The sequence below is a fragment of the Chenopodium album genome, chromosome 11 (genome assembly GCF_948465745.1).
Source record: "Chenopodium album chromosome 11, dcCheAlbu1.1, whole genome shotgun sequence".
In the NCBI taxonomy this organism is placed as follows: Eukaryota; Viridiplantae; Streptophyta; class Magnoliopsida; order Caryophyllales; family Amaranthaceae; genus Chenopodium; species Chenopodium album.
The window spans coordinates 8,135,606-8,207,694 of record NC_137844.1 but is presented as its reverse complement, the minus strand read 5'-3'; the positions used below and the strand labels follow the sequence as shown (position 1 = coordinate 8,207,694).

General features: G+C 31.8%; 5 protein-coding genes and 1 non-coding gene across 7 annotated transcripts; 3 read left to right on the top strand and 3 right to left on the bottom strand.

Moving 5' to 3' along the window:
* Positions 1-41,753: 41,753 nt before the first annotated feature.
* LOC145567322 (2-hydroxy-palmitic acid dioxygenase MPO1-like) lies at positions 41,754-51,538 on the bottom strand. 2 transcript variants are annotated; one of them, XM_081626579.1, is made up of 4 exons: positions 51,000-51,537; positions 42,553-42,615; positions 42,403-42,474; positions 41,754-42,086 (listed from the first exon to the last, which is right to left on the bottom strand). In XM_081626579.1, the coding sequence occupies exons 1-4, from the start codon at positions 51,297-51,299 to the stop codon at positions 41,970-41,972; spliced, it is 552 nt and encodes a 183-aa protein (XP_081482705.1). In that variant the 5' UTR covers positions 51,300-51,537; the 3' UTR covers positions 41,754-41,969. The 2 variants fall into 2 exon arrangements, with proteins under 2 accessions (XP_081482705.1, XP_081482706.1); XM_081626580.1 differs by lacking the exon at positions 42,553-42,615 and having other exon boundaries at positions 51,000-51,538.
* Positions 51,539-51,654: 116 nt separating this feature from the next.
* TRNAI-AAU (transfer RNA isoleucine (anticodon AAU)) lies at positions 51,655-51,728 on the bottom strand. The gene has a single exon. It is a non-coding gene; the product is annotated as a tRNA-Ile (tRNA).
* Positions 51,729-52,482: 754 nt separating this feature from the next.
* Positions 52,483-55,394, top strand: LOC145567321 (photosynthetic NDH subunit of subcomplex B 4, chloroplastic-like). The gene is made up of 6 exons (XM_081626578.1): positions 52,483-52,641; positions 52,727-52,774; positions 52,934-53,087; positions 53,149-53,204; positions 53,525-53,596; positions 55,097-55,394. The coding sequence occupies exons 1-6, from the start codon at positions 52,531-52,533 to the stop codon at positions 55,223-55,225; spliced, it is 570 nt and encodes a 189-aa protein (XP_081482704.1). The 5' UTR covers positions 52,483-52,530; the 3' UTR covers positions 55,226-55,394.
* A 3,570-nt stretch (positions 55,395-58,964) lies between these two features.
* Positions 58,965-62,474, top strand: LOC145566210 (cocosin 1-like). Its single transcript, XM_081625701.1, has 3 exons — positions 58,965-59,211; positions 61,324-62,044; positions 62,324-62,474. Exons 1-3 carry the CDS (start codon positions 59,010-59,012, stop codon positions 62,472-62,474), a joined length of 1,074 nt encoding a protein of 357 aa, XP_081481827.1. The 5' UTR covers positions 58,965-59,009.
* Positions 62,475-64,031: 1,557 nt separating this feature from the next.
* Positions 64,032-66,114, bottom strand: LOC145568454 (UDP-glycosyltransferase 86A1-like). Its single transcript, XM_081627874.1, has 2 exons — positions 65,527-66,114; positions 64,032-64,989 (listed from the first exon to the last, which is right to left on the bottom strand). The coding sequence occupies exons 1-2, from the start codon at positions 66,071-66,073 to the stop codon at positions 64,091-64,093; spliced, it is 1,446 nt and encodes a 481-aa protein (XP_081484000.1). The 5' UTR covers positions 66,074-66,114; the 3' UTR covers positions 64,032-64,090.
* Positions 66,115-70,137: 4,023 nt separating this feature from the next.
* LOC145567320 (thioredoxin-like 1-2, chloroplastic) lies at positions 70,138-71,790 on the top strand. The gene is made up of 4 exons (XM_081626577.1): positions 70,138-70,590; positions 70,714-70,896; positions 71,034-71,198; positions 71,314-71,790. Exons 1-4 carry the CDS (start codon positions 70,369-70,371, stop codon positions 71,551-71,553), a joined length of 810 nt encoding a protein of 269 aa, XP_081482703.1. The 5' UTR covers positions 70,138-70,368; the 3' UTR covers positions 71,554-71,790.
* The last annotated feature ends 299 nt before the right edge of the window (positions 71,791-72,089 follow it).

Here is a 72,089-nt window from a genome sequence, read left to right as displayed (position 1 = left end):
ATCCATTAATCGCATCTTTAGTCCTTCTGAGACTGTCAAGCTTACCAGAAATCTTAACGTAGTTGCATCAACTATGGGAGAATATGTCTCCTCATAATCAATCCCTGGAATTTGAGAAAAACCTTGGGCTACAAGTCTTGCCTTGTATCTAACAATTTCATTTTTCTCATTTCGTTTTCTCACAAATACCCACCTGTATCCAACTGGCTTTACACCTTCTGGTGTAAGGGTTATTTTTCCAAACACTTCTCGTTTTTCGAGTGACTTTAACTCTGTCTGCATTGCCTCTTTCCATTTCGGCCAATCATGCCTGCAACGACATTCTTCCACTGTTCTTGGTTCACTATCATTTTCGTCAGATGTCATTTCAATTGCAATGGAATATGCAAATATTTCATTTACGATAACATCATTTCTATTCCAATAATTCCTGGTAGAAACAAAATTTATTGAAGTTTCATTGTTATCGATGTTATGGTCATCTTGTTCATCCCCTTTCGGATTATCATCTTTTTCTCTATTCTCATCTGTACTTTATCTTTCTTGACCTTCTGTAAGGGGAATATTGTTGATCTCATCAGGTCTTTTTAATTTTCTTGGTTTAGAGTCTTTTGAACCAAGTGGTCTTCCACGCTTTCGGCGTGCTAGAGATTCATTTTCAATGATCTTATCACCAGATGGAATTTCAATTCGTGCAGGGGCATTTTCAGCTGGTATATGTGATTTTGTCACTTTCTTTGCATCTATAAATGCATCAGGTAGCTGATTTGCAATGCTTTGTAAATGAACAATTTTTTGAACTTCTTGTTCACACATATTTGTTCGTGGATCAAACATTGACAATTGTGTTGCATTCCAAATGATTTCTATTTCTTTCTTTCGTGGGTCCACTTTCTCTCCCCCTAAGGCTGGGAATACTGTCTCATTGAAATGACAGTCGGCAAATCTGGCCGTAAATAAATCACCGGTCATTGGTTCAAGATATTTAATTATGGAGGGTGATTCAAACCCAACATAAATTCCCAGCCTTCTTTGTGGACCCATCTTTGTTCGTTGGGGTGGAGCAATAGGAACATACACCGCACAACCAAAAATTTTTAGATGTGAGACATTAGGTTCTCGACCAAAAACTAATTGTAGTGGTGAGAACTTATGATAAGCAGTTGGTCTCAACCTAATTAGAGTTGCCGCATGTATTATGGCATGACCCCAAGCAGATGAAGGCAATTTTGATCTCATCAATAATGGCCTTGCAATCAATTGTAGTCTCTTAATTAATGACTCAGCAAGTCCATTTTGTGTATGAACATGAGCTACTGGATGTTCTACAACAATTCCAATCGACATACAATAATCATTAAATGTTTGGGATGTAAATTCCCCAGCATTGTCAAGCCTTATTCTTTTTATTGTATGGTCTGGAAATTGTGCTCTTAGTTTAATAATTTGAGCAAGGAGTTTTGCAAAAGCAACATTTCTACTGGATAAGAGACTTACATGTGACCATCGAGTTGAGGCATCAATTAATACCATAAAATATCGGAATGGTCCACATGCAGGATTAATTGGTCCACAAATGTCTCCTTGAATCCTCTCTAAAAATGTTGGAGATTCAGTAGCAATTTTGTTCATAGATGGCCTTATTATTAATTTGCCAAGTGAACATGCAGAGCATGTTAATTCATCTGATCGAGGGATTTTAACATTCCTAATTGAATTTCCTACTGAATTTGCTATAATCTTGTGCATCATTCCTGTACCAGGATGACCCAAACGATCATGCCATAAATTTAGCAAATTCTTATTATCTAACTTCTGGTTAGATATCAAATTTATTTCAACTGGTCGTATATCTATATGATATAAGCCTGAAGAATATGCTGGCAATTTCTCATACACATGTTTCTTGCCATGTTTTTCTGCCGTGAGGCATAAATATTCCTTTTGATCCACTATCATTGTTTCTAAATGAAAACCATTTTGACGCACATCTTTAAAACTTATAAGATTTCTTCGAGATTTACTCGAATATAAAGCGTCAATAATGATTAATTTTGTTCCATTTGGGAGTATTATGCAAGCTTTTCCAGAACCTTCTATTAGCTTGGCTGACCCAGAAATGGTATTAACATTTGCTTGAAATAATTTTAACTTTAAAAAATATTTTCTATCCTTCAGAATAGTGTGTGTTGTTCCACTGTCCAAAAGGCATTGAAATTTGGAACCAACTTCGGGCAGATCCATATCTTCATAAAATAATAAGTATAAGATTAGTTTAAGATAATTTAACTGGACTTACTTTATTAATGATGAAAAATTAAGAGTACATAACTTGAACATGAAAAAAAAAAACATACAAGAAAAGTACATAATGAAAACATAATACATATCATAGTAATTGATGAATTATCTAAACATGATTATTCTCTCCAAAGATAAATTCACCACCAGCTTCACCATTGTCTATGTGGAAATCAGACACATCAAGGCTAATTCCAGGGACATTTTCTTCATTAACATAATTTGTTTCGGCATGTTTTTCTTTCCCTTTAATGGAAGCCTGGTATAGTTCTATCAGATGTTTGGCCGTACGACAAGTACGTCCCCAATGTCCAGTCATGCCACATCTATAACATGTGTCTTTTCCTTTTGTGGTGGCTTGATTTTTGTTTCCTTGTTGATGCCCCCTTTGAGTGTTGTTTCTAGGGGGAAATTGGCCTCTACCACGGCCATAACCACGTCCATGGCCACGTCCGCGGAAATTTCCACGACCTCTGCCACGATTATTATATTTTCCACGTCCACCTCTATGAGCAACATTTGTCTCGGGTGGATTTGAGCTTTCTACAGCATTTGTTTCATTGAATGCTTGAGACCCAGTTGGTCTTAGGTTGTGATTCTTCAACAGAAGATCATTATTCTTTTCAGCAACCAATAATGTAGAAATAAGCTCAGAATATTTTGCAAAGCCTCTTTCACGGTATTGCTGTTGCAATACAATGATGTTAGCATGGAATGTAGAGAGTGTTTTCTCTATCATTTGCACTTCAGTGACTGGTTGATCACAATATCTCAATATTGATACGATTTTATATAGTGATGAATTATAATCACTGACAGATTTAAAGTCTTGAAATCTCAGGTTTGTCCACTCAAATTGTGCTGAAGGAAGGAGTACCCTTTTATGGTGGTCATATCTTCCTTTCAGGCTATCCCATAGTTCTCTGGGATTTTCCACCATTAAATACTCAGTTTTCAAACTGTTATGTAAATGATGCCTTAAGAGAACTATAGCTTTTGCTTTCTCTTGATCAGTTGGAACTTTAACTTGAGCAGGGGCATCTTTTTCGTTTCCTGGGATGGTAATTTCTTTGATTGTATGTTCCAATCCCTGAGCCTTCAAATTCATTTGGGCATCAACTGTCCATTCAAGATAATTATGTCCGGACAAGTCTAATACGTCAAATTGTCTTTTCATCAAGTCTCCCATTTTAACTACAATCAAATAGGTAATTATTATTAAGCCAATTAAGCAAGTGATAATTAAAGTAATCAAATTGTAATCATAATAATAATCCATTTAAAACATATTTGCTTCTCCCCCTTGGGTTATTATTATGATGTACATAAAGTTAAGCTAAAATTAAACATGATAATTACGTTAGTAACGACAACAACAATAATAACAATGATAATAATAACAATAACAATAAATACTACTACTATTACTACATCACCGACAACGACAACAACAACAATAATAATAATATTAATATTAATGACATACATTAATGATAAGACAAAAGAAACATTTATTATAACAAAATGCACTTATAATCTACCTAGAAGACAAAAAAAAACTTGAAGTACTACGGAGATTACATGCATGAATTCCCTTTGTCGAAAAACCGAGCGTTACTTATGTAAAATGATGAAAATCATCATTGCCATTAATAAAACTACTAGGGCCATAATTAAAACTAAATATAGTTTTAATTTCCTTAAATCTTCTTCAAAGGTAAAGGGGTGTGGTGGTTGTCGGTTGTCGACGGGGAACATGGTGTATGACCGGTGTAAATGGAGGAAGAAGAAGAGGAGATAATTTGGGTAAAGTTTAAGGAGGGGATAAGGTTTGTATGGTGAAATAAGGGGGTGTAATCCGCCTTTTATAGGGGGTAATTTATCCGTTTCAGCTTTACACTACTGTAAAAGTATCATACAATGTTCTAGTAGACTGGTAAAATAATCGTAATCAAACTATTAATATTTACAAACGTAAATAAGTATCACACTGGGATGCAAGCCGTAGTGGTCCGAGAACCCTAATCTATTCATGAGGTCAAGGGTTCGAAAAACTGAAAGAAACATAAAAGTGTGTAATCTAAAAATTAAATAAATATAAAGGCTGCATCATTTTTTTTTTCATTTTAGTAATTATGCACAAGTAAGTAAGTATAAACATGATTTGTGTGACCATGAAATTTACTCTATTAACATGCATACAACAAATATTTCCACATGCAAAAGTAATTATATATTACTTTCTATAACCATGCATGAGAGTTACCAAACTAAGTATCATAAATAAGGTATGTATTGATATCCTCATTTTTAATCAACATGGCTAATTATGTGGAGTAATTTTGTGGAGAAATATATTGTGAGTTTCTGGTATAGAGGATCCCATATGGGCAACTATAGAGCATACTCCTCAAAATATATTTTGTGAAAGAAATTGAATCTTTGTAAAAATTGGATAATCGGTATAAGTATACCTGATTGAAGATGGTGCTGATAACGTGTTATGAAATATATAGAAATTAGAGGATTAAGAGAAGAAGGTAATAAGAGAAGTACTACTACTTTTATGTATTACTCTTGGTAATATTTTGTGTGCATCATACAAGTGAAATTACATGGCTATTTATAGTAGTAAGAACCACTATTACATTGTGGGCTATAACCTTAGAGGGTGGCAATTAGGGTTGGCTACTACATTAAATGCAATGAAGAAATTGGAATGTGGACATTCACACCTTCACTAAATTAATTAGCTCTTAACATATATATATATATTGGTCATATATTATAATCTTAAAGTTGTGGGATCAATCTATATTTGAGGAGTGACCGAGAATTCCTTTACCCTTCCTCTTCTCTTAATTTCAAAAGGCATTGTTTGCTAACTTAGACTGAATTAATATGTACGAGATGCTATTTTCGTAAGACAAGTTCACCCTACCTATAAAAAAATAGAATCAACACGGTTACAAAATGATCGTCAAAGCTTCTGTAAAACCACAATTGAATATGATTGGCGAGCTTAACATGTTTTCCATTCCCATTCCATATGTCATTCAAGTATGTCACATCTAATAAAATGACTTTGACATTAAGAGCTACGAGTTAATGAAAAATTGAACCACAATTTTAAAAATTAGACAGCTGTTATTGAAAGATTTTTGCATTATTTCTAAATTCTAAAATTAAGAAAAATTCATTTTTCTTATTTAGGAATTCATTTTAAAATTTTGAAAATTGACTTCTAACATTTTTTATTTAAAAAAAATAATTTATGAAATTCATTTTTTTTTTTTTTTGAAAAATATGAAATTCAGTTTTAATTATAATAGAATTAATTTTGAAAATAAAATTAATTTTTTTTCAGAAAATAATTAAATTGATATTTAAAAATAATTTAAAACTCACTAAATCTTTGAAAATAAGATAGTACATCAGGGTGCACCATGTGCATGGTACATTCGAAAGGTAGAAATAACATAATGTTGTTTGACAAAGAACATACCGTGTTTGACAAAGAGCATATTATGTTTGACAAAGAACATACCTATATATATATGTTTGATAATATGTTCTTTTATTCTTATGTTCTTTAACATATGTTGATTAAACATGTTTTTTGGATTTCAATGATACAAAGTATGTTATTTGAATTTGGCTTGTATGCTCTTTGAGGTAATGAGTGACGCACATGATATATATATATATATATATATATATATATATATATATATATATATATATATATATATATATATATATATATATATATATATATATATATATATATATATATATTATTATTATTATTATTATTATTATGGTTATCATTTATTATATTTATTATTGTATGTTCTTTGAGTTTGATCAGTGTATTCTTTGGGTATGAATTATATGTTCTTTACTTTATAATTATACGTTCTTTTAACATAGGTTATTTTGAATTTTGAAATTTAATTTGAAAATGAAATCTTGAATTACTTTTAGTTGAAAATAATTTTAGAGAGAGATTACTAAAATTATTATGGATTTTGGAAAGTTGAATATTTGGAGAGAGAAGAAAACTATTTTTGGGGAATTATGATCTTTTGTAAAGATTTTTCAGTTAATGTGTAATTTTTCATGATATTTTAATAAAGTTTTTATCATGTTCTTTTTATAATGTCTTCATGTTCTTTAGTAATGCACGTTCTTTGTCAAACATAAACATGTTCTTTTTCAAACACCTGAATGTTCTTTCCATCTTATTTTTATTTAATCGGGTGCACTATGCACATGGTGTACCCTGGTGCACAGATCATGCATTACTAAATCTTAACCTTTCCTGTTTTAGAAGAATCATCCAAGAGTTAAATAGTGGTAATATCTAAATATCCTCCTCTTTATGTATTTATTTTTTAGAAAAATGGTGGTAATATCTAATTCTCTATTAGATAAGCTATAAACTTAGCAGATAGTGGCCAAATAATATTGGTGTCCAGCATATGAACCAACCACTATGCCCTTTATTCTATTTCATTAATTTTTTTTATTTAAAAAAAACAATCAATATTAGGGTTGCAAAATACAATAGAGATGGTTGTAGGTCATGCCTCATACCGGACCCATGTGCTTAGCTTTGTGATCAGCTAGGTCCAGCCTTGGTGAAAATTATTCAAGTATTAATTATAAAATACTTGAATGTATGCATAATCCTACGGTTAATTACCAACATTAATTGGTTAAAGTTAATTTTATTCACATATAAATACGAGCAAGACCCAGTTTTACCCTTGATAAACAAATTTATCAAATGACATTTTTGTAAATAAGTTGCATTAAATTTTGTTTTTTTTCTTTTTAAAAATATACATTTATTATTTGTGGGCATTGTAATAATGTTGACTGAATTTTTGTAGTTAACGGTGTTAACTCACCATTAACTACTGTTGATCTCTTCCCCGCCTTTCTATTCATCTTCTTCTTCCCACCTTCTTCTTCCTTCCTCCCACCCACCTTAGATCTATCTTCTTCCTTCAATCCACTCCTACTTTCATCTTCTTTCCAAGTCGTTCGATAAAGTATAAAACATATTCCTAGGCCTCAATCATCAGTTTAACCTTTTGGTTGAGTTGGGGCCTGTTCTCTTAAGCCTATTTTCAGTTCAGTTCAGTTACTAATTTCCTTCTCTTATAAAATATTCAGTTCAGTTTAGTTTAGTTTAGCTCCAATCAATTTAGTTCAGTTCAGCTCAGTTTAGTAAATCAGAACAGACCCTTGATCCTCTAACAAAATTGCACATTTTCTGCCATTAAAATGAAAGGTTGAAGGAGGAGTGTGAAAATCAAGGGAAAGGGGGAAAGCAACTAACAGGAGTAACAACAGATTAACACTAGCTAGTTAGTTGTCAATTACATAATTACCCTTAATAACACATGAATTGTTAATTGTTTATCAAGGTTATAAACTTGTATTTTCTCTATAAATTTGTAAAAAAAATAAAATAAAAAATCATAGCTTTTGTTTGGATTGTCTTCTGTTAAAAATGTTGTAAATCCTTAACTGTAAAGTGTACGAATTGGTTGTTGATAGTTTGATATTTCGAACTTTTGGTGCCGTCAGTTTGTGTAATGCATCATGAAATCATGAATTAGTATTTTTTTTTTTTTTTTACATTACTAGTAATTAGAATAAGTCAGACAATGAAAGTGGTTAAAATTTATAAACTTAATTGAGATTAAAAAAAAAAAAAAGTCATTTCATGTGCACGTACACTACACCAACCCACTGATGTAACACAGTAATGACAGTCATTTCGACCAATACATCAATCGATGTTATGCATATTAGCTTTCTAAATTTCACATAATACCACAATGATTCAGTTGAATGTGATTATTAAGCTTCCTAATCTAGAAAAGGCGGTGTTGGACATTAATTTGTTTTTATCTCATCTAATTATTGCTTTCACCATACTAATGACTATATAAAGATCTACTCGGTAATTACTTATTTCCTCATCAAGTAATAAAAAAGAGCTAATCTAAAAGATAAAATTTCCAATAATACAAAAGAAAAACAAATTCACCCAACACGTGTCGATCCTCAGTTAGTTTGATGAGATGATGTCTTTCTGGTGTTTCAACCGTATAGGAAACCATGTATAATGATCCATCAGACGACCTATACATGATTAAGAGGAGGTTTAATTAAATTGGATTAGTCAAAAGTAAATATTTATAACCTTAGGTCTCCCTAATAAGGAAATTTGATTGAGATATTCCACCAATTAAACCAATTATTCATATACGTGTCTCCATTTTATTTTATGTCAATATGACTAATAAGCTAATGTTTTAGTCTAATCTAACTTTTTAACCTAAATGTTTTGTCAATTAAGCATTAAGTGAATTGGCAAGGATGTGGGCCATGTCTCATCTGTTCCAGCATGTGTTTTGCTTGGGGACAACCACGTGGCATCCCCTCAATGGCTAAAAAGCCCTTAAAATTGGTAGAGGAGGTCTTACATTAATTTGAGAATTAAATAGGTCAACCCTTTTTGCTGCCCCTAATCCAAGACCCACATGTTTGCTTAAAAATTCTAATGAAAGTGCTTGTTTAGTTTACATGCATGGGAGCAGTTTATGAAAAGTTGAGATAAATTATGTTAGTTGTCCTATAACATATTGAAAATCGAAGAGAAAAGGTGATAACTTAATCGGTATAACGGTCTGTTTTAGAGAGGTTCTTCCTTAATAAGTCAAATAGCGAGGTTAGTGAAGAGAGAAAAAAAAACAGTAAATTTTAGTCGTTTATATCAAATTATTAAAAACTATTGTAATTGTTCAAAATGGCCGGAAAAAACAAGTATTGTGATAGATTATTCGATAATGGAGAAAATATACCTTGAATTGTATAGACGGATAGGCCTATGCATAGGCCTATGACATTGCTAAAAAGTTGGTTTAATCTTATATACAATACGTAACTTTGTATCAAAGAAAAAGAGAAATACGTAATTCAAAATTAGTTTGGTGTCTAATCAAAATTTTATTAAAAAAAGAAGCTTAGGTCACTAAGAGTCTAAGATAGATCGTCTGCATGCTATGCTATGGAATGAGGCTGCAAGATACGTGGATTATCAATCATAATGATGATGATGATAGATAAGGTACTACGTATTAATAAGCAGATTGATATTTATGTATTACTTTAATTATTGAATTAATTTGTTCTTGAATTTGATTTAAGGAATTGAAACTTTCTTAACTTGTTTGTAAATAATGTATCTTTGCATGGTAAATTAAGATTTCACCTATATTTTTAAGCTAAAGTTTATTTTGGACGGTATCACTACCATAAAATAGGGAATAAGTAACACATAATACACAACTGTCAACTTACATAGGCGTCTCTAGAATTATACAAATCGCCTATGTTAGATAAGCGTTTTGTATGTTGAAACCTATAGAGTGCCTATCAATGGTAACCGCTCTATTTAACATATCCAAATTTTACACTATACAACACAGAGCGCCTATCAATGGTAGTAGTTCTATAAGTATTTAAAATAAAATAAAAAATAAATAAAAACCGAACCTACTGTGACTATCATATATACCCACAACCTACCTTAACCCTAAAACATACAACTATACAAGTAACAAAACAGCCGCCCTCTTCCCTATCCTCTTCTCTTTCTCACTCCTTTTCTCTTTGTTTTTAGATCAAAAATCATCTTCCTCCTCCTCTCTTTCTCTTTCCTCAAATCGGATGAATGGAAAATTCAATAATACTTTGTGGATAATTGATACTGGTGCTATGCATCATGTCACTCATGTCACTGGCATTGATACTTGGTTGTTTGATACAACTCCCATATTTGATTGTCCGATTGGTCTTCCTAATGGTGAGACCGTTCTTGCAGAAAAAGAGGGCTCGGTTCGTGTATCAGACTCAATCGTGCTTAAGCATGTCCTTTATGTTCCCAAATTAAGTTGTAATTTGATTTCAGTCTCTCAATTAAACGATGATTTGCATTGTATCGTTAATTTTAATTCCTCTATGTGTGCTATACAGGACCAAAAGGGGACGTTAATTGGAACGGGGGCTAGACGAGATGGACTTTACTACTTTGGAGGCGATTCTGTGCGACATGTTACGGTGAATAGAGCTATTTCACAGCTAGAGTTATGGCATAATCGACTTGGTCATTCTTCAGAGAAGGTACTCAAATAACTTCCCCTTGATAGCCTCACGGGTAGCTTAGATAAGAATTGCGAAGTGTGTTTCCGGGCTCAACATCCCAGGCAAAAATTTCCCTCTAGTGATAATAGAGCGAGTCGCATATTTGAAAAGATACATTGTGATTTGTGGGGCTCATATAGACATGTTTCTTCTTGTGGAGCTCGTTATTTTTTAACAATAGTAGATGATTTCTCCTGTGCAGTATGGATTTATTTGTTGGATGATAAAACGGAGGTATTCCGTGTGTTTATGAATTTTATTGCAATGATTGATCGTCAATTTTCTCAGACTATTAAGATTGTTCAAAGTGACAATGGCACAGAATTTAATTGCTTGCGTGATTATTTTACTGCTACTGGGTTTTGTTTTATACTTCTTGTGTTGGGACTCCTTAACAAAATGGTCGGGTTGAACAGAAGCATAAGCATATTTTGAATGTCGCTAGGGCCTTGCGATTTTAAGCAAAATTGCCAATTTATTTTTAGGGGGAGTGTGTCCTAGCTGCTGCCCACTTGATTAATTGCACTCCGACTCCTTTGTTAGATAACAAAACTCCTTTCGAGATTTTATTTAGGTATCCTCCTTCATATAGTGCTATTCGGACTTTCGGTTGTTTGTGTTTTGCTCATAATCAGAAAACCAAGGGTGATAAATTCGAAAGTCGAAATAGAAAATGTGTGTTTGTGGGGTATCCATTTGGCAAGAAGGGGTGGTCATTGTATGATCTTGATAAGAAGGAGTTCTTCGTATCTAGAGATGTGAAGTTCTTTGAGAACGTTTTTCCGTTTGTTGACTCCAGTGAAGTGAATATTGAGCCAAGGAATACCGTTCCCATGAGGGATGATGTTATGATTGATCCGGATTTCGATCAAGTTTATGAATGTACTCATGAAGAAGAAGAATTGGCAGTGGGTTCTCATGTAGAAGAACATGTGGAAAAGGAAGTGGATACTCGACGTTTTGCACCTTCCCCGCCCACCCAACCCACGGCAGCAAACCCCACTGCCCAGCAGAGACAGACTGCACAAGGGCAGTCCACCCACAGCCAGGCAAGGAGTTTCGCTGGCACCCCGCAGCAATCAGCAACAGACCGTAGGGGAGCTGCAGAGCTGGTTAGTGAACAGCATCAAACAGGCTGCTCAACCACCCTGTGTCACACAGCCACAGACCGCAGGGGGGTGCGGAGGAGACTGATTTCCAGTAGCAACAGCGTGAAACAGAGTAGCAAACCAAGCATAATATTGAGCAATCTGATCAGCAGTTGGGTCGTGGTTTTCGCGAAAAAATTCCGTCGGTTAAACTACGGGATTATGTCACTCATACAATAGTTGCAAAAAGTCCATCTCCATCTATGTCTACCCCATCTCCACATCGATCCTCGGGTAATCCCTATCCTATAGCACATTATATTAACTGTGACAAATTTTCTGCAAGTTATCGTCATTTTCTGGCAGCAATTATTTTGAGTCAAGATCTGAAATCGTTTAGAGAAGCAATGAATCATGAGGGGTGGAGGAAGTCAATGCAAGAAGAAATACGAGGTTTAGAGGATAATGGGACGTGGACTTTAGAAGAATTGCCACCCGTAAAATGTGCTCTTGGTAGTCAGTGGGTTTATAAAACAAAATATCTCTCAAATGGGGATATTGAACGTCTCAAATCAAGATTAGTGGTGTTTGGCAATCATCAAAACCCGAGTATCGACTATAATGAAACTTTTGCCCCTGTTTCTAAAATGACTACTGTTCGAGCTTTCTTAGACATTGCAGCATCAAAGAATTGGGAACTTCACCAAATGGACGTTCACAATGCATTTCTTCATGGTGATCTTGACGAAGAAGTGTACATGAAATTGCCTCCCGGATTTGAGACTCCGAATCCGAATCTTGTTTGTCGATTGAGAAAGTCTTTGTATGGATTGAAGCAGGCACCGCGATGTTGGTTCGCGAAACTAGTTACAACGTTGAAAGGGTATGGTTTTCTTCAATCTTACTCTGATTATTCTTTATTTACCTTTACAAAGGGGTCTGTTCAGGTTAATGTTTTGGTGTATGTTGATGATCTAATAATTTCGGGCAATGATTTTGCTGCATTACGTGAATTTAAGGCCTATTTGTCTGATTGTTTCAAAATGAAAGACCTAGGCACTTTGAAATATTTTCTTGGGATTGAGTTGGCTCGAAGTGTAACTGGATTGTTTCTTTGTCAGAGAAAATATACTCTTGACATTATTTCGGAGGCGGGTTTGACAGGTGCAAAACCGTCTGGGTTTCCTATGGAGCAGAATCATCGTTTGGGTCATGCAGAGGGTGCCGTACTTTCAGACCCAGAAATGTATCGTCGTCTGGTTGGACGGCTTGTGTATCTTGCTGTGACTCGTCCTGATCTTGCATATTCAGTGCACATTTTGTCTTAGTTTTTGCAACAACCTCGAGTGGAGCATTGGGAAGCAGCTTTGCGAGTTGTTAGATATTTGAAGGGAACCCCGGGGCAAGGGATTCCTCTTCGAGCTGATAGCAATTTGACTTTGCAAGGGTGGTGTGACTCAGATTGGGCAGCATGTCCAATTACTTGTCGTTCTTTGCCCGGTTGGTTGGTTTTCTTAGGTCAGTCTCCTATTTCATGGAAAACAAAGAAGCAGCCCACAGTTTCTACATCTTCCTCAAAGGCAGAGTATCGTTCTATGGAAGCTATTACATGTGAATTGAAATGGTTAAAAGGTTTGTTGCTTAGTCTTGGCATTCAACATCCCAAGGCTATTCCTTTGTTTTGTGATAGTCAATCGGCGTTGCATATTGCCAAGAATCCGGTGTTTCATGAGTGCACCAAACATATCGAAGTTGACTGTCATTTTGTGAGGGATGCTATTTCGGAAAGTCTAATTGAGCCCTCACACGTTTCTACGCAATCTCAGTTAGCCGATATTTTTACCAAAGCACTTGGTAAACGACAGTTTGATTACCTCTTGTCCAAGTTGGGCATTTTCGATCCTCACCATGCTCCAACTTGAGATGGGGGGTTGTTAGGATATTTATGATATTATATGATATTATTTGATTAGCATTGATTTGTATAGTTGGCATATTATTGGCATAGGATAGATTATAGGAATATTTTGTGGTTTCCTAAAGTCTATCACCAATGACTTTTGTACGCTATATATTTTGCATCTCACATGAATAGAATTCAAGCTTTTGCCTCAAAACATATTTTACATTTTAACTCTCTAATTTGAGTAAAATCTGATTTTCATCTTTTGATTTGTTTACTATTCAATTATATTAGATCTAAAATTTCTAATTTTCATTTTAAAATTACAGATCTTAAGTTTTTGTTTGGTGCGATTAGTTCTGAATTTTTGCGCTAATGGTCTAGTTGTGGGTGTTTGGTGCGGTTGCTCTGAGTTTGTTTAATTAGATTGTTTGAGCTGTTGAGCATTAGTGCTAGGTGTTACTCGAATATGAAAGTGTTGTATTTTTTTTTTAAATAGGAATGTTTAGTATTTTTGGCGGGTGTTTTGATGATTTAGGTGCTTTTAAGGGCTTACAAGTTGATCTAATTCGTTGTTGTTGCATGTTTTTTACAGATATTAGAGTGGAAATCTACTTGACAACCGCAGGCTTGACACTTCTTTAAATCCGCTTAATTAGTTGTATTAGATAACTTGTAATGTAAATCCTTTTCTAAAGGAATTCAGTTATTGTAATTTTTTTTCTAAGGGAATTTAGTTATTTTAATTGAAATAATTGTATTTTAAATTTTTTTTGATAAATAAAATGTTATTCTTACGGTGTTTTATTTATTATATGTATGAATTATTATTATTTAAAAATATAAATAATAATAATAATTATTATTTTTTTTAAAAAAAAATAAAAAAAAGAGAGCGCCTATCTATGATAGGCGTTCTCTTTTAATAGAGCTATTGAGTGCCTATCCTTACATAATAGCTCTCTTTTCCTTGGTTTCTATTTACTTTATAATTAGAATAAGAAGCGCCTATCTTAGATAGGCGATCTGTATTGTAGTACATATAAAGCGCCTCTGCACTCTGTAGACTTTATAAAGCACCCACCAGAAGAGCGCATTAGAGGCAATCTATATTGCTTGTTTTAGGCGATGTGTATTCCTCTTTTATGGTAGTGTATGTATGTAACTAGCTAGGTAATTAGATTAGCTGGTTAATTAAATCGACTGAGGTTTATAGTTTATGATGAGATCTAAGATCAAATTACTTTGTTAAATACGGGTCTGAGCCGCACCCGCAAACCAAAAGAGAGAGTCCACTTCACAAGTCCAAAGGAGGTTCCATCTCAAAACCATATGGCAATAGGAGGAATAACCCCTTAGTCTTATAAAGTGATTAAGTCTCTCTTTATCAACCAATGTGAAACACTTACATGTGGTGATACTTGGGAGGTTCATTTTTCAACATACTTTACTCACATGGGCGGATCTAGGGGGGTTCAAGGGGGTTCATTGAACCCACAGATTTTTCGGAAAAAAATTATAAGTTTTAATTTTTTTTTTAAAAAAAAAAAGAAAAAAATAAAAGGGTTAAAACAAATTTATGTGAGATAAATAATCAAATGTGAAAGCCTGGCACATTGGTAAGGGAGTGATTGTTAGAGCATTGAAACTCCTTTTAAGGTCTTGGGTTTGAATCCAGCTGCCCTCATTTTATGTTTTTTTTTTTTTTTTTTTTTTTTTTGTTATTCTTTTTCGAGCTGAGTTCTTCCTTTCTTCGTGAGTTTGTGAGACCGTTTATTCCTCTACTCTTAATTCTTAAATCTTTATTTTGTGGTTAATCTCATTTTATGTTTTTTTTTTTGTTATTTTTTTTTCGAGTTCTTCCGTTCTTCGTGAGTTTGTGAGACCTCTTATTCCTCTACTCCTCTTAATTCTTAAATCTTTATTTAATGGTTAATCTCATTTTATGTTTTTATTTTTTTTTTTGTTATTTTTTTTCGTGTTCTTCCGTTCTTCGTGAGTTTGTGAGACCTATTATTCCTCTACTCCTCTTAGTTCTTAAATCTTTATTTATGGTTAATTTTATTAAAATTAGTGATAATTAGTTTAATTACATACTGATTTGTTTAACTGGTTTTGATATATTGTTGAATACTTGAATTGTTGACAAATTGAATTGTAGAAACTTAGAATTTTAGATTTTTACTTGGTCTTTTAATTGATAATTAGAAGAAGTTTACATTGTTAAATTTGTGTTTATTGGGGACTTGAGAATTTTTTTTTTTTTTTTAAATGTGTCATATTGATTCTTTGCAATAGAATTATAGATTTATAGAAGTAGTAATGTATTAGCACGCTTTCAAAGTATGAAAACTCGAAAAATGCTTTTTTTTTTTTAATTTATAATTGTGAAATCCATCCATTTGTAATTAAAAATAAAAAATAAAAATTGAACTTATGTATTGAATATTTAGTTAATATGATCATCGTTTTTTTTTTAAATTCCGAACCCACAGTTCGGAATTCCTTGATACGCCACTGTTTACTCATATAACCAACATAATATAAGTTAAAGCATACATCTTACATACAAGTATATAATAAAAAAATAGAAGAAAAATTTGACTTTAAGTGATGCTGAATTAAAAGAAACCAAAAATTGTAGCTAACTTATGTTGGAGGGAATGGAACAGCCAATTTTTGTACGTGTTTGTTTTTGACTTAGCGTTTTTGTTCACATTATGAACGCATTGTGCATATATATATATAAATGCATATACTAATAGTCTAATATACATACCATACACACTGACTTAAAAAATATCTTTGGTAGCTTTAGATATAATAAGTTTTTTAGACTAATATAATAAAACTTATAATTCTATTTTCTACTCCCTCCTTCCCTTTTTAATAGTCACTTATGCTATTTTTGGTGATCCAAAATATTAATCATATTTGCTTTTTTCAAGTACCATTAATATTATTTTTTTACCAAAATTTTCTTTCATTTGCAAAAATATTTGTGCAAATTTAACTTTCCCATGTACTTTAATTACTTTCTTTCTCTACTTTTTTGCATACCCCATGTAAATTTACTTTTTCAATGTACTTTTGCTACTTCTTATTTATGTTTATTAATTCCCGTGATTTTCTACCAAAAGTGACTATCAAAAGGGGACGGAGGGAGTAAATGATAATTTGAGTATCTCTCATTTCAAAGGTCATAACTCATACTTCCTCTGTTCTTTTTTATTTAACCTATTTCTTTTATCACGCTTGTCAATGTAAAACTTTAACGATTAATAACTTTAATTCTGCACAATTAAAAGTTATAAATGTTACATAAAATGATAGTGTTTATTGATTGAGACAAATTTTAAAAAATTCCACGTGAAATAAATTTCCTTACATATTATTCACATAAGACGGTCAAAGAAGGGATGATGAATAGTGTAAAAGTCAAAGCGGGTCAAGTATAAAAGAACGAAGGAAATACGGAGTAATAAGTTAAGTTAATTATTTCATCATATAGATGTCAACTATTTATTTAGTTAAAATTTTAAGGATGACAATACAAAATACTTCCTCTGTTTGTTTTTTTAGTTTACACCTTTCTATTATCACACTTGTCAACGCATTTTTTTAACGGTTAATATTTCTAATTATCAACATTATAAAATTATATAAAGTGGATATTAATAAAATATACATTGAAACGATTCAAACAAGATCCCATATGAATATGTTTTATCGTATCTATAAATCACAAAAGCGAGTCAAAGCGTGTTGTGTGAATAGTGTAAAAGTCAAACGTTGTCAACTAAGAAAAACGGAGGACGAATAAGATTAGATCGATTTCATGTACAGTACAACATTGTTCTACGTGAATCTCTTTATTTACGGAAACAAAACAAAACAAATATGGTGAGATGCTTGTATTAAACAATGTACTAAAAAAGTCAAAAATAAATAATTAATGGGTTTTTCAAAAAAAAAAAAAAAAAAAAAAAAAAATGGGGGTGGTAAATAAATCTAAAAAGATGCACATTTATTTTAGAGTATTTGCAATTTCTTAACATAAGTACAAACTAGTCACTGGTCATTAATCATATTTTGATTTTAATTTTCATGTTTATTACAACCTTGAACTTTATACTCAGTAAAATTAAATTGAATTAAGCTAAAGGACAAATTTGATTAGTCATAATCATGTTTATTGTTTTGGTATACGTATCAAGAACACTAGATTGAAGAAAACTTATTAAACTTTAATCCATTGATATATACTTTGTACGTACTCTGTTTTATATTATTCATGTGTTTTACTTGGACTAATTTTGACGGTTTATAGTTAAGTAAATATATAGTCATGTGAGATCTTATTAGATTCGTCACAATTTATGTGATAAATGAAACTTCGCCTTTTTTTTCTTTTTTTTTTTAAACCAACTAAACTTTTCTTTATTCATCAAGTTATTATCTATGTCATAAATAAAATTTGTATGGTACAGGCAGGTGTACCATATATACCCGGAAGAACATTAAATATAAATAAAAGAACATAACTTATAAATAAAAGAATATTACATATGAATAAAAGAACATTATTATATATAAATAAAATAACATTAAATAAAAATCGTAATTATAATAATTTATTATAATATACATACAAACGAACATAGAGTACACATTATGTTTTCTGAAAAAAAAAAATAAACATTACATATAACATAAAGAACATTATATATAAATAAAATAACATTAAATTTGTCCTAACGTTCTTTTATTTATTTGTAATATACTTCTGAGTGTACCATGCGCATGATACACCCGCCTGTACCAATCAAAGATTAAGTGATTAAAAAATAACTTTCATTATAAAAACTTTTGGTTTACAAAATGATACTCCATACTCCATATTATCCCATCTAACCTTCCACTGTATTTAAGAGGTTATGTAAGAATTTTCCTTATAAAAAAAAAAGGGTTATATAAGAAGTTACAAACAAAATACTCATAGCTAGGATGACAAGGTAGGGCTATGATCAAATAAAATGTGAATTAAGAAGTTAGTCAATCTACAACAAGTATCATATCACGTACTTTCCTCCCGAATCGCATCTAAATAAAGTTGTACTTAACGTAATTTTTGTCAACCAAGGAATAATAACAATCATTTACATAAAATATTCATCATTTCAGATATTTTCCATCTTTTGCATATTTATTATTAAGGTTGGAGTGTGTATGCATAAGGAACTAATGATTTGATTAAATTTTACTCAATGTGGACAAAGAACAAAAAGATAGAATTAAGATGAAAATTCATTTAAGTTACCCTAGCTAAGTGGCTAATTAAGTGTTATGAATGAGAATTGTAAAAGTAAAAATGGGTGTATATTATAACATTAATATGATATGTGGGTTTCTAAAATTCTGAATTTGATATTGATTTAAGAAACATATACATACGCTTTTACGTATGTATAATGAGTCTTAATAATAACATATACCTAAGCACGGAATGTATTAATGTATTTCCGTATAATATTTGCTTCAAAAAAAATGAAAGAATATTAAAAATTGGAATAATTTTAATTGTATGAGAGTGGATACAAAAGTTTTCATAATCAAAATTCAAAACTAATGAAAATAACTCTTAGAAGGTAGGTTAATTGTAACTTTCAATACTTATGATTTGAAAGTTTAATTTGTGTATTATCATATGGTTCGAATCTTTAGAGATTAGTTTTGTATTGGTGTTCATAGATACATCAAAACATTCATGCATGATAACAATAGGTTGTACCTTGATTAATGCTCATACAATAAATGGTATTGCCAAGATTCATCGGCTAAATCTATGGCAATTCAATAATAGAATCATGTACGGAGTAGCTAATTAGCTAGCGAATTGTAGGAATTCCGAATTGGATTGGTAGGTTAAAACCTCTAGAATTTAGTACTGCACAAGACGATTCTTCTACGAATTATTGAATTAACATTAATCGCCCAATAGTTGTATACTACTATAGGTACGTACTGAAATTGAAACACTAGCAAATTTAATGCGGTACATGTAACCTAATCTGAAGTAATAATCGGTGATTATTGAATCATCATTGAGGTGCATGTGGTGTTGGCCGACACTCAACTATTTTTTTTTAATTATTTTACAAAACCATTAAATACATAATAGAAATTTAAAAAAATACTTGTATGAAACAATTTATAATCAATTAATCATTTGATACCCCGGCAATGATCATAATATCGACATCCATTCTTTTAATTTCTAGCCCAATTGCTAATTTTAACCTTTGAAACTAGTCTTTATCCTACTCCCCTACAATTTTTTAAGGACTTGATAGATTAAAGTTTAATTGGAATAATAATATATATTCATCTGAAGTACTTACTAATGGTCCTATTCGGAACTTCGGAAGTGTTTTTGGTAACAAATATTATTTTGACCTAGCTAAAAAAATAAGGAGTGTTTAACAAAGTTATGGTTTAGGTAGTGCTAGAGACACAAATAGTGTTTCTTAGATGTTAATTAAGTTGCATCTCAAATTAGATAGCTGATTTCTCGCCTCTCCTCTCCTCTTCTCTCCTCCTCTCTTCTAGGGTTTCTCCAAAATTTTGGCCATTTAGGCCGAAAATAGTCTAATTTCTTCGGAAATTAGACTATTTCCGACCCTTTTTTCTAAATTTTGTTTAGTTTTGCAATTTAGGTTTCAATAAATCTACACGAGTAAGTGTAGATACGTTCGTCTCTCTATGGTGGAGTGTCTCCCTTTGGTGGAGTCGTTAGTTTTTGTTGGTTTAGTTGTTTGTTTATGTTTAGGGTTTGTTTGTGTTTTAGGGTTTATCAAAAAGGTAATCATCTTTTGCCCTATTGTCAGTTTTTTGGTAAAAATTTGTTCGGGATCGCAACGGTTGTCAAGTTTTCAAATGCGTTCAAGCAAATCAGATGAAAATCATCTTTACGGCTACAACAAATCGTTAGACCGTCTCTCCGAAAAGGTTGTATATTCCAGTGATGTGTGCGAGAGATGTACCACGGTGCAAGATTTTTTCAACGATCGTAGCTTTGATGAAGGAAACCCTAATTTGATTCAATTTTATGTATTTGTTAATGTAGATTTCATTTGTAGATGCCGGATGGCTTTTTATTAATAAATTAATTTGTTTCCAAAAAAAAAAAATTAGATAGCTGATTTTGTCGTATTGTGGCTAAAGAGGGTACAATATTTACTCGTATTTATTTATAGTTTAAAAAGGGTACAATATTTACTTAAAAAGAGTATTTATTTTTTATCTAGTTTAAATACATGAAAAACACAACTCTCGAATTTATACATTTGCTTTTAAATTCGTCATTCAGTACGTTCACACATAAAGCCAATGCAAGGAATTGAAGCAAACAAATGTTAACGCAACCCATTCCCTAATTCAACATTAAGACCACTCCACTAATCAGGTAAGATTAAGATAAGATCTCAATGGTAGTAATTAAATTATGGAGCGGTAATATACAGAATATATTAATATATTAGTCCAATAATTATAATTATAATAATTTATAGGCAAAAGCTAACGAACGTCTCTGAAGCGTTGGATAAGCTAGCGTTAAATTAAAAATTAACATTAATTACACCGATCAACGCATGATTTTATCATGTTTTTCCAGATTAATACCACTTTACGTGATATTTTAAATGTTTATCCAACACCCCGGGGGTGTTCGTTAGCAAATATTACGGAAGTACCATAAATCCATTTTCAATTATTATAGGGAGAAATGTCAATAATCTCTGAATTAACCTACTAGGCTACTACTGTATAGAATAATGGTGAACCATGAAGGATAATGATGGTTTTGTTTTATCTTTTAATGTGGAAAGAATTGCAAATACATAATTCAACTCTATAATTTACTAGTCTAATTTTATTTAGAAATATTGACCAACTATACCGTTATTTGTGGAAATGAGATTAGCATTTACATTATATATTCAAAAATTATTTCAACACGATGTGCACAATATATTATACGGAGTACTAATTATCATTTTGAAATGTTCAAGGAGGGAACAAGGAAGGATACACATTTATTTCTCTTCCAAATTCAGAACTTTTGGAAACGGAGGAAACAAAGGATTATTTTAGAACGGAGTATTTCTTAGGCCATGTTCACTTCATTTTAAAAAAATAATATTAAGTAAAAATAATTTCAGTTCAGTAAAAATAAATTCAGTTTAGTAAAATTAATTTCAATTCAGTAAAAATAATTTTAATTCAGTAAAAATAAGTTATGTTCAGTAAAATTCAGTTTTCTTGAAAAAGAATTATAATAGAAAATCAGTAAAAATAATTTCAGTTCAGCAAAAATTATTTCAGTTCAGTAAAATTAATTTAAGTTCAGTATAAATAATTTAAGTTCAGCAAATATAATTTTGTTTCAGTAAAAATAATTTCAGTTCAGCAAAAATAAGGTAAAGTGAATGGGGCCTTACACTAAAAATATAATAGATTCCGTTCACTTCACTTTTAAAAAAATACAGAGAAGTGTTCAGTAAATATAATTTCAGTTCAGTAAAAATAAATTCACTTTAGTAAATATAAGTTAGTTTAATGATAATAATTTCAATTCAGTTTAGTCTCACGTGAGTGGTTTAGCTTTGCCTAGGAAACTACTTCCTCCGTTTTTATTTAGTTGCAACACACCCCTTTGGCATGCATGTTAAGGAAAATATTAGTCTAGGTAAACGGATAAATTAATTTATGAATTTTTAACACCTATAAAAAGAAAGGGATAATTTGCTATGGTTTAAATCTCATAGCTTAATTAATTCGTTTACCTAGTTTAACACCTCATTAATAAGCGTGATAAAAGGTGTGTTGTAAATATAAAAAAACAGAGGAAGTAAAATATAGGAGTACATGTGTTGATTTATTTTATTTTTTTATATTTCTTTTGGTAACAACTTTAGTTTGTGATTATGTGTCCAATAATCAACTAGCCTATCTTTCATTACGTTGTCTATGCTTCCTATGCTAGTAAGGCCTTACTCTTGTAGACACCCAAATGTGTCTCCCCAAAACCAAACCCAGTGATGAGTACTTTTCACGTCATTTGATTATCGAACGAGGTGAAAGTGTGAAAAGTCTAGTGATGAGGATGTTTTTATTAAAATATCTCTTCTTTCTGTTTTTGAAAATATTTCTTTTCTCACCTTGTTTTATGAAAACGTGCATTCCAGTTTAGTTTGGTCCATGATATGGGTCCAATAATAGTGTAGTTGAATGGGGCTTGAAAAGACCTTTCCAACAATATATTATAAGCCCAATTCCGATGAATAATGAGGAAGTTATGGCCAAAATACTAAAGTGGGCCCAAACCGGATTTTACCTACGACCCAATGATCATGTGGAGGGTTCAAAGGTTTAATCCTATTCCTAAACTAATTAGGATTTATTAGAAGCTTCTATAAGTTTCTAAAAGATCTTAATTATCCTTTTTGAAAAGATAAGATCATAGAGTTTGAAATTGAATAAAACTTTGCTTTTTTAAAAACTTTCCTTTTTTAAAACTTTCCTATTTTAAGTCCTAATTCTATTCGAATTTAAAGATGTTCAAAGACAGTCAGATATTATTTTCGTGCCTCATAATTTTTATCCAAATTTTATATGGTTGGATAGATCTTGAAATTATCTTTCCAATGATATATTATAATATTAATTCCGAGCTATAACGAAAAAAGATATGAAAGGAATACGAAACTCTATCCAAAACTGACACCCTTTCACTATTTCGGCCTTATATTTTTATCTACAATAGATTTTCATCTGATTCTAATTGGGTTGCAAAGTAGACTTCAAGATCTTTCCAACGACATATTATATGCCTTATTTGGACTTCTGGATCAAAAGATATGATAAAAATAAAATCCGCAAAAACTGTCTTGCAACGCCGGACGACAGGCTTGTCGCGCAGCGCTGCACTCTGTCGCGAGGCGCTGCACTCTGTCGCGCGGCGACAGGGGCTATTGCGGCGACAACGTCGTGTTTTATTCCTTTTCGAACTCCGATTCCTTTTTTTATCATATCCGGACTGTTTTCATTATAAATAGGGTCCTTGGACTTCCGTTTTCAATCATCAATTCTCATCTACAATCAACAATCATCATCTCTCTCTTTCTCTCTCTAAAGCTAGAAGCTTTCTTCTCTCTCTATTCTTTTTCTAAACCTTCCCTTTTACAAAATTCCTCATACATTAGTTTTAGACACACCTAGCCAAGTTCGAAGTTGCCTTCGCCCTAGACGTGAAAGGTTATAATTTCTGAGGGTTTGGTCCCAAATCTCTATTTCAATTATTTAATTTAATTGTTTGATTTAATATTTTCCTTGAAGTTACTAACGCGTGTATTTTGTTATTAGAAAGAGATACGAGGCATCGAAGTAGGTGATTTAATTATTTCATTGATATTATGATATAGAAATCATGCTTAGGTTGTTATTTTGATTCCTAGTATCATGTTAGGATGTTTTATTGCTTCCAGGTATCATGTTTAGGGTAACAACTAAAATTTCTAATATCAAGTATGATTAAAAGAATGCTTCCTATTTCTTTCCTAATATCATGTATCATGTTAGGGCTAAAGCTTTGATTTTTATTGTTTAGTGACATGCTAGGATTTGTTATTAATCTTGTTAGTATCATGCCTAGGATCTTGCTATTAATATTATGCTTTAACATGATTATGATAATTATGATTATTATGATTGTTATAATGATTATTATTATGATGATTATTATTTTTATTATTATTATGTTGCTTGATATATTTTATTATTGTTATTGCTTGATCACGCCTTTTATGCATGTTTAAAGGGAATTTGTACTTGTAATCACGCTTAATAAGATAATTAATAATCTTGTTTAGGGCTAATATGATTATAATTCAAGTGATCACCAATAATAGTTTTGTTTGTGCATTATATTCAATCAACATAGATTAAAAAGGTTTAGAGTTAATCTATTGATTGCATGTTAGTCAGAAAGCGCACATGAATATGAGTAGAATAAAGTAAAGGCCTTTTTAGGGCAGGTTCAATCTCTTTTAGATTGGATTTGTACCTTCATCCTCGAACACCAGTTTTGGTTCCAGACCTATTGGAGTTGACGATCTTATGGATCGTTAAGGGGTGTAACCTTCACCTCGTGAACGGTTTACAAGTTCCTAAAACTTGTTGGCGACTCTTTTACTCTAGCTTCCTTCCCTTTGAACGCCACCATACTTAAGTGTATGATCACAGTGGGGCTTAAGTTTGGGGTAATGCTTGAAATATTCCCTACAACTCTCTTTATACTATTTTTGCTGAATTGAAATTAAATTGTTTATATTTACAAAAGTGAAATTAAATTGTTTTTACCAAACATAATTTTTTTTAATTATATTGTTTTTAAAATTTAATAACTTTTAGTGATTAAAACTTATTTTAATAAAATAAACTTAGCCATGTTTTCTTCAACTTATTCAATTAACGTTTTGTTAAATAATTTCAATTCAGCAAAAAAAAGTTCAATTCAGTAAAAGTAATTTTTAATCTATATCTTTAAAGAGAAAATTTAAGATTGAGAATCATTAAAAATACGTTTTTACTGAATTGATTGTTTCTTATAATTTTTTAAAATCATATTTTTACCAATTCTTTATTTGTTATATCTATTCATTAAAGTTACTATTTTTTTTACCGATTTAAACTTATTTTTACTAAATTAAATTAGCTGAAATTAAATTAATTTTATTGAGCATAAATTTTTTAATTTAGTGAAAAATATTTGAATGAGGTGAAGAGAACAAAGCATTAGTTAGTGAAATGTGCACTATATACGTCTTTGTCACTAAGGAACCCTTTTCAAGTTTTCGCTTCGGATCCAAAAATGTTTGAGATAGCATTATTTGTAAAATGACTCTATATATCCTGATAAAAGATGTATCCTAGACCCGTTTTTAACAATTTATTTTCTAATTCTCACCCAAAAAAACCATTATTATTGTTTCTTCATGTTTTTGAATGAATAATAATGTAGAATTATTTCCCAATATAATTTTCTTTTTTTTTTGAAAAACCCAATATAATTTGTATTGGGAAGTTTCTTGGAAAATATCATCTTGTCTTGTTTTAAAAGTGGACCCTACTAATAGTATTTATTAATGAAATTGGCATTATTTATGACATTATTAGTTGTCAAATTAAGAACTAATTAAATTTAAACGAAATATGTAGATAAAGACCAACGATAGTTAAATATAAGTTTGACTAATTCGAATCTTTATTATTTTGTTTAATCAACTTTTAGGTTTGATTATTGATTAGGTTAGAGATAACAACACTGGTGACAAATGTATCCATTGTCTCATATCTCCAAGCATTATGGGCTTGACAAAGACGGCCGCATGATGCTTTTGTAGTTGTTGATCACCCTTTAATTTTAGAATTGCTATGTAATAATAATGCATTGGTAAACCCTTTGAAAATGTATATATATAATACGAAGTATTATACAAAAACATGCTATTGCCACATGTCATCATTCCCACATTATGACTTGTCACCACATGAATAATAACATAATAAATCTACTAGATTAGTTTTGTACGATGTACGGATATGATAATATAATTTTGTACATTTTTAAATCATATTATCAGTCAAAATAAGTAAAATCTTTATATTAACATAAACTAAACTACCAAAATTAAAATAATATAAACAAAAGAAAATTTATAATTACAACTAAAATTAAGTGGACTTTGTAATAATCAGACAAAGTAATCACATATATACCGGGTTAATATTTGCTTTCCTCAAGATTAACTAAGGGTCAGTTCACATTTACTTAATTTCAGTTCAGTTTAGTTCAATTCAGCTCAATTCAACTCCAATCAGTTCAATTCAGTTTAATTCAGCTCGAATCAGTTCAGTTCAACTTCAAATTTCCCTCTCTCATAAAATATTCATTTCAGCTCAGTTCAGCTCTAATCAATTCAGATCAGTTCAGTTCAGTAAATGTGAACATGTCCTAAATATACTGTATAAATAAAAAGTACTTTTATAGTCAATATTTAGCTTTCCAAAAAAAAAAAAAAAAAAAAAAAAATTGAAACGTGTACAATTTGGGGAAATGGATTATGTCAGAAGTTGTTATTTTAGTACGAGTATTAGGGCCTGTTCTGATTGACTGAATTGAGCTGAACTGAACTGAATTGAAATGAACTGAACTTATTGGAGTTGAATTGAACTAAATTGAAATGAACTGAATATTTTATGAGAGAAGAAAATTAAAAACTGAACTGAACTGAAAATAAGCTGAAGAGAACATGCTCTTACTTATAAATAAAAAAACGTAAATAACTTACCATTAAAGCTCTACTACGGAGTACTATTTTGTCTATTTAACCACCTTAATAATAATTACTCCCTCCGTTTTTTTTAAATGCACCACTTTCCTTTTATGGGTGTTTTTTTTAAAATGCACCACTTCCTTATTTGGTAACTTTATACTATATTTTATCATTTTTCTCTCTTACTTTAAACTCCACTTAACTTATTTTATCATTTCTCTCTCCTCTATGGTCTCCACTTATATAATAAAAATATTTACTCTCCCTCACATGCTTTCTCTTTCATGGTCCTTATCTTACTTTTACTATATTAAATTATTCACCCATTTACAATATTATATTGCTTTCCTAAAACTCCGCGCATCACCAAGTAATGCAAATTAAAAAAAATAAAAAAAATAAAAAAATATAACCGAAGGGAGTACCTTTTATTAATTACTATTTAGCAATAATTAACTTATATGCACTATTGTATTATATTATTCCTAAAACTCCACCGCTATTGTATTATATTTTTCGTTATATCATATAGTTTTATATTTTAACTAACCACTATATATATCTCCAACTTAATTAAGAATGTATAACTTTATATTAAAGGCTTTGAAAAAAAAAAAAAAAAAAAAAAAAAAAAAAAAAAAAAAAAAACCGATTTAGAAGCTTAATTTTTGTCACATAAATGCTTTAACAACTTTTTACAAGCTTAATGGTACTAGCTAATTTGTCATGATTATGGATTAAGTAAAAAAATATACAGATTTAGAAGAATTCAATTATTAAAACTTATTTTTACTGATTTATTTATCATATATGTTCTTTAAATTTATTGATTTTTACTGATTTAAACTTACTTATATTGAAATGATTTTTTTTAACTAAAATTAAATTATTTTTATTGAAGTAGAATTAACTTTTTTATTGAACTTAATTTATTTTTAGGCCCGGTTCTCTTCACTTAATTTTTGTTAACTGAAATAATTTTTACTAAATTGAAAGTATTTCTGTTGAGCTTAAATCAATTTTGCTAAGTGGAAATTATTTTTACAAAATTGAAATTATTTGTATTGATTAAAAAGTTTTTTTTTAACTTATTTTCTATTGTATTTCATTTTTGAAATTACTAATATTCACTAATTTATTTTTTTTACTGAAATAAAATTATTTTTTCTGAATTAAACTTATTTTTATTGATTAAAGATTTGTACTATAGATGATTAATTAGCTTAGTTAATTAAAGTCTTAATGAGTGATATTAAAAATCTAGATTCAAATCTCATCCACATTACTTGTTGTTACGGCTTCCTCTACACCCAAAAAAAAAAGACTATATTGTTTGTTGAGTAATTAGGTTTTGATGATTATAAACTAATGATGATTATCTATCTAATGTGTTTGTTAAGTTGTGCATAGAAAGAACAAGTTATGCTTGGAACAGGGTACAAGAAACCTGAGTAATGACATGTATATATATAAGGAACCTGAGCAACATATGATAAGCAATAGAAGGAACAAGAGCAATGATGAGTGTTATGGTTGATAAGCATGATGATGGTGAAGGAACCATAAAGGTAAATATGTAAATAGGTGTTTACATATGTTATCTTCATGACGTAAGTATCCTATGCATACATGGGTCATGTATGAGTAGGAGTCTTTTAATTTAGTTTAGTTTTCTAGTTTGCTTTTATGTTAGCTCTAGCTTAGTTTGGTCTTGTTTTAGTTTTCTTTATTGTTTTTATAAATATAAATAACCTTCTGTCTTATTTTGTTATCCTTAGAAGTTTGCTCAGTTTGTGTGATAAGCATGATGATGTTAATGATTGAGAAAACTTCTATCTAATAAGAGTCTTCTAGTGTTTTGATGTTTGCAGGATAAGTAAACTCTGGGAGTTGAAGTGAGGACTGAAACAGAGGAATATTAGAAGACTGAGGATGGCAAGTAAAGCAGAAGAAGAATTCCAGAAAGAAGTTCTACGAACAAGACTTGAGGGAACTACAAAGTGTTTCCTGATAGGAACACATCAAGAGCTTCTTAACAGGAGCAAGCTTCGGTGTAATGCTGGAGACGCCAGGTTGTAATGACTTGGTCTGCGAATTCTAGTGTAATGCTAGAAGAGTGACAACAAGTTCTAGTGTAATGCTGGAACTTGGCCTACGGTTCCAGAAGTGGAACATTGCCCCGAGATCCAGAATACATCAAGACTACAGGATTCCAGAACAAGAGTTTCAAATAAACAACATGAAGACGGAGAAATAAAAGTATATTGCTTAGGATTCATGTAAGTATGTTGGACATAAAAGTCGATCTGGAACAAGTTTATATAGAACTAAGGCGAACTCCAGACAGTCAATGAAATTAGAGTTATTGACTTGTCAGGAACTCAAAGACTGTCAGAGTTTGAGTTCTGAACCTAATAGGAACTAGTATGCACGTCTTTAAAAGTCAGTTTTAATGATATATATTTATCTAATACGTGCATATCTTTTAGGGATTTGGTTTTACTGAATAAAATATATTTATTTTCTAATAAATCCCTTTTGGAAAAAGATAAGTTTGTTTAAAAAGTATTTTTAAACAAAAAGATAAGTTTTGAATAAAATATGATTTTATGTTAATTATATCTTATTATTAATGACAGATTTTATTCTTAACAAAAAGATATATTTCGAAAAACTTATTTTTAGAAAATATCTTTTAAACTTATCTTTTGATAAAACCTATCTTTTTCAAAATGAAATGAATAATTTGAGTGTACTATAAATATGCTCATATGTATTCGTTCAAAGTTGAGGCGGACGAAGTGTAGTGGTCTTGTTTAATGGTTTTATCCTTCACCATGAAGCTAAGTCAGTCCTCCTGGTCAAAGTTCCGATCAGGTTTTGGTTACAGTACGTCCAGTGAGTTCCAGACAGATCTCGAGTGTCCAACATATTAGTTTTATCTCTTTATTCATATATGTGTATTTAGAGTTATTCAATGAGATCTTGTAATGGGAAAAAGAGTTTGAGTTAGGGATGGCAATTTGATCCAGCTCTGCCCCTGGTCCGATCCGATCCGAAGAAAAAAATCCGATCTGAATCCGAAAAAAAATAATCCACTACGACTCCGTTAAAAAATCCGACTCCGAGTCGGAGGAGGGTTTCGATAAAAATCCGACTAATCCGACCCGACTCCGACAGAGATCCGACTCCGAAAATCCAACGCGAAATCCGACTCCGAATCCGACCTCGACTTCTAATATGTAATTTTTTGTAATGTTCTACACCTTGTTTTGTAATGTCCGACCCTATGCTTTTTTTGTACAACTATTTTTAATGAAATTTTGTGAGTATGTTTTGAAACATAGAAAAGATATTACTATAGTTTATGATGAAATTTGCATTGGAATCTCCCAAGAGGCCAAGATTCCAAATCAAAAGGAGTACACACCTTGAAAAATACGGTTTATGCTTTAAAAAAATGTATAAAAATTAAATTTATAAAACATAATAGTAATAATAATATTCCATATATTTTTTGAAAATTCACCTTTTTCTCCTGGACTTTTACAAAAAAAAAAAAAAAAAAAAAATAAAACGAAAGTGTTGCACCATATAGGCTACAAATAAGCGTTAATACGTCATGTACGATGCTATATAAGTGAAATTCGGATAAATTGAATCTATTGGGATAAATCGAAAGAAAGTCAAATGGAATCAAACAAAAATTGAATCAAATAAGTCAAATGAAGTCAAATAAAGCTAATTAAACCAAATGAAACTCAAATGTAGTCAAACAAAGCTTATTGAATCAAATGAAAGCCAAATGTTATGTGGTGAAATAAAACTAATTAAATCAAAAGAAACTCAATTGAACTGAAACAAAACTAATTGAATCAATTGAAAATCAAATGAAGTCAAACAAATCTAATTGAATCAAATGAAACTCAAATGCATTTAACAAATCTAATTGAATCAAATGAAACTCAAATGCATTTAACAAATCTAATTGAATCAAATGAAACTCAAATGCATTTAACAAAACTAATTGAATCAAATGAAAGTCAACTGAAGTCTACCAAAGCTAATTGAATGAAATGAAAGTAAAATGCATTTAAAAAAACTATTTGAATCAATTGAAACTCAAATGCATTTAACAAAGCTAATTGAATCAAATGAAAGTCAAATGCATTTTTAAAAAAACTAATTGAATCTAATGTAAGTTAATTGAAGTAAAAAAAAAAAACTAATTGAAGCAAAAGAAACTCAAATGCATTCTACAAAGCTAATTAAATCAAATGAAACTCAGACGTAATTAAAAAAAAAAAAAAAAAAAACTTATTGAATCAAATGAAAGACATATGGTGAAATAAAACTAATTAAATCAAAAGAAACTCAATTGAACTCAAACAAAACTAATTGAATCAATTGAAAATCAAATGAAGTCAAACAAATATAATTGAATCAAATGAAACTCAAATGCATTTAAGAAAACTAATTGAATCAAATGAAAGTCAACTGAAGTCTAACAAAGCTAATTGAATGAAATGAAAGTGAAATGCATTTAAAAAAACTATTTGAATCAATTGAAACTCAAATGCATTTAATAAAGCTAATTGAAAATGAAAGTCAAATGTAATCATACAAAGCTTATAGAATCAAATGAAAAACTTAAATGAAGTCATATAAAGCTAATTGAATAATATGAAAGTTAGTTATCTAATTGTATTTAGTTATTTATTTATACTAATATAAGGGTGTGTTTTTGACGTCTAAACTTATCTAAATTTAACTTGTTAGACTTAATTAGACTTCATTAAACTTTACCTTAATATGCCAAAAAAACCAAAAAAAAAAAAAAAAAAAAATCAATTAACTATGTATTTTCTACTAACCATATTAATATAAAATGTACCCAAAAAAAAAAAAAAAAAAAAAAAAAAAACACTTCAATTTTGTTATTAAGGAAAATCACTTCTAATAGATGACAAGATTAATTGAGATTAGAGAAGCTTAGCTATTAAAATTCATTTTAAGTCTCAAAAAAAAAATTATAATTCATTTAAAATTAAAATTTAAAACACAAAAATAGTTATCACCCAAAAAATATGGTACAGCTAAAAAAATTTCAAACTACAATGTTACAAACCCTAATCAAAATTTGACCCTCTAACTCAATTCTCTAGCCGTCACAAACACAAAACCTTCCTCTTCTCTATCTCTTACTACATAGTGCACCATCACAAACTCAATTTTGACGCCACCACCGCGCTCCGACCACCACCACCGTGCTCCGACCACCACCACCTTCCGACTACACTAGGTACAGCAGCCTAGCTACTTCAATTACCAGGTTTTTTTCTTTACTTTTTTGGTGTTCTTAATTATATCTTAAATCATAATTAACTTGCTTGTTGGTTTAAATTGGAGTAGATAATTTGTGAAGCCAACTAATGGTTGATATATTATTTAATTCTATTTGTTATTTAGTTCTAATTGTTGATGTTACGGTGGGAATTGAAATGGGTGGGTCTTGTAATTTTTGCCATTGAAGATTAGTAGTTTTGCATGTCAATTACAAGAGAACTATGGAAAAATTTAATGGGAATTTTTTAGTTTGAAAAATACTGCTTATTTAGTTTGAAAAATAAATAAATTGATTGTAAAGTCTTCTTTGATTTGTTGCCCCTGCTGCTTTGTTTATATACAGTGTTCTTTATTTGCTGAATTAGTGTTATTTTACACTTGCATATAATATACAGCATCTCCAACAAATAATATTTGATTTGTTTGTTTGTATATAGTGTAAACTAATTGTCAGGATTGTATTTTGTATATAGTATAAGCTAAATGTCAGTATTGTTTTGTATATAGGGAGGGAAGAAGTTTCAGTTACCCCTATTGGAGCAAAACAAAAATTTGGGAGTCGGGTCGGAGGCGGGTGACATATATATATAAGTCGGAGTCGGAGGCGGGTTGTAGGAGTCGGAGTCGGAGTAAAAAAAATATCCGACAGCTTGTAGGGTAGGAGTCGGATTATGCATAATCCGATCCGAATCCGATCCGTTGCCATCCCTAGTTTGAGTATTTTGGGTATTGGGGTCTGATGAGTTTGAATTCTCTAAAATTCGTGAAGGGGTTTAAAAGTTTCTAAAGTTCGTGTAGGAGTTTGAAAGTCTCTAAAATTTGTGAAGGAGTTTGAAAGTCTCTAAAATTCGAGTGGTAGCTGTGAGAGCACAGTGAGTGAGTTTCAGGTGAGAAGCCGAGTGTAGGCACTCCGGGAGTGCTGAGTGAACCTAAGTGGGACTTAGGTTGGGTAGGATAAGGTCTTATCAGATAGCAAGTGTCCGCGGAGGAACTTGTGAGAAAGGTCTGTGTACGTGTAATAGGTTGTAACTAGGAGTTGCCCTATTATAGTGAAATGTTTGTGTTGAAAATCACTTGGAGGGTCGAGGTTTTACTTCCAGTTGAGCCCTGGAAGGTTTCCTCGTAAAATCCGCTTTGCACTCTTTAAGTTCCTAACTTTAACTATTTTATATTCCGTAAAAATTAGGCACTAGAAACTTACTACAATTCAGCCCCTCTTATAGTATACCATCCAAATAACATTGTTAGAAACAAAAAACATAAAACTCGTATGAAGTTCTACGTATTATATATATTCATTTTCTTTCTAGAATTCTAAAGATGCAACATTTTGGGTACACCTACTTTGTACTATTATAAATGTAATATATGTAATATACCCTAATACTTGTGTACGTGGTTCAATTGGAATTCACATATAATAGCTAATATATGATGATCATGGGTTTAGTTCTCCACCCTAACTAAATTGATATAAAACCATAAAAGGAAATTATTGGAAAAAATAGATTTCGTGACACTTTGATAAATTGTTGCCATGAAATGTGCAAGACTTTTGGGTTGCTAAGTGAAACCATGACATTAATTTTAGTATAGACTTTATGATTTTATTTTGCACGAATGTACGACATTTGTTATAATTCATTAATCGCCTAAATATGTCATATTACGGAGTAGTATTTATTAGCCTCTAGTGGCAATATTCTAGATGACATTCTACCAAATATTTGAAGGATTAATTGGTTAAGTTTTGAAAAATGTGAAGGTATTTGTTCGATCTTGGTTTGAAATCTTAATGAGCTGAGAAAGCTAGCTAGGCTCGAAAAGCTCAAGAACAAACTCAAAATTTTATTAACTTTATTTTAGTTCATGTTGTAGCTCTAACTTATTAATAATAGTAAAATTTAAATAATAATATTGACAACAAAGAATGACAAATATATCTTCTATATTGAAATTTTGAAATTATAATTTTGAAATTGTATTGATTGAGTCTTATAATTGTAATCAGAACTTGTAATTTTAAGCTCAACAAAGATTGAGATTTGGCTCCATTTTGAATGAAAGTTTCACATAGCTTGGACAACCTAATCATGAAAGAAATTCCACCACTCAAACTAGTTTGGTAGCTTTTGTAGATTTTTTCGCCTCTTAAATAAATGCTAAAAGGTACGGTGTATTATTTAGTAGCAATGTTATGACTTATGAGGATCGATGTATTACTTTAGATTCGAAGGTTCTCTTTAAGGTTTCATAGGATGGTATATACTACCTCCGTTACAGGCTATGTGCAATGATTTGACATAAAGTAGAGAAGGAAAATGTCTAATCGTTGCACATAACTTATAACGGAGGTAGTATTTGTATTTCTTTAGAATAGAATGAAGTCTGATACTGACCTAGTGACAAAGACTTACTCGTATATGAAAACATAATTTATAATATCCTTGTGAATCATTCATGTTTGGACCCAGTCCATGTCCTAAGCCCAATGTACCTGAAATGACGAAAATACCCCTCCATGGTCCAGCCCATTATTAATCATCATAAAGTACGGGTTTACCCTTAATCTGTTTACTCAAATACAAGACTACCACATGAAAGTACAACTATAAATAGCTCTCCAATCATTGATTGAAACTTTTTCCTAATTCTCTCTCTACTTTCTCTCTCTAAGTACTCTCTCTCTCTACTTTCTCTCTCTAGAAAGTACATTCACTGGCTTAAGCATCGGAGGGGCTTTCTCGGGTCATACCCCCCGGGGCAGCTAACCTTCCTTGTTTTGCAGGTCGGACGTGCAAGCGGAGCCCTCGGACTTACTAGCCGAGCGGAGTTAAAAGGATACCCAGACATTTGAACAATAGATTTAGGACATCTTGATATACCTTGTAATACTATAAGAACTCCCGGGAGCATTCTGTTTCCAGAAATAATTCACAATAATAAATAAAATAATTAAAAAATACTTTACTTTATGGATTGCATATATAGAGAACACTGGTACTCCCTATATGATACTCCGTATTGGATAGGCTAGCTATCAAAAAATAATCTAACCAACTCTCACCAACACTAGCTTATCAAGCTATCAGTATAATAAATCTTCAACTGGAAAATTAAATAAAACTTGTTAATAATTTTGGATAATGAATTTAATATTTCAAAAATTATTTCGGTGTTTAGGTGTATTATTTCTTGAGTTAAAAAGAAAAAACAAAATCAAATTTGATGAGATTATGGTGACGTAATATATATATTGTGATCTAATTTTCAACTTCATGGTTAATATAATTAAATATAAACCATCATTTTCATGCCTTGTACTGATCCACGTGTGGCTGCTGACAAAAAAGAAGAGAAATTAAGACATGATCAATTGCATCTTAATTACTCCGTAATAGTTATATTTGTTGGTGCTGGCTTTAATTTGTAATAATAATTGAATTTTCATTTTTTTTTTTTAAATTGAGGGCAATTTTCATGTTAATTAATATATTTATCTATTTAATATATGGAAGCAGCTGCCAAGAAAATGATTGTTTTTCATTTATAAAAAATGGAAAAAGAAAATGATTGTCTTGGTTTTTCCTAATAGAACAAATTAAACATATCTTAAGGTTATTATCATATAAACCTTATCTAAATCTACTTTTGATTTCATGACTTGTGCAAACTTTAAAAATAACAAAAATAGATCAAAGAAAAGACAAAACTGGGGAGTATAAATTGCGTATAAAATTCATGGACCAATCAGGACAATTATATTGATTATTCTTGATGAAATCTAGTTTTAAATTACGCTTATTGCAATTTATACACCTTACATTATTGTCTTTTCTCGACTTTATATATTGTTGAGCCCGTGAACAATTTATATATGAGCATTCTCTTGTCCCACACTAAAAACACTAAAGGGGGGGTGTAGTGGTAATGGAATCCCATATTGAAAGAATTCAAGTGTTACCACCAGTATATAAGGCTAAGAGGCTTCTCCCCTCATTGTCATATGATTTTGAGGTGGAACCTTCTTAGTTGTGTAAAGTGGTGAACTTGCACTCTTGTGTGACGGGTGCGGCCCAAACCCGTATCTAATATACTAATATAAGTTTCAACAAAAATAAGTTAAGCAAAAAGTAAGCTTTAACGTTATCACAAATTAAATGGGAAAAAAAAAACATAAAAATTGCTAGCCTAAGTAAATCAATTTCATAAAAAAAAATTGAAGTGAACAAAAAATATTACCTTAATCATTCCCAAATTACATGATACGGACTTACGGAGTACATATATAGAGATACATGTTTAAATGTTTAATGTTTATGGGGTCAAGTGCTTTAAAATTATTAGAATATGATTACACACGTACTAGCCCCCCCCCCGTACGAATAATGTTAATGTGGTCCATCCTTTCAACTAGATTCACACGAGCACACCATAATAATCCTTTATTATTGATAAAGAATGATTTCTACCATAGGAAACGAATTCATGGATGGTGCAATTATGGTGTATATAATCTAATTATGACTATTTTATACAGTACATATTTTCTATTAACTACGGAGTAGTCCGTTCTTAACACTAGATTTATTGACATTTTTGAGCCGATTATGTCTAAACAATCTTTTATTATTATTATTATTATTATTATTATTATTATTATTATTATTATTATTATTATTATTATTATTATTATTATTATTATTATTATTATTATTATTATTATTATTATCTTTTACTCCGTATTTTGTGCCTGTACGATACTTGAGTTGTTTATTGAATTTTAATATAATTTTTAATCTATATACCAAATTTTAAAATATTTCATTGATACAAAATTAGTTAGGAATTCCTTTCAAAAAAAAAAAAAAAATTAGGAATTGATGCGCTTTTGTGACGATTTGCTATCTATTGATGGAAATGTTCGATTTAATACATTTAAACAAATAAAAAATTAGCAAAACATAAATTAAATAAAATAAATGTTCAAAATCCGTTGGGTTGATCTGAACCCAAAACTTTGGGCAAGAGTTGAACATTTCTTAACTCGTAACTTAAAGTGACCAAATCCGAGATGACTCTTGACCCGACCCTAATTGACAGGTTTCCATAGTAATAAAATTCTATTAGATTGTGAAGTGTATTATTTTAACCGATTAGTATATATTATAAATGTTTTACGCTTTGAACTATTTCCTTCGCTCCAAAAAATATTATGATATAAAAAAAATTTATATGATAATTTTTTAGAAGTATAATCTAATAATTTTTTCGAATAAAATTATAATTCAATTTGTACATCTGAAATATTGGTATTTTATCGAAATTAAAACTCTAAACTAACAATTTATCCTAAAATTCTATCCAAATAGAATTCTAAATTAACTTTTTTTTATCTTATAAAGTCTATTTATATCTATCCTACGTGGCGCGACACTTGGTGAAAAGTTGGAACGCCAAGTGTCGCTGCCTCGTGACCTGGATAAAAGTTTAACGAACTTTATATATTAGTTATATGATTATGTTATACAATCTACAAAAAGTTAGTGTGAAGCCGAGATATAATCTAGGCCCCCCCTCCTCTAACTATAGCAAATCCTACCCGGCTACCCTAGTGAAGATATAAGCAACAACACGTGCCTCAATGTCTTGAGTTTTCGAGAACTTCTGGATCCGCTTCAATATTGCTACCACCTCCTTCTCTAATTCCCCAAGTGAAGAGAAAGAGAAAGAGAAAGGAAGGAAGTCATATCCAATTGCCCGACAACTAGATTCGTACTTGACCCGCTTTCGATTAGCCGCGTCAGCCACAGCCTGTCCAAGAACAAAGTCAGATACTCTGTAACCTAGACTGTGTCAAACGAGAAGACCCTGTCAAGTCAACACATACATCGTGACTACAATCCTAAGAATAAAGTAACACATCTGCAGATCTAAAGGCCCCGTCGTTCCCTCCAAACAACCCAATGTTAACCTTCTTTCTAGCTGAAATCCCAGATCGATAACAAATATCAACAAGGGTATCCCAAACAACATTATGTCGATATTTAATGCCCACCATACCAGCACACGGCACCGCGTGATCACCGAAAATATCCCCAGTGAAAACCCTTGAACAAGCAGAGCACTGCGTCGAGACAAAGAATAATGGAACACCCACTCGGTACCACAACACACATCGGTGAATCTTTGCGTTCATCGTCTAACTTAACCCTGAAATAGGAATCGCCCGAAGCCAAGCGGAGGTGTGATCTCGCTACTGCGATTTCCAAATGCTAATTGTCGAGGAGATATAGAAAAGGTGGATTATGCAGAAACAGTAACCTTTGTGAAATATATATCTATCAATTTCTTCATGAGTTTAGGGACAGCGACCTCACTAAGATTACTAAAAAAATTTAGACACAACTGTTCCATTAAACAGACTGAAAGCATCCTCAAAGGCTCGACCAAGGCCAACAACGTTCCACTTTCACTTTCCTATACAACTTATCCACTGAGGGAGACCTCTTGGTGTAGTGGCACAAAAGATTGCCTCGCGTCCTCGAGGTACATTAGCAACAAATCTCACCCCACATCTATTTAGGACATTGCCAGCTAGGTTTTCTATAATAGGAGCCTTCAGATGGGGCTTGATTGACCTTACCGTGTTAATATATAAAAAAATATGTACGAAGTATAACTTATCCATTGATCGACAAATCATCTTCAAGCATTTAAAGCGTGATTGCACTCAGTGCCCAGGGTTTTGTGATTTTAAATTGTACTCCCTCCGTTCTCTAATGTTTTTTACGTTTGGAATTATGCGCGGTTATTAAGAAATTGTGTGAAGTTGAGGTATATTAAAATATTTCAATGATTGAAAGTACGATTTTATTGAAAAATACAATTTTGAGCATGTGGGGTGAAGAAATTAGAGGAGAGAGAAAGTAATAATAAGTGTTGAAATACTATTAAAATAGTATAAAAAGTACAATAGCACATGGAAAGTAAGGACTTTTGAGTAAAAAAAATTGTAAAATAAGGGTAATTTTGTCCAAAATTTATGACCAAAATAGGAAAGATACTAACTGTAAAGAATAAAAAGGAATACCCTAAATGAAAACGTAAAAAACATTTAGGAACGGAGGGAGTAGTTGTTATGGCTGTTTCGATTTGCATTTGTTTGAGTAATCAATTTGGACACTAGACCACTTGTGCTTGGCATTGTGTCTCATCCTAAATGCTAGAATACTAAATACCTTGATGAGAAAGACGAGTGAAAAGTTTCAAATGACAAGCAATTTGAGATGTTTTATGACACGCAAAATGAGTCATTTACGTTATTTTTTTGCTTAATTATTTCTAGTTCAATTTGGACTCTTAAGAGCCAAAATGACCCCTAAACCTTATCGGCATGTAAAATGAAAAATAAAAATTTAATTATATTTTTAAAAAATGGAAGGTCACTGGCTTCACGTGAAAATGGTGGCCAGAAAATTCATTAAAGGCTTGCTTTGCAACCAATTCATTAGCTTGTTGTGTTTGACCATTACACAAAGTAAAGGATGTTGGATGCACCCAAGCCATTGTTCAAAGCGTTGATGCCAATTTTACCTTTTAAAAAAGTTATTTTGTTCAAGAGGAAGAGAACACGTCTTAAGCTTGTGTATGCTCAATTGAATGTGTAAGCAATTTAATTTCAAAAGCATTATAAGAATATGCATTCTATGTATAAAGATAATCACTTAAAATTCATGCACCAGAAACTGATAATATTCATGACCCTTAACATGACTTCTTATGGGTAATTCGTTGAAAATAATGTCCTAAGAAAATTATGATCCCAACTTTCAAAGAAAAACTGGGTAAATTCATAAACTAGGAAGAAAATCACATTCATATTTAAGTAGATCATGAGAGATTTACAAGAAATAAGTAACTATCTAGATATAAAGACCAAATTGGTAATTAAGAAATCAATTCTGAGTTAATTTATTGATCCTCACTTGTTAATTAAAAATCCAAAATGATATTGCATATTTAATAAGATCATGAGAGACATACTAGTATCTATTAAGTACTATAAGTAGCCAATAGCTTAAACAATTTGCCCACAACTCTATCTATCATTTGATAAATAAATTCTCCATCTTCTCAATTTCTAATTATAATTACAAAAAAGTATCCAAACAATGGCCGGAAATATATCATTTATCCCTCTCATGTTAGTGTTACTAGTTATTCTGTTTTGTGGTAAGTGTTTTATTCTTTCTTTACGTAAAAATATCATTTGTAATCACTCAATTTCAAGTCTCTTACAGGTAATTTTTTTTAATCAATTCCAATCCAAAATACTATATATCAATTTTAAAAATAATAAAAAAACAAAAATCAATTTGCATTTTTCTTCATTTACATGTAAACATAAATGCACACGCTTATAGTGCAAAATTTATTACTTATTTATATGTTAATTAATTAATTTCGCGCTGTAATTAAATACAAATAATCAGTACTTTTACCTGCAGGAATTAGTGTTAGTGGTAGTGCTATTGCTGAAAGCCCAAGTGATGATCCTCAGCATATAGGAGCAAAATGCCTACTACTGGAAGGTTGTACCCATGATAAATGTTCGACGAAGTGTGGGGGAATCATCGCACATTGCTTTGTCCATTCACTTTGTTGTTGTATATAATATACTTTAATACTATACCTTTGTTGTACCAAACACATACTCCGTACTACATTTGAATAAAGAACTAGTATTTGGCTGGGTTCAGGAACTGCCCCAGAGTGATTACATTTAATATATAAATAACTCAATTTTCTTATAACTAATTTTTTTTTTTATTTTTTTATTTTTAATTACTTACTATTTTTTTTTTTAAATGACACAATCAATTTAGGCACAGCCGTAAAGGAGAAAAAATTTTTTGCTAAAACAAGTGGATAAACTATGTTTTTAGCTTATTTAATGAAGTTTGTAGTCAGATCAATTAAAAATAAACTTTTCAAAAAGGAATACGCGTCATCACTCAACTACAAAAATAGGGAGTATGACTAGTATCATTTATCACCAACTAATAAAAAAAACAAAGGATTTGTTAACCTTTCAACAATTGGATTTACTCAAGGGAGAAAAGCAGCAAAAAGAAGAAAAAGGCCCAACTTGATCGCCCTAGAACAGCCCATTCATTGAACATATCAACTTGGACCCATATAACTCAATTCAAAGTTTCAAACCCTATTTACTAGTATTTGACTTAAATATATCATCTATTACATCCATTAAATATTAGTTGCAACTTTGGAATAATTAATATCCAAAGTTTCAAATAATACCCTAAAGTTGTAACTAATATTTAAAGAAAGTAGTACACTACATCTGAATTCCTGAACACGTCTTAATAAGGTTAATCCAGTTTTTGTTTGTAATGTAGTATTGCCATTTTAACTGAACTTTAGTAAAGAACAAAAAATGAACATTTTTTCTAATCATGAATTAGGAAATAAATTAATCAAGTAAAAGTAGTACATGGTACTCTTATATTCATGTTCACTTAATCAGTTTAACAGTGTCTTGATTGCAGCAAATAAAATTAGTGTTTCAAACTCTCAAATTTCAATACTTCACATTTTCTAGCCATTTATTTATTTTCAGGACAACTAGAATATACATTCTTGTAAAAAAAAACGACCACTGATAATTGTATATACTCATGACCCTTAAGATGATTTCTTATGTTTCTTCTCTTGCCATTCTTTAATTTCAGCATCCACCATAACTTTCACCTTGTCAAAAAATCCTGGATATGGTTCATACCCGAAGAAATGATGAAGGGCCTGTGAGATAAATATAATATTTTAGTTCTTTGTATGCTGATCTTTTACAAGGTAAATCAACTTATCCACTAGTACTACAAAGAATATCCACATCATGTGAGCTAAAACAATCCTACAGATTAACAGCAAATTTGGTTCACAGTTAATGGAGTCGAGGAGCAGGAGGAAAAGTGACGTAAGGAGAAAGGAGGTTAGGAAAAGTGACGCAAGGAGAAAGGAGGTAAGGCCGTAAGGGGAGGGGAGTGAGCTATCATTTTCTTTCTTTCTTAATATTTTGAAACACAAATTAAAAGGGTTTTTTTTAATGAACGCTCACCTCAAGTAACACAAAGAAAGGAGCCATCAAGAAGGCTTGTACGAGATTATCCAGAAGAGCAGGTGCTCGTTTCTGTCAAAAATGATAACACGATTGTTAAGCAGCAATAGTTTGATCAGAATCACCAATCAGGATATCCGAGATGATCACCTCAAAGACTCCGTGACCAAGGAACTGTGCAGTCCAACAAACAAATTGAGCTACCAAAACAACCTGCCAAGGTGAACAAAGGACGCTAAAATGCTAAATCCCAAGGAGTAAGAAACATTAATTTAAGCTAACCCCTTTTAATGAAAAAGGTTTTGGATGGGAATCAGAACATGGACATTGTTTGTGCTATCAAAATAAAAGAAACACTGGTGCTCAGGTCATGTGTAACAGTATTTTCAGTGTACCTGCGACACTAACAATGTACAGAAAAACGTATAAGGAAGCATAGGTCTGTTGACGCTTGACATACTTCAAAAAAATCCTGTACATGCAAAGTGACAATGCAGCTATGCAGATGGATGCAAAGGAGTAAAAGATACATCAAAGCGGTAAGGAAAAATATGTGTTATACAATAGTGCAATTCCAGAAGATGACGTGCAAGTTTGGTGTAAATAGGATCAAGGTCATTTAGAGTATAGACGTACATCAAACGTCTATTCTTGCCTTAATATATTCATTTGAGGAGAAAAAATTAAGATAACTTAAAACGAGTTTAAAAAAGTTGAGATAAGCTCACATAAGTTCCAATATAGGCTACTCAAATCCTATTCACTACTACAAATTGCTCAATGCTTAGGTTAGTTCCAATACGTTCAGAAGAGTGAACTTAGGTGGCAAGAACACACCCTAACAATAGGAAGATAATTTGTGATGGCAGTCATGGCACAACTAGATCAATATGCAACTTCACTGGTATGTGGTTATACATTGATCCCCTTTCATACTAAGATTAAAATCAAAATAAGTCACAAAATGTTGAGATTAGTTCCATTTAGCACAGATGAGTGAAATAAGAAATAATAAAACACCCTAATAATAACAACAAAACATGTGACAGCACAAATTGTAGGTCAATATAAAGCTTCAATATGCACCTATTCATTGATAATAGGAAGAGTAAGATTAACGAAAGTTACAATATTCAAAGTTGTATGCCACAAAAAGTTCAAAGGTCATCTTACTAGCATTCTAAATTATGTTATATATTCATTAAGATATTCAAAACTAGCGGCATTAACTTGAATACTATCATCAAATAGAAACAAAAAAAATAATTTGTTTGCTGACTCTGCTCCCTTGCACTGAAAACTCTTTTCTTTATCCCCCTGTATTTCTGGGTCTACGCTAATAATTCACAAGTTGATGACAAACAATCAAGAAGCCAGGAATGCCACTAGGCAAAGTAAAAATGTCCATAGGAACAAACTCATTCCACTCTGCAAGACTACAACCATCACATGAGATATCCTCTGTTTTGCAACTATCACAATTTACAAAGGGATTATAATTTATGCAAAGGAAAAGAAAATTGGTAATAAAAAACAAAAAAACATTAATAGTGTTTAGTCAAAACACGTCTGTGTTGCCTAAGAAAGCTTTAACACATGGGATGCTCTATATAACCTACCTCGAGTACTAAATAGGATGAATAGTAAGGGATGTGCACCATCAAACAAACCCAACCAAGATTACAAAAATATTGGTGTGTTTGGATTGAAGGAAATGGAGGGAAAGGAAGGGAAGGGAAGGGAAATGGAGAGATGGAATATCTTTCATTTGGATAACAAATGAGGAAGGAAGGGAATTGTCACTTTGCAAAAATATCCAACGGTGTGTTTGGATCGAAGGAAATGGAGGGAAAGGAAGGGTAGGGAAATGGAGAGATGGAATATCTTTTATTTGGATAACAAATGAGGAAGGAAGGGAATTGGAGGGGAGAGAAATGGAGGGATTAAATTGTATGAAATTGATCCCTCCAACAATGGAGAGATTTGGAAGGAAAATTCAACATTCTTTCCTCCCCTCCCTTTCCCTCCCCTCCTCTTCTCCTCCCTCCCCTTCTTTTCCTTCCTCCTTTTTTATCCAAGCACAGTGTAACAGATTGTATCTTTATAATTTTGGCATTGAGGGTTACCCAGAATTATGAAGAATAATGGATGGGACCTATGAATTTGTTTTTCTCCAACATGGACCAATCACACAAATTGAAAGACATTGCCCTTTTCATAGAGTTCAGGAATTCAAGGATCTATGTTAAGAAATAAGTTGGTTCTTTCAGATTAGGTGTTAATAGCTCATTCATTTATATCTACTTCTACACGATTCTATGTAGTTCCCAAGTTATATGTCTTTTGATTAATACAATTGCTTTTCAACTCTCGGGAAAGAACAATAATCAGAATTCATGCAAAAGCTACTACAACCTCAATGGTGCTTTTTGTCCCTATAAAAAGATGAGGATGGACGTTATGTTTTATGAATTTGGTATATAGTGTGGGCTAATGGCTAACTAATTCTCCAAAATCTCAGTGTATAACACATTAAGTTCTCCATAATGATTCAATATTTTCAGCATTACAAGTTTCAATAATGTTGGGAATGCAACTATTTACGTGAACTCCCTCAAAATAGCCTACAGAAGACATGCCAAAAATGCAAGGAAATAATAACTTGGGGATGTTGATCCTTAACCAAATAGATACGCATGAGATTGACACATCTAAAGAAGAGAAAACCACCTTTTATTACGGTGTGTTTAAATTGAAGAAAATGGACAGAAAGGAAGTGAAGAGAAATAGAGAGATGGGGTACCTTTCATTTGGATAACAAATGAGGAAGAAAGGGAATTGAAGGGGAGAGAAACGGAGGGATTAAATTATAGGAAATTGATCCCTCCAATAATGGAGAGATTTGGAAGGAAAACTCACCATTCTTCTCTCCCCTCTCTTTCCCTTCCCTCCTCTTCTCCTCCCTACCCTTTTTTCCTTCCCTTTTCTTTAACCAAACACACTGTTAGAGTGCTTTTGCATGAATAAGAAGGATTTTCATTATCAAAATATAAACCTTTTCAAGACATTGCCCACAAAATGGATCCTTCCAATTCCCTCCCCTTCCCTCCTTGCATTAGATAACCAAACAAAGGACGATACATCTCTCATTTTCTTTTCTCTTCCGATGCCTCCATTTCTCTCTATCCAAAGTTCCAAACATAGTGTTACAGAGCCTAGTCCTGTCAATAGAAAACACCAGTGGCCTACAAACCATAGTTACAATTTGAGAGGTCAAGATATGCACAAACCTATTCCCACCAATAGAAAACACAAGTAGTATTAAAGGGTAGTAATATGGTATTAATAGAACTGTTAGAATAGCAGTGCTGTGCTGTTATTACTAGCTATCTTATTTGTCTTTTTCTAGCTACTATGTTGTCTTGTAATTTCGTAGGATGATTCTAGTGGACACTTGTCTTGCTTTGTAAGGTCAGAGGTCCATGTTATATATTCTGCTGTGGTGCTCTCTTGAGCATTAAGGAAAATGAATGAAAGCTTACCCTAAAATGTGGGAACATTCCTCTATTTCTGCCGTTTTTATTATTTTTCATGTCTTCATGGTATCAGAGCCAAAGGCTCAGTTTTGCCTAAAAATCCTATCTTTCATCATTTTTCTATTCTTCTATCAATCTGCTAAAATCTGATAAGTTTTCCTTTAAAAGTTTCAATCTTTGTGTAAAAATATCATGGCTACGACCATAGATGCTACAAGTCCTCTGTATGCATCCTTCTGATGGAAATAATTTCCAATCTATTGAGAAACTCCAAGGTTCTTCCAACTTTAGGTCATGGAAGAGATCTATGGAGATTGCTCTTGCATCCAGGAGAAAGTTGGGTTTTGTAATTGGAACTCAGAAGAAAGACACTTCAAATAGTGTAAAAGCTGAGGCATGGGATACCTGCAACAGCATGATAATCTCATGGATTTTGGGGTTGGTCTCAGAATCCATTAGAAAGTCTATCCTATATGTAAACAATGCTGACAGTTGGAGAAAAGGTTTTATCTCATAAATGGGTCTAGGAAATACAAACTCAACAAGGAGTTGTATGAGACCAAGCAGGAAAACAGGTCTATCAGTGAGTAATATACTCATATGAAGGCAATCTGGGAAGAGTTGGATTCTCTCGACATTTTTCCAACTCTCGCAACAGTGAGTGCTGAAGTTGCTAACCTGCTGACAGCCATAGAGAAACAGAAAGATGAACAGAAGTTATTTCAGTTTCTCAATGGGCTAGATGAAGCATATGGAGCATAGAGAAGTCAAGTTCTCATGATGAATACTCTTCCATCAGTTGAGACAGTTCTCTGGAGCAGGAAGAGTCACAATCAGGATAAGGAAGAGCCAGAATCCCTTGCTATGTTTAGTAAAGGGATAGGGGGAGCTTGTACTGTATGTGGAAAAAAAGGGCACCTAATGTTCAAGTGCTGGGAAGTAATAGGATACCCACCTGGACATCCAAAGGCCAAAACTCATCCCTAAAAAGAAAAAGGAAAAACCACTTCTGGAAATCCAAAATGGAACAAGGGCAAGCAGGGAGGAAACAGAACAGCTGCAAATGCTCATAGCAGTAATTAGAGTGAATCTGGGATGAGCAATACTAGCTCAAACACTCTGTTTACCATGCAACAAATAGGGTCTATCCTCAGAATGATGCCAGCATCATCAAAATCAACGGGACCAGATACTGATGATGAGCTAGACACTGCATATGCAGGCATGGTTTCATGCTACTTTGCTGAATATGTGGCAAATAGTTAGATTATTGACTCTAGTGCATCTGATCATATGACTGGTTGTATGGATGGTATGATTGACTTGGTAAAAAGCTTTAAAGAACCTAAAATCAATTTGCCTACTGGATAAACTGCTAGCATTAGTCATATTGGAAATCTGAAACTTGCAAAATGATTTAATGCTTAAGAATGTTTTGTATGTTCCTTCATTTAAGCACAACTTGTTGTCTGTGAATAGACTGTTACAAGATTCTGAGTGCAAAGTTCTATTCTATGCTAAGTACTGTGTCATTGAGGAATTGCAAACTAGTGTAGTGAAAGGAATTGGAGTGATGAGAAATGACCTGTATTATCTTCAAAATTCTCCAATGGAGAGTGTAATACAAGATCTTAGGAAGGAAGTTAGTAAGAAAAGCTGGTTCTAATGGAAGTGAGAAGCAAGCCATGAATACTAATGCTTCGAGGGAAGTGCCATCTGTGGTACAGAACCACAGAACTCTACGGCATCATAGGTTAGGTCGTGCACCTATGGCAAGAATTGAGAAAATTTCTGGATTGAAAAGAATGAATAGTGAGAGTGCAGATGTTTGCTTGACATGCCCTCTTGCTAAGTTCACTAAACTACCATATGATCTGAGTGAATCAAAAGCAAAAGATTTATTTGAACTTATACACTTAGATACATGGGGGGCCATACAAGGTTGCTACCAAAGGAAAATACAAGTATTTCCTAACATTGGTAGATGACTATTCTAGAATAACATGGATCAATCTTCTGGTCCAGAAGTCAAGTCAGATGCATTCAAGGTGATAGAAAACTTTGTGAATATGGCAAAAACACAACATGGTAAGAAGGTGAAGATTATCAAAAGTGACAATGCACCTGAGTTTGAAGATCAGAAATACAGACCTTTCTTTGATAAACTTGGAATCATTCACCGGACCTCTTGTGTTGATAGGCCTCAGTAGAATGGTAGAGCTGAGAGAAAGCACAGAAATGCCAAGTGTGATTCTCGAGAACAGAACACCTTATGAAGTTCTGTATAACAGTAAACCTCATTATGAACAAATGAGAGTTTTTGGAAGTCTTGCTATGGCATCTAATCCAGACTCAAAAAGGCTATAAGTTGATGAACTTGGTGAATGGGAAAATGTTTGTATCTAGAGATGTGAGATTCTATGAAAATATTTACCCTTACCACCTTATGTACACTGTCACTCCCAAAGAAAGAATCACTGAGAGTGAAAAACCACTTCAAGTGTCATGGATTGATGATGATACAAACACAACCTGAGAGGATCCTGAACCAAACACAAACACCCCACAAAATGAACCTGGAACACAACCTGAGCCAAACACAAACCACACAAATGACCTTGACCCTAGTGAGCATCGTGTGAGTGAATCAGGAAATGAAAATCTTGTAAGAAAGTCAGGAAGAAACCATAAAGCTCCTGCATGGCATAAGGATTATAAGATGGGAAATATGATATATGCAGAAGCAGTGGTACAAGTTGCTCAGACTCCTGCTACACCAAAGTTCTTCTGCATGATGGCTTCTCAAACAAAAGAAAGTGATCCAGTGCACTTTAAGGAAGCAATGGAACACTCACATTGGCAACAGGCTATGAATGAAGAGTTAGATACCTTGGAGGAAAAGAATACTTGGGAGATAGAAGGTATACATGCTATTGGGTGCAAATGGCTGTACACAACCAAGTATAACCCCAAGTCTGGGAAAATAGAAAGACACAAATCAAGACTTGTTGTTCTGGGAAATAATCAGAAGCATGGTGTGGACTACAAAGAAACATTTGCACCAGTTGCAAAGATGACTACTGTTAAGTCATTATTGGCTATAGCTGCCATTCAAGGTTGGGATGTACATCAAATGGATATAAAAAATGCATTTCTTCATGGAAATCTAGGAGACTGGTACATGAAGATGCCACCTGGATATTTAGGGAAAGGTTTCAGGTTTAGGACTAAATTCTCTGGAAAAGATGAAAGTGATGGCAACCAGAGTGTCATCAAGTCTCTCTATGGGTTAAAGGAGGCACCTACCCAGTGGTATGCAAAGTAAAGTGCTCCTCTGATAAGCAAAGGGTACATACAATCAAAAACAGATTACACTCTCTTCACTCAGAACAAGGAAGGGTTTGTAGCTATTTCGGTGTATGTAGATGACTTGATAATTACTGGAAGTGATCTGAAGCTGATTAATCAAGCAAAGGAGTATTTAAATACTCAATTCCATATGAAAGATATGGGAGAGTTGAAGTACTTCCTTGGAATAGAAGTTCAGAACTGACAGGGGAATAATTCTGTCTCAGAGTAAGTATATCAGATACTGAATACAATCTCACTGGTTGTAAGCCTCTCAGGCTCCTTATGGATGCACATGTAAAACTTACTCAGCTCAGCAGGGACTCTTCTTGAACATCCAGAATTGTATCAAAGGCTCATAGGGAAGCTTATCTACTTGACATAACTAGGCCAGATATTGCATTTACTGTGCATACTCTGAGTTAGTTTATGCACTCTCCAACCTCTGCTCATTTACAGGCTACAAAAAGGTATCTAAGGTACTTATCTCGCTCTTCTGATGAGGGTATTCTTCTTGCCTCTAAAACAGGAGCAGAACTGAAGGCCTACTGTGATAGTGATTGGGCTGGATGTCCTATCACTAAGAAATCAACATCAGGTTTATTCTCTTGGGAGATTCTCCTATATCATGGAAAGCAAAGAAACAAAGTGTTGTTGCTCGTTCTACAGCAGAAGCAGAATACAAATCTATGGCTTTGATTGTGTGTGAAGTAATGTGGATGAAGCAATTACTTAAAGAGCTAGGAATCAAAGTGAAAGACAACATTCCTGTGTTTTGTGACAATCAAGCAGCATTGTCAATTGCTGCAAACCCTATGCAACATGAAAGAACTAAACATGTTGAAATTGATTGCCACTTCATTCGTGACAAGGTGAAAGATGGTACAGTGAACCAACTTATGTTTCTAGTGCAAATCAAATTGCTGATCTGTTCACCAAAGTGTTGCCTGTAGCTCTCCAGCAAAAGCTTCTAGACAAGCTGGGAATTCAGTCCCCTTCCTCTAAGCTTGAGGGGGAGTATTAAAGGGTAGTAATATGGTGTTAATAGAGCTGTTAGAATAGCAGTGCTGTGCTGTTATTACTAGCTGTCTTATTTGTCTTTTTCTAGCTGCTATTTTGTCTTGTAATTCCCTAGGATGATTCTAGTGGACACTTGTCTTGCTTTGTAAGGTCAGAGGACCATGTTATATATTCTGCTGTGGTGCTCTCTTGAGCATTAAGGAAAATGAATGAAAGCTTACCCTAAAATGTGGGAACATTCCTCTATTTCTGCCGTTTTATTATTTTTCATGTCTTCAAGTAGTTTAAAAACCATAGTATATTAATGAAACCCTAATTTGATTTCAGCCTTAAACCACAATAAACATAAAACATAAAACTATGTTATAGAAGTACTCATGTCAGATTAACGAGACTCATGAGTCATGACATTGGTATACACATTTCACATTTCATTTAGGGCCAAACCTTGGGAAAATATTCACAAAATAAATGTACCCATAGTACCCAAGTCAGAGTAGCTTACAGTAACAGAAGCCCATCAACAATCGTCATTTACCAGAAAAACACAGAAAAATCAACCCAATGTAAACCATCATGTCCATCAATTAGCAATAGTAACTCACAAATCACTACCTAACCAAGATTAATGAAAATAGCCTCAACAAATTCAACCAACATTAATTTAAAAGAAGAATTAATTTGAAAAATTACCTTCCAAGTCAAAGAAAACCCCAGCTGAGTAGAACAAGCAGAAGCTCCAACCCAACAGAGGAAACAGAGAATAGCAGCCAAAAACCCTGCTTTTTTTTCCATACCCACATAAAATACAGCATATATTATAGTGAAAAATAGTGCAAAATTAGGGAAAAACAACATGGGTACAAAGTATAGTAGCATAAGCCCAGTATAAAAAATTGGCCAAACAAATAGCATATGAATAAAGATATTAACTGGGTTGCTATGATATGCAGCATAAAATGCAAAGTTCTTTTCTAGATCAAATAAATCCATTTTCTATGCAACAATTTTCTTCAAAAATGGAAACTTTCACTTCAAAAATCGAAGCTTTGGATGAAAAATCGAAAGTTTTTCATAAAAAATTGAAGCTTTAGAATGAAATATTGAAGAGAAATGGAATTTTTTAGAAAAAATTGGTTTACAGGAAAATTAAATTACTGAATTAGGTGAATTTTGGTAGTTGGAAATTCTTTGTGATAGCGTGAACTTTGCGGTTAACGGAACCATTACAATTTACAAGTCTTCTGCTAAAATACGCCACTGGTTCTGAAAAACTTGTTTTTTTTTTTTTTTTTTTTTTACTCGTAATTGCCAAAAATAGAAAAAGGATTTTTGAAAACAAAAAATCTGGCCCATGCAGGGATCGAACCTGCGACCTTCGCGTTATTAGCACGATGCTCTAACCAGCTGAGCTAATGGGCCATTTAATAACATAATTGTGTTTTTAAATTTTATTACGAATTTTGAGTTTCTCAATAAATATATACTGCTTTCTTGTTTCTGATTTTGTGGAAGTTGCATTAGTAATGTTCGGAGCCACTTTTCAAAACATCCTTTTGCCCAAAAAAAAAAAAAAAAAAGTAACCTTAAAATCCATTCATATATACTTCGTACTCCCTAAAAATTATTGCAAATGCTCTTAGAATCATATATCGTGTATAAACTAAATAGCCCTTGTACGTTGATTTAATGGTTAATGGAATTCATTGACCTTTATAACTAGCTAATCTCATTATCTCATTAAAGAATAAAGAGAGAAAATGTTGTAAATGTGATAGTCGTTACGACCATTTTTTAATTTGTCTTGTAAACGTGTCGATCATAATTCATTAGGATCAACCAAACGTGTAGATACTTGTGAACATTTAAATTTACACGTATATTACATGCCTTGATATTTTCTACTCATTTTCTCATTTAAGGGAAAAAAAATAGTCTTACTTTTGCTATATCTAAAATTTTACAATTTCTTATATGAAAAATAATTTGGATTGTTTAGGATTAATTACGGCTATTCGAGAGAATTCATATATAATAATAATAATAATAGTAATAGCTAGGGTCTTGACACATCTTTTAACTTAAATTACCCTCCAAGAAGAAGAGAGACAATGAAACATGAGTGGAAGAGGTTGCCTTATCCAATTCCATCCCATGAAAAAAAAAAAAAGTGTTACACATATCAACACCAAAGTAATAAACATCTTTATTATTTCTGAAAAAAATGGTAGAGGCTGTCATGAGTTTCACCTTATCCAAGCCCATATCTCTTAATTGTTCTTCACCCCACCCACTAAATTCAAACACAATTAACAATAATTCTTCTAGATTGCTGGTAATTTAATCATATCATCACCTTCTTTGTAAAATAACTCTTAATTACCATCATTAATTAACACCTATTTATGTTTAATTTGCAGCTTAAACAATGTTCAATCTCCAAATTTGGCAATGGGCTATGTCACCAGGTAATCATCATATATGTCAATTTTATTTTTTATTTTTTTTTTTGGTGAAATCATATATGTCAATTTATGTATACTTGTATAAAGACTTGAACTTTAATTTATTATTTTGATTATGAATTAATCTAATAAATTGCATATTCTATGTTAATTTGAATTAAGGTTGAAAAAAGTGGAAGAGGCTATGTTGGTAAAGTAAAAGCTTTACCAGACTTGCCTTTAATGGCAGTTTTAGTTCAGCATGCTGAAGGACAAAGAGACCTCATAACTCACAAATCAATTTGGCACTTAAGTGATAATGCCATCAAAAATGTTTGTAAGTACTTCAGTTTATATATATAATAATTGTGATGTTTGAATTTTGTTTTGGATGCTAGACACTTTTTATGTCATGTTCACTTGTTGGGGATGTTGTTTCTTTGGAGCTACTAAAGTAAGTACTTTCTATATTTCTTTATTCCATAGGCAATTTTACTTTAATGATTAGGAGTTATGATACGAAATAAAATTAAGGGTAGATATATTACGGGAAATGATTTTAGCACACCTCTATGTGAAAGCACAATTTTCTATGCTTTTCTCACGTAAGGAGGTGTTAAAATCAATTTCCATATATTACTCGTAACATTTAAAGCTTAGGTCATGTTCTATTTGACGTGTGAAAATGGGGATCGATCTAGCATAGACATATCTACACCACTTATTGTTTGTTAATAATGATCATGTGGAGTTGTGGACTGACGTGTTGTGCAGGATCCATACTATGATTCAGAGCAATACAGGGGAGATGGAGGCGATGGAACGGGGCATTGGGTCTATGAGAAGGTAACATAATATATTCTCATTTCGATTTTTTAAAAATTATTATTATCCATTACCATGTTTTAGCTAGGTTCTTGAAATAACTTAGCAACCGACTATACAGTATACACATTGAAAGAGGAGTAGTTTTTGTATACATCTCGGGGTCACTTTTATCAAATTTAGGATCACTTTTACAATTTTTTGGATAACTTTTATCTCTACAACATAATACTTCATAACTTTTATTTATCTCTACAAAATAATTTATATAAGGGAAACTTTTGCTCATTTTAGGTAACTTTATAAAAGATGTATAATATTTATTGTATATCTGATTTATTTAAAAGTTTGTGTGCTAAGTACTTCATTAGTCTGAATTATTTTCTCAATCCTTCAAATTAAGGTTGTGTTCTACTCAATTATTTTAAAGTTTATAAGGTTTTAAAATATAAGTACATTCATGTTCTCCGTGACGATAACAGGGTTGCTAACTGGCTTTCTAATCAAGGGGTGACTCATTCTTCTAGTCTTCGTTTTCTAGGTAGTGCTCCTTCGGAGCTTCGTAGGATTCTTAGTGAAAATGCTCAAGGTGTTGCTTTTCCACGCCTTGTGCCTCCTTGATAGGCTAGTTGAGTTTATTTTTAAAATCAGTATGTGGCTAGCTAGCCACACCGCCCACACGGTGTAGTCACATTAGTTTATAAGAATAATATTTATTTATGTATAGAGTAACCCCATTTATTCACAAGAGTAACCTCATTTTGTCCATCTAAGTAACTCCAATTCATTATATGAGTAATATCAACTAATTTATAAACAAGTAACCCCTATTTTTTTGTTTTGAAAAATAAAAACATTATTACATTTATGTAAAGAGAGTAACCTTTTTTTCTCATTTATGTAACCCATATATTTCAAGGTAACCCCATATGCTCATCATTGCGACCTCCTATTGCTTATTAATTTTCTCATATGTAAAGTGACCGCACCATGTGGCTTGCCACATATAAGAATTTGTGTTTTGCCACATTTGTGGTTTCTTTTTGCCTTCTAGCCTCAATTGCAAAAAAAAGAAGAAAAAAAAAAAAAAAAAAAAAAAAAACTCAATTCATATTATTATTATTATTACTTCGTATTAAATTATTTGGTCTACTCCAACGACATCAAATTGCAAGTTGAACCCTTTTTAATGATTTCGTGCAATTTGCAAATTGTGAATTGAAAATTGTGATATATAGTTTAAATTTTGGCCAAATAGAATTTTGCAACGTTATAGGTGCGATTACAAATAAATAGAAATCGTACTCGGCCAAAAAATTGCATTGAATGTGGTTTAAGCCTTTAAGGCTCAACTACTAACCGTATTAGACCACAAATTATATTTTTAAAAAATAACACGTTGAAAAATGATTGTAGGATTAAACCACATAACATCTATCATGTAACAACCACAAACCACATCTATCATGTAATGAATTGTTGGCATGAATGTTAATAATGTTTGAAAACACGATAATGCAGCAAGAAGACATAGAAGAATCTGCAAGAGCGGCTTTATGGCGCGAGGAGCTAATCGAAGAGATTGAACAAAAAGTTGGTGGCCTGCGAGAGTTGGAGGATGCTGGTCGCAAAGAAGAGCTTCTTAAATGATACGTATAATCATTGATTTATACCCTACTCGTTAATAATTCTTTGTGCATAATACGGAGTATATCCTTTTATTTCCATATATAAATAAAATCATTTTACATTCGTGTATAAAATTACATATGGCATCAAATTGCTTATACATTTATGTTCACATTAATTTGATTTATTATATGAGCTAGTAGGAGGGAAAACTCTCAACCTCAATATCATTGGTACTAAACATAGCGTAAATTCTATAATAGTTTATACTAAAAAGAAATACTTCGTATATTGGTACTCGTACTACCTAACATGTTTACCAACTAAGTACGGAGTACAATTTAGTATCAGCTAAGTTAATTTTACTAGCTAGGAGCTAGCTAGAGGCACATTAATTATTAATTAATTGAGGCTAGACATGCATGACATAACCTAGTATTAATGTATTATGGTACTGACTATATGTTCTTGCTTGTATGAATTGTGCAACGTTTGATAACAATACTAGGTTAGGCGTTAATTGGTGTTGACTTGAACCGCATACCTATTAATCAATGACATATCTGCTTGAACATATAACACTGTATTAAATGAGTCGACCTTGAACATATTTTTTTAGCTCAATCAAGATCGTGTCCCGAACTCGTTTAATTAAATGAACTTGAACTTGAACATGAACAAGATAGTATTCGGCTCGGCTCGGCTCGACTTGACTCATTTACACCCCTACAATAGCTCAACTAACATGGTTTTTACAACCTATCTATCACATCAGATATGACAGTATGACATGAACCAAACACACACACAAATTATTGTCGAGATAGTTCACGAATAGACCGAGGGATAAGTAATTCGACTCATTCACATCCAGATCATGAATGTTTGGAATCCATATTATGGTTTACGACCTATTTGCTTTTTAAGCACGAACAATTCGAGTTTGTGTTGAGAACCCAATACGAGTCAACTCACCTAAGAAAAATGATGACCAATTTTATGTATCAATAATGATTATATTTTTTAAATGAGGCTAAATTTATTTATAAAATTTTAATATAACAAAACAACACAACATGTAATGGACATGGAAAAGTGGGCTAGTGTCAAGGGGTCTCGATAGATATATTTGATTAAATGAGTCAATCGACACGACACAACACAACATATCTAGTCTAACGAGTGTTAAGTCTCCTACATACATATCGTCTATATCTATATCTGTACCTATACTTAGGGTCTGTTCTCTTCAGCTTATTTTCAATTCAATTCACTTCAATTCCAATAAATTCACTTCAGTTCCTAATTTCCCTCTCTCATAAAATATTCATTTTAGTTCAGTTCAGTTCCTAATTTCCCTCTCTCATAAAATATTCATTTCAGTTCAGTTCAGTTCCAATAAGTTCAATTCAATTTCAGTTCAGTTCATCCCAATTCAGTAAATCAAAACAGGCCCTTAGTATATAAAAACACAAACCATAAGTTGCACATATGCCACATGTCACTACAAGTCACTCATACGCCACATGTCACCTCTCTTAATATTAAGATGTTCAAGTCTTTATGCATTCCACTACTTACAAATTTAAGTAAAAATAAAGTTTCAATCTTTTCATCTCCCAAACTTAAAATAAAGTAATAATCAAAAAAATAAAGGTGAATTAATTAGTGCATATTACATAAACATATGAAATACAATAAAATAATCTAGGGTTTTTCTATACGGTGCCCTTATATTTTTATATTTTCTACGTAGTGCCCTTGTATATTTAATTTTCTCTATGGTACCCTTGTATATTGGGTTATTCCTTGGCTAAAAGTTAATTAACTTACACTTGACCGTGGTTAGTAAAAGAAAAGAAACCAAAAAAAATAAAATGAAAATTTCTCAATTCTAATCAAACCACTCACCTTCCCCTTCATTCACCCCTGTTCTATTCACAATTCACAAACTTTGCAACTTAAAATTCTCAATTCAATGAAACTGGAAGTCTTTGCTCATATTATTCTAAAAGCTACGATTACTTGATTATTTACTTGTTCTATCTAAAAAGAAAAGGCTTTCTTGTTGAAATCGGTTGGCCTGGTTAGATTCATGGTAGGAGCAATTTGCTACAAGTCAGCCTTTTATGGCTTGCTTGATGATAAAATTACCAGTTTGGGCAATTTCAGCTCAAGCAAACACCCTCTAGCTTCTGGTGATACGATTAACAATTAGCAAACTCTCTGAGTACAATGGCCTGTTATACTGCGTTGTTGATTTTATATTGTGATTATCATTGCATACTGACTTTTAAGGCATTTTCTAATGTAATCTCTCCTTTAAATTACTCACCATTATTAATCAATAAGCCCAAGAAAAAATAATTAAATATAAACAATGAAACCAGAAAAAATTGCAAATAAAGTAATACCAAAATAGGCGTGGCTGTTCAGTGGAAAGAAGGTAAGATAGGAAAATTGAAATCAGGTTTAATGGATTTGGGAGAAAAAAAACTTAAATTAAAAATTGTTAACCATAGTTAAATGTAAATTAACATTTAATTAAGGAATGGGTACTGCTGATAACCTTAATAAAACTCATGGGCACCATAGAGAAAGTTAAATTTACAAGGGCACTATGTAGAAACCCAAAAAACACAAGGACGCCATGTAAAATAACCCAATAATCTAAGTATAACCCGTGCATCAAACTGGTTAAAAGACTAGTTAAAATATAAACACGAACACGATACGACACAGTAACATTGAATCATTGATAACAACATGATTAAATGTACATATATAGTACCCCTCAATAATACAAATAGAGAAGAACGATCCAGGCTAAATTATAAATGTATACTGTACACCTGTAGGTATGGATCGAAGTATCCTCAAGCTCCAATAATGTGATAATGGTTTATCTGATGTCATAATTTTGTTCCGTTAGGCAAAGATAATAGAGAGTTGTTATTGTCATTAATGACGAGGGTAAGAGTTTGTTCTCTTCAGCTTATTTTCAGTTCAATTTAGTTCAGTTTACCTCCAATCAATTCAGTTCAATTCAGTTCAATTCAGTTCCTAATTTCCTTCTCTTATAAAATATTCAGTTCATTTTAGTTCAGCTCAATTCAATAAATCAAAACAGACCCTTAGTATAGATTTAAACAGCCTATATTCTCAGCTCTAATTTTCGATCGTAGTCTTTTATTTTTTAATTTGTGCATGGCTTCGATCTTTGTCAATCCTCTTCTTACCCAAAATTTTATCATAAGAGTTTGGTAGAAAATAGAATAACTTTTATCAATGCTTGCCGGAAATTCGATAACACGAACCGACCACGAAAATAGCATATTCATGTTAAGGATTTTTGCGTCATCTCAACGAAAAGATTAAGTTGACACTTGAAGCCTAAAATTGGTTTATATACTCTAGCTACCAGACACATTTAATTAATAAAATTGGTTAACACAACATGACACACACAATCATTAAATGGGTTGTGTTAGTGTTAAGGTTTTCCAACTTGTTTAGCTTTTATCACGTAAACGAACACAACATGACACACCTACCAACTCTTGTTAAACTAATTCATTGCCATGTATATCAAGTTTGACTGTATCCATTATTTTAAATCAACAAATGATTGGATCACCCATAACTTGACACCAAGTCCCCTTACACATTATATGGCTATAAGATTTCCACTATATATATGGACTTACAAAAGGAGATACCATATCAATATATGTTTTTCATATATATATTTTTTTTCTTAAAAAAGAAAGAAAAAAGTTAAATCCTTTTTGTTTTTCATTCAAATATGGAAAATATGAGTTTGGTGCCATTAGAGCTGCCCCAAAAGCTCACCGATGGAGAAGGGGGAAGCTACTACGAATGGAACGACGTCGTATTCCCCTTTCTAGGTGCAGCGCAGGTTAGTGGTGGCTTGCTTATGGTGAAGCCTCGTGGGTTTGCTTTCCCTCATTATTCTGATTGTAGTAAGATTGGATATGTTATTCAAGGTAACAATTTTATTTAATCACTCTCTTCATTCTTTTACCTACGTCTATATTATATATTTATGATTATAGTCTAAATTTTTTTTTTTATTTGAATGTATCATTCTATTACTTACTTCTATATTTTGTTTTTTTTTTCCTATTATTATTATTATTTTGTTAAATTAATGTCTCGCTCACTTAATTTAGAAATATTATTTTATTGAAGTTTATATATATTATTAATAAGTTCATATAAGATAAGTTAAGAAAATAAATTCAAATAACGGTAATATAGAGTTGTAGAACTAAAAATTTGCATTTTCAACCGTATTGAATAAGATAAGTTCATATAATTAAAAATCAGGTAAATAAATTACAGCCTACCATACATACTTGTGCAAATAATACCTTTTTTTTACACAAAGCAAATTATAATTGTATATACCCTTTTTGCCAAATTATCACCGCTAATATAATTGTATATAATTGTCAAAAAATAAAAAAAAAGTTCAATAACAACATAATACTAAAACAGACACCAAGAATAACACGTGTCATTTCTTGGTGCTTTCATTTTCCCTCAAAAACCATCTTTCATCTTCTCTTCCCAAAAATGCTTTAGAGAATATTTATATAACATGATTTGTTATTGGTTTTCTTATATCTTCTATGTATACACAATTAACATTTTATTCTAAATATTATAATTCGTATCTTTTCTTGCTAAAATCTTTTAAAATAATATTTGTATAATATCATCGATTTCCTATTTGGTTATTTTTTTGGGTAATCATACTTTTTTATATAATGAGATGCATTTTATATTGTGTCGGGAAAAATAAATTAATGTGACTATTTTCTTTTCTCCAAAAAATTGCAAGATTACTTTGACTATCAGCTAAACTCCATTTCCTCTATTTAATCCCATTTTACCATATTACATCCCTATTTTATTTGTTTTTCTTTTTCACTTCGTAGGTACCATTGAATTAAGGAGTACAGTATCAAACGTTATTATTATTGTTGTAGTAAGGCACACATTGATTTTCAATTTCAATAATATACAACTTTAATTTATACAAAATTAAATTTTTTGATTAAATCCGTGTATAACACGGGCAATAATCTAGTAAATAAATAAAATTATCACCGCTAGCAAAGTTGTAGCAACATTAATTTAGCGGTCTAGTATACCACCCAACGCACATGCTAAGACCAAATGGTCGGATCATCCTGTTCCGATTTTGTTGAGACGTTACTGAAGAGGATTCATGCATTATATTAAAAGCATAGTGTTTGCATCAAAAAAAAAAAAAAAAAAAAAAAAAAAAAAAAAAAAAAAAGCATAGTGTAAAAAATTAAACCATCTAATCTTACGGAGTACAGGAGTATTAATTAGATCGGGTACTAATTAAGAAAGTGGTACCATAATTTAAATCCGTACTACTCCGTAATTAAGAAAGTGGTATCAGAATTCTAAAAATCTACATAGCTTTTTTTTTTGTTGGTAAGGAGAAAGACTCTACCGGATTAGAACCTCTCGCAAATTAATCGAATAATTACATCATTTGATCCCCACAATATAGGTATGTATAGATTTAAGGAATGGACTTACGAGTTTAGGTTTTATTATTGAAAAAATTTACTTTAATAATCTCAACTTTGAGATATTCACTTTAAATAATCCCAATTTTTTATTACTATGTAATAATATGAACTACTTTGATATACTTTTCCTCCAGTAGTCTTAATCGGTTATCGACGGGTCAACGACCTGTTGTAACAGGTAACCATGACACATAATTGGTCATTAATAATTGACGACATCACAGTGCACACGCAGAATTGGAGGAAAAAAAAATTAATGTGACAATGATTTTGAAAAGTAGTAGGATGAGAAAAGTAGATTTCTTTACAAAAAAAAAAAATCGCAAAAATGTAAAAAAATTAGGGTAACACTACATTTTTGTTTTCCGGGTAGAAACTCCAATCGGAGAGCCCACATTTATACTATAAGAGGAATAAAATTAACATTTCCTGAACGATAATGGAGATAGTCTCCATCTAGTGTACTCTATTTTATATAGTACTCTAGAAAATATATTGATCGATGTGATCGATTATGTTGCACAGGTTCAAATGGGGTAGCTGGTATAATATACCCCGAGTCCATGGAGGAGAAGGTAGTCAAGCTCGAAAAAGGAGACACAATAGTCGTCCCAAGTGGTATTGTTTCGTGGTGGTTCAACGCCGGAAATGATGAACTCAAAATCATATACTTGGGTGAAACACATAACGCTATCAACCCAGGTAACTTCACTTACGGCCTACTAGCCGGAGCTATCGGAATTTTGAAGGGTTTCTCGAACAAAACTATAGCCAATGCTTATGACATTAACGACAAACAAGTGAATGAACTAGTTAATTCCCAAAAAGAAGCTTTGATCTTGAAGCTTGAACAAGGATTAACCATGCCTAAACCATCCAATGTTGATTTAACCTTAGAATTCGACGAGGTTATACCGGATTTTCAAGTTAAAAAGGGGGGATCGATAAGATTTTTGACAAGTGAAAAGCAATCTACACTTGAAGGAATTAGGCTTTGTGGTAAGCTTTTGAAGCTTGATCCAAATGCAATGTTTGGACCGATTTACTATGCACAAGAATCAGGGGTTGAGCTAAGTTATGTTACTAAAGGAAGTGGTTGGGTTCAAATTGTGGGATTAAATGGACAAATTGCATTGGACACCAAATTAGAGGTTGGTCAGTTGTTTGCTGTCCCAAAGTTTCATGTGGTTGCGGTTGGTGCTGGTGATGAAGGAATCGAATGTTACTCCATTGTGACAACTTCCAAGTAAGATTATGTGTTCCTCGCTTTATTTATATGTGTTCTAGGAATGATTAGTTTTTATTAACAAAAATAAATTCGGTTCAGTTAAAATAGGAAAGTGACTTTGACCTTGTCTATGTTATTAAATTATATGAAGCACTATACTATAACTTTGAAGGGGGTTATAGTAATAGCACGTAACATTTTCTTTTTCTCGATGTAAGGAAAAATGCATTAAGAAGCCCTTATCACGAGGGAAAATACCACTGCGTAACAATATCTTTGTGGTTGTTGATGATGCAGGCCTATACTCACTCAAATAGCTGGGAACATGTCATTTTGGAAAACCATGTCTCCTCAAGTACTACAAGCTTCTCTCAATGTTAGTCCCAAGTTTTGCGAATTGTTCATGGACAAGATTGAGAACACAACCATCATTATGCCACCAAATTGATTGAGAACTTTATTCGAGAATGAACCCTCCATGAGTAATTGATTATGAAGAATCATCTATATAAATTATCAATAAAATTAGTATGAGCTTGCTTATCCTAAGTTTCTTAATTAGGAATGATGCACCAAGATATGGATATGAATTTCAATTACATAATTTTATCGTTTGTTGTAATTCTCAAATAGATATTATCATGCATCTATTCTCAAGTAAAAAACACAATCTAAATAATGTATCATCTATTCTCAAGTTACATTATCTATTTTATTTATGTTATGTTTTAATTTTTCTATTCAATTGTTTAATGGAGTAGTGGAGTACTAGTTTTATTAACTTGACCTAGTAAAAGAGGAAAAGGAATGAAAATGCAATCGATTGATGATTTATTTCTTAAAAGTTTAGGTTCATGTAATGATTAAATTTCCCAGAACATGGAAAGTTGCTTCTTATTATGTATATAGGCAATTTGCCAATTTGGTATTTACTAGGGTATACTTTAGGGCATTAATTAAGAGATGGTGAGATCTTACGTACTTGTTGCGTTTTTGTAATAGTTCAATAAAAAAATACTTTCTCCGTTTCATAATGATAGTCCCATATACTATTTTGGGCATTTTAAGAAGATCTACCCATATTGAATATGTTTCATTCTTAACTTATTTTTTTGGAATTAATGGTTGTGGATTGAGACATGACTTTAAGTAAGGAAGTTTCTACTTTGAATTACACATTATGCCTTATGCTTTGCCAAAAAAAAAAAAAAAAAAAAAAAAAAAAAAAAACCCCTCAAAAAATCAAAAAAACTTAAGTAATTAAGGTAAACTAATTATGAATTATTTTGTACTTTAATGTTAGATTCCAAATATTCTTCTTTTATTATTTTATATGATTGATTCCAATATAAGACTAACATTATGAAACGAAGAGAGTAATAATAAAAAAAAAAAAAAAAAAAGGTGGTTAAATCAAAATACTAGTAGGGTAATTTGAACCTAGGTTGGTAAATCCTGTTAGTAATTCACACTAAATTTTAAAGGTTTTACTATATTAATAAGCAGCTAACCATCTTCGATTGTTAATATATTCAAAGCAAAATTTCTTATTGCCTTGGAAGAAAAAAATTGACCGTTAAAGGAAAACTATATGTAAACCATTAGAGAAATCATACAAAGGAAAAGTTATACTTCACTTCCTCTATACTTTTTATTTGACCTGTCTTTTTTATCACGCTTATCGATGTATAATTTTAACCATTAATAACTTTAATTCTCTATAAGTAAATTTTTTAAAGTTATATATTGTGATAGTACTTATTTAGACGATTCTGACAAGATTTCACATGAACATGTTTTTCCTTACGTATAATTCATAAAAGACGATTAAAGGTAGGGTGGTAAATAGTATAAAATTCAAAGCGAATCAAGTAAAAAAGAACGGAAGAAATATGTAACAGAAAACAAAGGAACGACGACTATATGTAACACAAAACAAACATCATAAAACATCGAAAAAAATACTAAGAACATCAATATAAAACAACCATACACAACCTTAAGATGCAACAACAATAAATCAAATTCAATTAATATGAAAAAGTTACATAGCCAACAATTTCATCATCTACTAAAATAAATCAATTGTTCAATAAATAGATTTATATTTTTGCTTGAAGATCCCTCATCTTCTATTGCATTTCCTAGTATTTTCCTTACAACATCAATATTTTCCCTCAATTCATCTCCTTTTTCTTTACTCATAAATCTCTTAATTTGTGATGCAATCTCCATCCTTTTCAATGGTTGTCCATTGCCAAAATTAATCCCAACCTTCCAATCATCAACCACTAATTTCCGATTAGTAAATTGATCGGTAAATATTGGAAAACACAACATCGGAATTTTATACCATACGCTTTCCAACACAGAATTCCAACCACAATGTGTTAGGAACCCACCAATGACCATATGAGATAAAACCGCGATTTGATTGGTCCAAGGAACAACGATCCCACCGCCACGAACAACTTCCTCGAATCCAACGGGCAATAGATGATCAGCCTCGTGAAGCACCGTACGTGGACGAAGCACCCAAATAAAATCAACATTGCTTTCAATAAGACCATAAGCAATTTCCGTAACATCATCTTTTGAGAAATTAGCAAGACTACCAAATGACACGTACAAAACTGAACCATTAGGCTTAGACCCTAGCCATTCTAAGCAACTGGACTCGGTCCACAAACTTGTTGGCACGACATTTTCTGGTGACACGGGTGGAAAAATTGGGCCAACCGCGTAAAATGGCACGAGTGCTTGTAGGGCTGAGATAGTGTCCGACTCGAGCTCTTGCACGGTGTTACATAACACATAGTCTGCTTGTCTAACATCTTGGTATGCCTGAAAAATTAGCTTATGCATGTTTGTTGAGACGTCTTTGTCTTGAAGATATGACATTAGGTCATGTGGTTCAATTGATTGTACACCTGGTATGTAATCAATTGGATCTTTCCGAGTATCTAGTTGTCATTAATAGCAAGGAAAGTTGAAATGTCAATATATGAGGTAGTAGTAGTAGTTAGTCCTATTCTCAATTTTTGGTAACATTTGAAATTAGAAGGAAAAGTCATTGTTACAATAGCCATTTTAGAGAGTAGAGACCACATAGGCACATAGTAAGGGCGTATGCTAGTTTGAGACGAGTAATACTTCTCATGACTGCTTTATAGTAAAGAATTTGACAAAGTACTCACACTAACAGGAAGCAATTTTCTTTTACGAAACTCACGCTAATAAAATACTTTATTGTTAAGCATGTTTAGCTAAGAATAGTCTTATAGTGCGCATGAATGGGGACACAATGCATCGAAAAAGCTTATATTATATGAGGACAATTATTGGTCCTTGATGCATATTTCGTGATAATATATTCCACCTAATTTGAGTTTGGATTGTTAAATAATCCGAGAAATTATCCTTTAAAAAACAATCATGTAAAAATTGCATAAAAATTACGCAATGGATCTATATAATTAGATAGAGATAGAAAGGATTACCAGAGCAATCAAGGTGGCCGTGCTGCTTAAGTAGATGAACATGATAATAAAGATTGAAAACCAAAGCAGGCTCAGTCCAAAACGAAGCCAACCGAAGCCCAAACTTCTTAGCAATCTTAGAGGCCCAAGGATAAAATGTGTCAATAATTAACACATCAACTTTAGGGTTTGACTTTAACACTACCTCCTCAATTTCCTTCTCTAGTTGGTCAAACATGCCACCACTCATGTACCACTCCAGGTACTCGTCCAACTTGCCCGTCCGATCAAACTCCAAGGGAAGCCCATCGGAAAACACCCGATATCGGATGTCAACCCCATTGGGCCCCTGTCGTGTTTGAGAAAATATATCAATATGGGTGTCTATACAGGGACGGGCTCGAGTTAAATTTTGGTGAAGGAACTCAAAGGTTAAGAAAGTGATAGTGAAGTCTTTTGATGAAGCAAGTTTGAGTGACAAATTGACTGCTGGATTTATGTGACCTTGTAGTGGTAAAGGGAGGATTATTGCATGATGATTTTTAACATTAGAGTTTTTTTCTTCCATTTTCTTTTTTTTTTTTTTTTTTTGGGGGGAGTGTTTTTGTGGCTGAAATTACAAGTGATGGAAGATGTAAGATATGTTCGCGAATTTGAAGATATAGAAAGGATATTAGCCCTTTCTATATATTTTTTTTTACTGTTTACTTTTTAAGGGTGAAAGCTAAAGAGTATCTTAATCATTGGCAATATAATATTATGATGAAAACATTAGAAAAAGCTTAATTGTATTTGTTGCATTGTATGGGAAATGTCTCTAACGGTTAAGTAAGGTTCACGTGATCTCAATTCTCAATACGTTTGGTTTGTTTGTCTTTTCTTACTCCGTCCTTCTTCACATAGATGTTTTATTCATAAATAATATACTACCTCCAATTCAAATTAGATGTAATAATATACTTTTACGCAAAAGGAGTAGCAAATAGAGTTAAAGAGGGTCATGTAAAAAATGATGGAGGAAGTATTATCTAAAATAGTTGTCTAAACTTATCTATTAATTAACCCCTTATCTAACTTATTTTCTACTCTCTCTATCCCTTTATCTTTGCCTTATTGTTATTTTTTGGGTCAAACTTTATAAACTTTGATCGTAAATTTTTGTTAATCTACAAGAGATAATATAGTCATGAATGATCTTATTAGATTTAATTGCATATTTTATTAATATTAAGTTTTTATGATTTTTACGTGTATAGAAATAAAGATATATGCATTCTAAAACGCGTCTTGGAGACCGTGAAAAGTCAAATAGTGTAATAAAATAGAAATAGAGAGAGTAATTTTGAGGGAAAAAATAGGGTGGAGGGTCAATTGATAAGGGCCATAGTCCAAAAAGAAGCCAATCAAGCCCAAACTTCTTAGCATTTTTATTGGCCCATGGGTAAAGAGTACTTTGTATAACAATTAACATGCCACAACATGGGTTTTACAAATTTTTACCTACATCCTTATGTAGCTGTGTAAATCCCTCTTTTCTTCATAATGACGTCATCCTATTTCGAATTCGAATCACATACAAAATGTTTATTTTTGTATTATTAAATGTTCAATTTCATCAATACGATCTACTTTATTCAAATTATTATATTTTTATTTTTAAACAGTTTTTATTAATTTGCCTTATCATTTAGTTGAGTTAATAGGCTTTGTTTGATATTATATCTTTCAATATAGAACACTAGTATTTCAATTACATTATAATATCATTTTAAATTAATAAACAATCATTGTTTGTTAAGCATATTTTAAGACAATATATACTCATATGTACATTGTCTTTTCATGTAATTCATTGTAGGCATTAATAATTATTGGGGGTTGAGTTCAATCCTCAATTTCCATATCCACTTGGTCAAATATACTATATCTAGTCATACCACTACCCTATGTACTTGTCCGCCTTAAAACTTGTTTTGATTTACTGAATTGAGCTGAAGTGAATTAAATTGTTCATGAAAGAAGGAAATTAGGAAATAAACTGAAGTAAAGTGAACTGAAATTAAGCCGAAGAGAACAGACTCTTACTTGTTCGATCAAACTCCAAAAGCAGCCCAACAGATAACAGATGATACAGGATGTCAAGCCCATTGGGCCCATCATGGGCTAGAGAGATCCTGTGACTGACGACTCTATGCTCGGGTGATATGAACTCAAAAGGTTCCTAATACTGCTATACATCAAATTGGAGGGGTGAATCAAATACAATTGGCATATAAACCACCTGGGCCTAAAATCAAGGGGCGTTCACCATGCACGCATTTTAATGCTGCTTTAGCAATTATGTATTTACATCTTATCTTGCCAAATTCAAAGACTCTGATTTTATTACCACCACAAACATTTCTTATATTGCTTCATTATTTCATCTGTTCCTTCCAATTTCTATTCCTAGTGTGTTATATTCGTTGTATACTTCACTTATTTTGTTGCTTATAAATGTCATACAGATAGATAAGAAATGTAAAATTCCGATATTTCTTAATCTAAGCAGTCTAATTATTAAGCTGGAGTGTGATATACTTCATATTTGCTATGTAATTCACTAATTTTGAAGTTACCCATAATCACTTAATAGCAACTCTAATTAGCTTGTCATGCCACATAAGTTTTTAAGCTAATTATCTTTCTAGTTAGTTTGAGTCTCAATGGCTAGCTATTGGCTTAGTATTTAAATTATTAATTTATAATTATCGTCTTAATTACTAATTTACTTTATTACTTTCTTTATGACAAGTTTTTTTCTAGCAAAATAACCTGATCAAACTAATTACATATTCAAGCTCCAACGGTGAAACTAGTAGCTATGAACTATTTTAAACTATAAACAAGTTTCTAACTATAACTAATAATTAGGCTCACTTAAATTAAGATGGGAATTTTACTCATAAATTATAAAATTTCTCATTTAACCCTAATTGTTTTATCGTTATTAATTTTGTATATCTCCCTCAATGAATATTTCTTGAAAAGTCAATAACACATCTGCTAAAGATACAATAGTTTTTTTTGTTTTTTTTTTATTATTTTTTTTTATTTATTATTTTTTTTTTTTTTTTATGAAAGTTAAAGGGTATCTTTGAATTAAAATTAACTAACATTGCAATTCATTTTCCATTTCATATGAACTTAGCCAACCAAAATGGTTGGAAAATGATTTAGGGCCCGTTCACTTCAGCTTAATTTCAGTTCAGCTCCAATTAGTTCAGTTCAGTTCAGCTCCTAATTTTCTTCTTTCATAAAGTATTCATTTTAGCTCTATTCAGTTCAGTTTAGTTCAACCCCAATCAATTCTATTCAGTTCAGTAAATGTGAACAGAACCTAAGTGGCTTTGAGTTGAATTTGTACTAATGTATAAAAAATTGATGTTGGCACATTCCACGTGAGAAAGACATTGAAATTTGTGCTTTCACAATGAGTGTGCCAAAATTAATTTTGATGTGCTTAATTCATTTTCTAAATAAATGACAAATTGATTTTATTTTATTCTCAACCATATAAATACTAAAACATGTTTAGTAAAACGAGAGTGAGAATCAAACCCTAAAGCACAAATTAGTTGTTTAACACTTACCGGATGATCACTACTTATGAGAGTCTCCACAAGAGGCCAAGATAGAATATTGTGATGTCGATTTAATTACTTAAATTCTTGCAAAATAGCCATATAATGTTTTATGGGTTGAAATAGGACACGTAAGTACATTATTAAGCGATCACCTTGCACTCTAGATTGTGATCGACACTAAAGTATAATTAGTCATCAAAGCTCTGTATCCTCGTCTTATTTTAGTTAAAATCTTATTTTCACTTATTTTCTCATAAAATAATCTGGGAATTTCTCAAATAAGTCCCATTAAAATATCCAAAAATCTATTAATAAGGGTCAAAGTTCAATAAGTCTAATAAAACTTGACTCACCTGATACTATTATATGTGGTTAAAAACAAATATGAATACTCCGTAATAATCTGTTTACCGATATTTTTGATAAATTCTAAAAGAATCGAAACTATAAATATTCAAAAACCGAAATACGGAGTAATATTACAAAATGATCCCAAAAAACCAAATCATTGGTGTACAATTTTCCTCAAGACACAAAAATTTGCATGATACGCGAAATCTACATTCAACAGTACCTCAAAAAGAGGATCAGATAAAAAAGAAATGGATAGAATTAATCTACTCGTGTCCATTTTATCCAAACCCATTTTTATTTTTCGAAACTGACATCTATCCAAGTCAGCCACACGCACTTTCAGCACTTCAATGCCATCAACTTTCTCATGTAGGCATGTAGCTGCCAAAAACTCCTCCAAATAAATAAAACATAAACCAAATTTTAAAAAATAAATATTTTTTCCACATAATTTCTTACTCATAAATTAGTTGTCATCATTTATTATCATCATTCGTATCCTCAATTATCATTTTTGAAATATTTTTTACCAAAAAAAAACTTGGATAAACCTATACTTATACCCACCAACTTTTGGACCCCTTCTTCATCTTCAACCTTCAAAATTTCTCTCTCTTTTGCTTACTTTTACACTTTTCTACCACAAAATTTGAATTGTTTTTTTTTTTTTCCTACCTAATCTCTTCTTATTTTTTCTGATCCTTGAAATTTGAAGGTTGGAAAAAAAAAGTCAAAAAAAATTAAGAGAACTCTAATTTGTTCGATTCTAGCACTTTTTGATCCAAAAGTTGAAGTGGGTCTAACTTTAAAAGACCACAAAACCCCATAAAAAATACCCATCTTTTGAATTTTCTTACTTTCTTCAAAAAAAAAAAAAAAAAAAATGGCTTCTTCTTCTTGTTCTTTGAAACCTGGAATCCCTGTTTCTGGGTTTATTGAAAAAACCATCGTTAAACCCAAAACCACTAAACAATTTCCTCAAAATTATGACTTTAAAATCACCCAACAACAATTTCCAGATTTAAACTGCCAATTTCTGGGACAATCCCTTGTTGTCTCAGATCAGAAGAATTTACCAATCTCAACTACCAAATTCTCTGTTAAGGTATTCACAATCCCCTGTTTTATATGAAGTTGTGAAATTTTTGTAATTTAAGATAATGGGTTTTTATTAATGAAATTAGTATTAATGGTTTTTTTTTTTTTTTTTTTGTGAATTAATTTTCAGGCACAAACATCATATTGTGTGAGCAAAGCAATGAGATGGTGGGAAAAGACATTGAAGCCTAATATGATAGAGGTTCATTCAGCTCAACACCTTGTTGATGAGCTTAAGAATGCTGCTGATAATCTTGTTATTGTTGATTTTTATTCTCCTGGTTGTGGTGGTTGCAAATCTCTTCACCCCAAGGTACTTTATTCATTTATACTCGCCACATTACCTCTGTTTCTAAATGTTCTTTACACTACTGTTGCTTTAGGAAGGGATAATGTATTTGCTTAATCTTGATTAAAAAATGTTAATTGTGTTTGTTAATATTTTTACAGATTTGTCAGTTGGCCGAGTCAAACCCAGATGCAATTTTCCTGAAGGTCAATTACGAGGAGCTGAAACCAATGTGCCATGCTTTGAATATTCATGTTTTGCCCTTTTTTAGGTTTTACCGTGGGGCAGAAGGCCGTGTTTGTAGTTTCAGTTGTACAATATCAACAGTAAGTAATTTATTTAACCCTTATTAAATTGAATTTATTTAATTAATTGGGGGGTTGTTATTTTAATTGTTTTATGTTACTTTACTAATTAATTGCAAATGTTATTAATTTGCAGATTAAGAAGTTTAAAGATGCATTGGCAAAACACAATACAGAAAGAAGTTGTAGCCTTGTAGAAGCAAAGGGGCTAGAGGAATCTGAGATGATTAAATTGGCATCAATGGGTCAATTATCTCTCGATTTGCGTGTACCGACATTGATTAAGGATGGATTATTAGAAGAATTGATGTTAGAGAAGATGGATTTCTCTAATTCAAAGAATGTGACTACAAATAATGCAATGTTGGTTAGCTGATTTAGGTTAACATGAAATGTTGTTAGCCTAAAGTTTATTTCTTTAGGTTTAGATGTAAATATTTAATTTGGTGGGTTTGATACAAGGTTAAGGGGGGTTCTGGGTTTTTAAATTAATCCCTGTTAATTTTTAGATTGATTGAAATTATGTCATTTTTAAAAAATGTAATATATGATCTGGATGAAATGGAAGAAAAAAAGAAAATCAGATCCAGAAGATCATACAGTATTTCAGATACCAGACTGTCTTTATCCCTAACCAACTCTTGGTTGATGATTGCTGCCATTTTATGATTTTTGGATAATGCATTTTCCATGCTTTTTTCCTTATCCCTTTTCAATGATGTACATCAGTTGAAGGGTCCATCTAAAGCATGCAAAAGTTGGTGAAATAATAATAATAATAATAATAATAATAATAATAATAATAATAATAATAAGGATTTTTTGACTTACCGCAAAAAAAAAAAAAAAAAAAAAAAAAAAAAAAAAAAAAAATCCAAAAATTATTTTTTACCACCAAAACTTTTAAAATTT

Bases quoted from the DNA above. Each gene is read 5' to 3' on its own strand.
- LOC145567322 (XM_081626579.1), bottom strand. From the start codon at position 51,299: ATGGATTTATTTGATCTAGAAAAGAACTTTGCATTTTATGCTGCATAT. The intron at 42,616-50,999 runs GTAATTTTTCAA...TCACCTTGGCAG, and splicing joins GGTTTTCTTTGACTTGGAAG to GTTGTTTTGGTAGCTCAATT. The intron at 42,475-42,552 runs GTGATCATCTCG...CATTTTTGACAG, and splicing joins TTGGTCACGGAGTCTTTGAG to AAACGAGCACCTGCTCTTCT.
- LOC145568454 (XM_081627874.1), bottom strand. From the start codon at position 66,073: ATGGAAGAAAAAAACTCTAATGTTAAAAATCATCATGCAATAATCCTC. The intron at 64,990-65,526 runs GTAATCCTTTCT...AATGACAACTAG, and splicing joins CGGCCACCTTGATTGCTCTG to ATACTCGGAAAGATCCAATT.
- LOC145566210 (XM_081625701.1), top strand. From the start codon at position 59,010: ATGGAAAATATGAGTTTGGTGCCATTAGAGCTGCCCCAAAAGCTCACC. The intron at 59,212-61,323 runs GTAACAATTTTA...TATGTTGCACAG, and splicing joins GATTGGATATGTTATTCAAG to GTTCAAATGGGGTAGCTGGT. The intron at 62,045-62,323 runs GTAAGATTATGT...TTGATGATGCAG, and splicing joins TCCATTGTGACAACTTCCAA to GCCTATACTCACTCAAATAG.
- LOC145567321 (XM_081626578.1), top strand. From the start codon at position 52,531: ATGGTAGAGGCTGTCATGAGTTTCACCTTATCCAAGCCCATATCTCTT. The intron at 52,775-52,933 runs GTAATCATCATA...ATTTGAATTAAG, and splicing joins GCAATGGGCTATGTCACCAG to GTTGAAAAAAGTGGAAGAGG. The intron at 53,088-53,148 runs GTAAGTACTTCA...TTTGGATGCTAG, and splicing joins TAATGCCATCAAAAATGTTT to ACACTTTTTATGTCATGTTC.
- LOC145567320 (XM_081626577.1), top strand. From the start codon at position 70,369: ATGGCTTCTTCTTCTTGTTCTTTGAAACCTGGAATCCCTGTTTCTGGG. The intron at 70,897-71,033 runs GTACTTTATTCA...ATATTTTTACAG, and splicing joins GCAAATCTCTTCACCCCAAG to ATTTGTCAGTTGGCCGAGTC. The intron at 71,199-71,313 runs GTAAGTAATTTA...ATTAATTTGCAG, and splicing joins TCAGTTGTACAATATCAACA to ATTAAGAAGTTTAAAGATGC.